The sequence below is a fragment of the Notamacropus eugenii genome, chromosome 6 (assembly GCF_028372415.1).
Source record: "Notamacropus eugenii isolate mMacEug1 chromosome 6, mMacEug1.pri_v2, whole genome shotgun sequence".
NCBI lineage: Eukaryota > Metazoa > Chordata > Mammalia > Diprotodontia > Macropodidae > Notamacropus > Notamacropus eugenii.
The window spans coordinates 239,804,540-239,876,628 of record NC_092877.1 but is presented as its reverse complement, the minus strand read 5'-3'; the positions used below and the strand labels follow the sequence as shown (position 1 = coordinate 239,876,628).

The 72,089-nt window shown below is 36.2% G+C and overlaps 1 pseudogene; it reads right to left on the bottom strand.

Moving 5' to 3' along the window:
- Positions 1-27,138: 27,138 nt before the first annotated feature.
- On the bottom strand, positions 27,139-62,834 carry LOC140512281 (heterogeneous nuclear ribonucleoprotein A3-like; annotated as a pseudogene).
- Positions 62,835-72,089: the final 9,255 nt, after the last annotated feature.

Here is a 72,089-nt window from a genome sequence, read left to right as displayed (position 1 = left end):
GATATGAAAAAAAAAGTTAAATCATGTAAACTGTTCCCTAGTCCTGTATAGATCCTTTCCTCTGTGACAATGAGAGAAAACTGGCAATGATAACATGATTGTGCTTGCATCTATGGCTCTTTTCTCTTTTTCCTAAAAGTAAACAAAGTGATACTGGGGATTTATTGGCTCATTTCTCTCATGCAACTTTCTGCTCCTCAAAATGAATAGAAATTCCCACCCTCATTCAATTCCAACTTAGTGAATTTCTGAGTGCAATGTGAGTTACCCGGTCATTCACTATATCCTGAGCTGATGAGCAAAACAATTCATTATAGAGATGCAGGGTATCTAGAAAAAATTAAGTGCAAAAATATATTTATTGTAAATTCTTACTGTGTTAATTCAAAAAAAGAAAGTAATATTCTCCACTCTTCCACACACGCTTTGTAACCTCTTTAATGGCATATGCATTCGAGGAGTCAGTTCTTTAGCTCACATCTGGAGCTTGCTTGACTCCAGGTCCAGGGGTGATGAATCATAGTCATGGACAGGGGGTGACATCTGCTTTAAATGATAAGGCATCTGCAGGTGCAGGGTAATAAACCTGCAGGAAACAAATCTAGTAAACGAGTTTAACAGATTAAAAAAACAAACAAACAAAGGAGACAAGGTACAAGAAGCAGGATAGATATAGGGTCATCCATGCTTCTGGAATCCATAAACCCGCTGCCAGAGTCTCATTCATTTTGATTACTATTTTCTAATTTGCAAACTTGGGCTCATCATTTTGGCTAGAGATATACTTTCTTTCATCCGAACCAAGGCCTGGCAAACTTCCTATTCTCCCTGCAGGTGTGATGAACTTGGATACAATATTTCAAGAGAATCTGTAGTGGCAGTTCTTATTTACCTATTCAGTCTAACATCAAACCCCTTTTTTTGTTACATTTTACATAGTCTATTGGTTGAAATATCATCTATTCTTTCAAAATCTCAGTAGAGAAGTAAACAATTCTTTTCTTGTCAATCTATTCTAACTTTGAATCTGCTGGCTATTTAGCCCTATCTCTCAAGGAAATTTATATTTTACCCATTCCCCTAAGTCACTTCCCTGTGAAACCTTATCCGGCACCTATTAAGAGGGTGTCCTATTTCCCCAACTAGTAGAATCGGAATTAGGTGCTTGTAAGCAGGAGAATCTGTCTTCATTATGATATATCTGTGAGACACTCCTAAGGGGGTACTTTGATAACAACTTGTCATCTTCTATCATTTTTGACATCTTCATTACCTCCCCCTTTAACTTTCTCATAAATTTCCTAAGCAAAACCTTAGTCTTTCTGCTTTAGGCCACATAGAGTCAGTATGATACTGCCCTTTGCATCTGTCTGGAGCTAAAGTTGACAAATTAATAGCATTGTTACCTCCTTGCATATGGTGATGCCTAAAAGTTTACTATAGAAAAGGATTCTGACTAATACCTATAAATTTCAAGCAATCTGTGGTATCTATCAATACTCCTCCAACCTCTTCATCGCTGATTCTAAGCCCCTTCATCACCATCTAAGACTCTAGAATTTTCCCCATCCTTTGGGTCAACCCAAGTCAAAATATTTATGACTTCCTGCTTAGTAAAATCCTCAATTACCTCCATAAACACTGTATGCCCCTGCCCAGTCCTCCTGCTTTCTTTTTAGTGTTAGAAGAGTATTTGCATTTGTGAAAGCCTTCTCGTATAACTTTGTTTCATTTTCCTCCCATACATTCTTCTGGTAGTTCTCAAGGCAATGTAGGCTCAGCCTATGTATGGGCTGAATGCATATTCCTTTCATTAGTTTTCTCTTCTTTTTTAGAGCTAAATTAATAGCACCTGAGACTCCGCAGCTTGCTCTTCTAAAGGAGAGGCTTAATGTAATGGCACAGAAAGTTTCTCATGCAAACCACCCAATTCCCTTTCCATCTTCGCTTTCTCTTCCAGCAGCTTGTCTCTGCTTTTACACATAAGGTGATAACATGTTAGCAAGTACCAGTCTCTCCTAAACACACTTGTCAGTTCTTTCCCCAGTTCTGTTGGTATTCCTTGCAAACATCTTTCCAAATCTCTATGTTCTCCCTTCTGTAGCCTGGGTTCCCAGTTTTCACATAGCCCTATGCTTTTAGTCCTTTTATCTTGCTAGAGAGGAGTTAGGTAAATCCTCCCATCCTGGTATATCCATTTCACTCCTTAAAGCCCTTCTTCCTCTAAATAGAAGTCTGTTATTTCACAATCTGATCTTCATTGCCAAATGTCATGTGAATGTGATATTCACTGCACCTACAGGGGCTATGAATGGGCTGGCATAATTCTGAATCACAAAATATAAGTCTCTCCACATGGAAGACAAAATTAAAACCCTTATTTAAAGCAAGCCAAATCCAAACACCAGATATCCAAATACATCATAGCAGCAAGAAATCTATGCACAATAACAATGCAGTGGGCTCCACTCCCCAATCCATCCGCTTGTTAGGGCTTTCCCACAAACAAACACGCACAGCTCGCTACCTGCTTGCTTTCTCTCCGTCAGCTCTAACTGCTATGTTCAACTTATTTTCCACTCTACTCCACCATTCCTACTGCACCCCTTCCTGTTACAACAAGCTCCTCCCAGCACTGACTTATGTGACTTGATCTTCCATGTGACTCAAGCAGGTCACAGAGATCTATTAATGGATGGGGAAGATTTTCCCACTAAGTAAAAAATAAGTTAGCAATACACCTAACCATCAGTTTATTCATCTGTAAAATAAGTGGGTTGACTGTGTAATCCGTTCCAACACAGAATCTGGAATTCTTTGCAGTTTTGTTTCTGTAAAACCTTGAAATACTTGAAAAAAATTATCACTCCCTTTCAACCTTTCTTCCTGTGTCTAAATATCCATAATGCAGCTGAACAATCATTTACTAAGTACCTTCTGTGTATAAGATATGGGCTAGTTACTGAAGCTACAAAGATAAATATGGAAAACAGTTTCTATTCTTATATTTTACTCCTCCCTCAATTGAGGCTCATATAACCTAATTACCAAGGCCTTAACAACCTGACTGATCTCTGGATAAAAATAGCCTAGCCAAAATGTTCATAGGTGTTCTTGAGTGAACCTGAATGGAATAGAGATACACTAATACCTCCTTTTTTGATATATGGCAGTCTTTTACTGTTTAGTCATTTGCAGTTGTGACTGACACCTTGCAACCCTATCTGGAGTTTTCATGGCAAAGACACTGGAATGATTTGTTGTTTCCTTTTCCAGCTCATTTTCCAGATGAATAAACTTAAGGCTTAAAGAGTTTAATGCCTTCCCCAGGTTTACACAGCTAGTAAGAGTCTCTGTGACCAGATTTTAACTCATGAAGATATATTTCTCACTCCAGGTCTGATATTTTATCCACTGTGCCAGCAAACTGATGTACAGTGCAGCCTATGACAACATTAACTGTTTTGGTATTGATTTATGTAGAAGTTTAAGTCCACTGTGAAGATCAGATTATTTTTAGAACTATTGTCCACTAATGCATTTACTCTCTAAAATATATGCCATTTATTTCTAAAGTTGTTTTTTTTATATCTAAGTATGAGATTTTACTTTATAAAAATTAAATATTAAATTATTAGATTCAACCCAAAGTTCTAACCTGTCAAATTGTATTGATTCAAAATACTGATATTCATTGTGTTAATTCTCCCTACTTGCTCAATGTGACTTGCAAATTGGAAAAGCATGCCATGGAATGTTTTATCTAAATCATTAATGGAAAATTTGAACCAAATAGGGCCAGGCATATATTCTTGCAGTACTAAATTAGAGAACTCCTTCCAAGGTAACATCAAAGATTTTGATTGCTCCTTTGGCCATACTGTTCAACCAATCAATTCCAAATGAGTTAATACACCAACATGAACATGTACACACATGCATGCATGCATACATACATACATACATACATACATACATACATACATCATTGTCACAAAAATGGTTTGAGGGAGGGATTTTGTGAAACATTTTGTTAAAGTCTAGGCAAACTATATTTACAACATTGTCTTATCTACCCATGTAGTAACTCTTTGTAGAAGGAAATTAAATTATTCTGGCACGACAACCTCTTAATGAAGATTTGCTACCTTGCTACGTTATGACTGCAGTTTATTTTGTTAAGGTGATCACCACCTATCTGTTTAATAATATTACAGAGCTCTTCAAGAAAAAAAAAGTAAATCCCCAAGCCTAATTTTAGAATTACTGTTCTCTCTGTCTCTTCTCTCTCTCTCTCTCTCTCTCTCTCTCTCTCTCTCTCTCTCTCTCTCTCTCTCTCTCTCTCTCTCTCTCTCTCTCTCTCTCTCTCATTTCTCATTGAGATGTTTCCTCAGTTGTACAGCATGTCATCAATCCCCTGTGATATTTAAAGAATTAGTGGGAGTAACTTAACAATTACATTTTCAATTTTTTTTTAGTACCATGCAATTTATTTTATAAAGCATAGAGTTAATTCATTATTATATCATTTTACAATTTAGATCTTACTCTATAACCATTTTTGTTCCGTTCATTCTTGACCAAAATAGTTTTCCTTGGAAGAAAAAAAAATATGATCACGGGAATTCAATCTCCTTTACAAATTGTTATTGATTTTTACTTATTTTCTGAAATATTTCCTTCCATTTCTATACTCAGTTTTCCAAGGATATTGTTCTCTTTCTCGGAGTTTCTGCTTCTACGGATAGTGTTTCCATAGAGTAGTTACATTGTCCTTATATCATATGATATTCACCTAACAAGTTACCTCCCTGTTGAGGGGAATCGTATACAAAATAGCAGTTCTCTTATTTCTTCTGTCCATTGAAGGATAATATTATATACATACACACATGTATGTATTATATATGTGTATATGTATATCTATGTGTGCATGCATATGCATGTATATATTTTTATGAATACGTGTTTATATATACATATGTACATGTGTGTATGTATACGCACAAATACACACATGCATATACACATACATACATACATATACATATACACACATACATACATATACATATATGTGTATATATGTGTGTGTATATATATATGTATATAGTCAAGAAACTATTAGCCACACTTCTTTGCACACAAAGGAAGTTCCAATAGATATATGGATTAATGAATTTGCTGAATCCCAATATAGGAAATGCCTACATTTTCTCTAAACTCATAATGTGTTTCTCCTTTTTATTTAGGTAAACATATACCTGCCTCACTATTCCTTAGCATGAAGTCACTAAGTGTTACTATTCACATACTTTTCCTTTGACCTTACTGCATGGTGTCTTAACTGACAGAAACTATTTAACTATATTACCTCTTCATAGAAGATGTATAACTTCTTTCTCAATAGGGCCAGATCTCATTTGTTTGTGGGTAGAATGTAATTTGTGTCAGATAGCTCCAAATATATGGTTGTCTTTTTTATCATGCTTAAATCTTTTTAGATCCCCTTTCTTCTTTTTTTTTACTTTCATTTTAAAACCTTAATACAATAACTTCAAATGAATTGCTCATTCTCCCTACTAATTAGGAGAGATGAAAGACTGCTCATCTGCTTTACCTCTCCTCTAAGGGAAGAACACCTACATCTTGCTTCTAAATAAGTTTCATATTTGTGAGAAAGACTATTTATGTTAAAACACGATCACTAAGGATGATGGCAGGACTCAGAATGGAGAAGCTGATAAACCTGGAGTCCAAGGAGACAACATTTTTAATTGATCTTCTCTGTCAATTGACATAATTTACAGAGAGTTAGACCTGGATCTAGGGAGACCTAGGTTCAAGGCTGGCCTCATACCCAAGCTTTGAGATCTTGGAGAAGACATAACCTCAGTCAGGCTCATTATCAGCAACTGAAAAAAAAGTAATCATGAGAGCACCTACCTTCTGGGGTTGCTATGAGGATCAAATGATACAATACTGCTTGATACTCTGCCAAGCCCCCTCATATTTTGGATGGATTTTCCAAGGAAGATTTATGGAAATATATTCACATGGTTATTTCAAGGTGAGAAAAGCAAAGGTGCTATAATTCTAACTACACATCCAGAATTAAAATATCAAAATAGTCAAGTGAGTAAAAAAATATAACATGGACTGAAATGTCAGGAAAAAAATTAATATTTATAATTTTCAAAAGGAAAATTTGCGTCTATGAGTTTCTATCCCCCTATCCCTAGAGCAACTAATTAAAGAAGCTTATTCATTGAATGGGTATATCTCACTCAAAATGAGAATGCTACAGGACCTTAGCCTGAAACACTCAGGGTCTCACACTGCATCGTGGGCCATCATCAGGCATCCTGATGAATATCAGACCAGTGGATCCAGATGGCTGAAGAGAAGAAAGTGAAGTTGGTGACCTTGCACAGCCCTCACTCACTCAAATCAAAATCAAATGTAAGTCATGTCATCATCTTGATGTCGCGATCCTCTTTAAAAAAGAAGGAGAAATACAACTCCCACCAAACCCCCACTTTTGACAGGAAAATAATCAATCTTTTCTTGGGAGTAGATATTCACTTGGAGAGACATTCTCTGGAAAATGCATTCTTTGACTGAGTTTTAATTATTTAAATCTTAAAGGTTGTCCTTATTTATATTGCATGCCTTTCTACTGCTATCTACTGTCAAATATATGATCTCCTCCGGATGGTTCCTGAAGAGTCTCTCTCCTCTTTCCCCTAAATATCAAGAAAGATTACCTTCTTGTATTATATTTTTAAAATGCAATCAACAATATACATCATTTGCAAGAAATTATTTAAGCAAAACACATTGAAAAACAATTACTTAAATGGTATTAGCAAGATCAATGCCAAGATACTAAAATTAAACTATCATCAAATTTTTATTATAATTGGCAGATTAAAAAAATTAAAAAGTGACATATAATTTTTTTCTTAATCATTATTTTAGTAAAGGATTTCTTAAAGTTTTGTTTTTAATTTCATAGTACCATTTGCTAATCTGGTGAAACCTCTTTAAAAAAACTTTGATATAAATAGATAAAGAAAGCTAATTATGTTGAAAAGTCATGGTAAAATAAATATTTATGCAAAAGACCTATTTATGGACCCTGATTTAAGTGATTACATTGATTATTATCTATGTTTTTCCAATGAGATAGAAAATAACATTTATAAAAATATATCAACAAAAGTTCATGTAAATCAGCATCATAGAATGAAAAGCGAAACAAATAAAAAGCATATAAATATGCACATAATATATATGGTGTGTGTATAAATACTGTGTATACACAATATGCATGTTTACACGTATTGGTATGCACATATACATACACACAGAAAAGCTGTGAAAGAGGAAGAGAGACAGAGAGAAAGAGAAAGAGAGAGAGAGAGAGAGAGAGAGAGAGAGAGAGAGAGAGAGAGAGAGAGAGAGAGAGGTTTCTGTTGTTTTTTGTTTGTTTGCTTTACTAGTGGTGATTTTCCTAGTCTTTGCATGCAGAGGGTGTGGGGCAGCTAGATGGTGCAGTGGATAGAGCACCAGTGCAGGAGTCAGGAGGACCTGAGTTCAAATCTCACCTCAGACACTTGGCACTTAGTTGTGTTACCTTGGGAAAATCACTTAACCCCACTTGCCTCATCCTGGGTCATCTCCAGTCATCCTGATGAATATGTGGTCACTGGATTCAGATGGCTCTGGAGGAGAAGTGAGGTTGGTGACCTGCACAGCCCTCCCTCATGCAAACCAAAGTCATGAGCAAGTCATGTCATTATTTCTCTGATGGCATGGTCTTCTTTGGCAACAAAGAACGAACACACATGCAGAGGGTATGGTAGAGTGCTTTGCACATATTAGGCACTTAATAACCTCTAATTGGACTATCTTGGAGTGAATCAAAAATGATTTTCCCACCCAATCTTTCACCCTTCCAAGTCACTCCTGACATTTCTTATATTTACAAATAAGAGTACAAATTAAACTCACAGGGGCACTGAAACAAACAGCAACTAACTTTATTCTTTTTTGTAGGTTTCTTTACTCTAGCAATATGATATAAAGATTCAAAAGTCATGGCATTTTCTATATCATCAAAATGTAATACTTTTTATCAGTTTGTAGTACTGGTAATATTTATGAAAAATAAAAATCACTCTTCTGTAAATTTACCTCATTCAATTTCCCCAAATTTATTTTACTTGTTCATCTGCTATGTGATAAATATGAGGCATACTTAGGTTTTCCAAAATAAAGCCACTGTGAAACAAGGCATCATGATTTAATGCATATGTATTTCAATGTGAGAGGTCATACAGGGACATTTTTAAAAATAAATATTAATTTATGTTAGTATAATTTATGTTATTTAATTCAAAATTAGAGATGGATCATTTTTAGATATAAAGTCCTAGATTTGATTAAGCTACATCAGTAGTCTCAGCTGGTCCTTTTTATAGCTTTTCTATTCTCAAGAAAGTTTAAGAACAGAGAAATAAACTTCATTGTCATTCAAGAGAATTAGAACACGGTATTTAATTGTGAAGGTTTTTAACAAACTCATTGCTAATAATATTAGAATTTCAGTCTTTAATTGTGAAAATCATTGATGGCTTATATGCACATCTGTTTAACTTGATTTTTTTGTGATTTGGAGAAATCAATTTTTTTGGTTGATTTTGATGGAATTTTCATCAATTTCCATTGAAGGATTATAAAATAAGGTGAATCAAGTTTTCTTTTTTTACAGTTGTATTGACATATTTTCACTTTATTGATTTCAGACATCCTGATTATATGATATTTTATGGTTTGGAAATTGCATTAAGATGCAGTATTACCTGATTCACATAACAACCTTATGAAGCTGATCATTCAGGTATTATTAAACCACAAATATTATAGCTTTACATAATCACAATCAGTTTTACACAATGAATCCACTTACAAAAAAATGCCATTTTAGGACATTTTCACTGAGCTGAAGAAACCACAGCTGTTGATATTGGCAAAAAATGATTTCTAGAGTACTTAAAAATTGACCAATGGAAAATAAAGAGTCAGGCTACCATTGCTCAATTCCTAATGGTGCACTTGGATCAATATTTTATCTTGGTTGTGATTAAAGGTGACAGATATAAACACCAATCACATAATTCAGTTTTAACTTCCCATTTCTGAAGCTACAGTATAATTTGTCTTTTCCATGAGGTGCTATTTTCTAACATTTAATCTTTTTGCTGCACTATCCCTTATATTTTGCTTTCATGTCAAGTCTTTTGAAAACTACTGGATAACGTCAAGACAATATACCCATTGAATCCAGGATACACTTGCTATCCGACTTCAACTGAAAATCCTATTTATTCATCTTTGATTGACTTTCTTTCTCACTCACCATATTGACTGCTCCAGACCTTGTTTCTTTCTTTAAGTCTATAATTCTACTACTCTTTTAGTATCTGAAGCTATGACAAGATTTACAGAAGATATGGAAGTCATCTATGATAATTTCTTTCATATTCGATCTTCCCCACCTCAGTGGCTCAATGTTTTCATTCATCTTAGGAAAACGATGATGACACATTCAGTATTTAACAACAACAACATCAACAAAGCAATGCTTTCCTTGGTACCTTAAGGATGTCTTCTCCCCTTTCCTCTTGGGCCTAACCTTTATATATCAGTCTCTTTTTCTCAAGTTTAACCTCTTCCTATCTATAAGTTTCTTTTCTATTGCCTACACTTGGGTATGTTTCTTCCAGACAAGGAAGGAAGGAAAGAAGAGAGGAAGAAGGGAAGGAAGGAATAAAAGGAGAAAGAGAGGAAAGAAAGAAAGAAGAAAAAGAAGGAAGTTAAAACAGAAAAGAATAAAAATAAGACATAATAGGGACACTGCCATGGCCTAAAGATATCATTTTTGACCTCCCTTATATCACTGGGCGACATCTACATCTGCAAACCATTGTATCACTCAATCTCTCTGTCTCTGTCTCTGTCTCTCTCTGTCTCTGTCTCTCTCTGTCTTTCTCTCTGTCTCTCTGTCTCTCTCTGTCTCTGTCTGTCTGTCTGTCTGTCTGTCTGTCTCCCTCCCTCCCTCCCTCCCTCTCTCTCTCTCTCTCTCTCTCTCTCTCTCTCTCTCTCTCTCTCTCTCTCTCTCTCTCTCTCTCTATTTCACTTTTCCAAGATCATATACTTAAGTTTTCATGATTGCAAGCCCAGCACTCCATCCACTGTACCCCTAGATTTCCTTAATTCTAAGTCTATGGCAAGATATTGACACCAGATCCAGTGATTGAGTGGATTCAAGTTTCATGCACTTTTAAAATCCAAGGTGGGACAAGGAGGAACATGGAAAATAATGGAGAGACCACAGCAAATTGAGCCTCAACTAAAGGTATACCTGTGTGGTTACGTGGTCAGATCAATGACTCATTTCACTTATGACTAGGAAAAAAAAAAAAACTTCCAATATTTTAATAAGTAGAGCTAATGCATTCCAAAGTAAATGCTAGTTCAGCAACTTAATAAAGATAACAAATTCATCCGAATTCCCTTCTCTCCCCAGAACTGGAGTATTCAGGGACTATTTCAAACCATTGAAATATACCAAAGATCTCTTTGAGCTTGGCATCAGTATAATTTTTTTTCTAGAATGTATTCTCTTCTCACTTCTGATTCCTAAAATATAGCATGTCCTTCAAAATTCTATTAAAGAGAAAGATTCTACATGTAGCTATTCCTTATTTTCAAGCTGCTCATTCACTGCTTCTTAAAATGTTGCCTTGCATTTATTGGGTATATGCTTATTTATTAACATACTGTCTGACGAATTATACTATGAGTCTCTTGAGAAAAAGATGTTTTAGTTTTATTTTTATATTCTTTTGTATTTGAAGAAAGCATTAATTGACAAAATTTTCTGTCACAATATTTTACAGTTTCTTTTTCTTAGCCAGGAACATACCTGATAAATCAGCAGAGCAGAGGGAAATTGTCTCACTGTGAGATATCCCTTGGTCCTGATGTTCAGCCAAATTCAGCTACTTTTCTTGTAATACAACAAAGAAGCAATTCTTCTGCTACATATATCACTGCATGTATTAAATGGATTTCTGAAAACTGAAATCAAATTGCATACCATTACATATATATTTGTTGAAGAGCCCCCATGTTAAATCCTTTTAAAATGCACATAATTGTACAAAGTATATAATCCAAGCCTTTAAACTTCTGTCTATTAATTTTTCATTTATTTTTGTTTAGGAATCAATCAACAAATATATGTGCTTTTAAAAATCCCCAATATGTGATAATAACTTTCAACTGTGCAGAAGAATTAATATACAGTATATTCTCACACATATGTTTACATGCATAAACTTATTGAATGCATATTGAATGTTTCAGACTGGATGTCTTAGAGATGTTTTCACCTCCACACTCCCAACGTTGAGCTCATATTTTCTCAAAATTCCTCCCCACCTCCAGACCAGGATTTTTTGTTGCAAGTACTACTATCCTTCTATCTATGAAATGTATAACATTGGCATTTTACTAGATTCCTTACTCTACAACGTATCCAGTCATTTACTAATGGTTACTCTTTCTACTTTCATAATATCTGCGCATTCAGTAACTTCTCTCCACTCATCGTCTTAGCACCTTAGTTCAGGACCTTATCACTTCTTATGTGAATTAATCTAACCACCTCCTCAAGCCTCTCATTTTTCCAGTCTATTCTCTACATTGTTATCAAAGTGTTTTAAACTAATTTCTAACCATGGTACTTTCCTACTCTATCATCTTCCATGGATGTTTATTTTCTACAGAATAAAATGTAATCTCCTTTCTTTAATTTTTAGAACCCTCCAGAACGGCCTCAATTCATCTTTCCAGTTTCATTCTACACTATCCCACCTGTTATCCCTTGCCATCCAGATAAATCAATCTGCTTTCTGTTCCTTACATAAAAAAAGTCCATTTCTCATGTCCACATGATGGCAGTTGTCAACCTTTAAGTCTGGAATGTATTTTATTTTAACTTCTGCCTCATAGAATCCCTCATTTACTTTGAGATGTAGCTCATTCTTTATCTTTTACATAAATATTTCCTCCTCCCATTCACCCCACTATTGGCATTCTCTCTCATAATCTATTGTGTATTTAACTAATTCATTTTATTATTACTTGGCTTTGTGTACTCTGAGTAAACCTATATAGTACTTGCTCTTTTGCAATTAGAATATTAGTTTGTTGGGAGTAGGAGTTATTTTATATATCATATCTATATCCCCCATCTAGAATACATCCTGGAACATGTTAGATATTTAAATGATTGCTATGTGCCACACACTGCTGAATTTTGATGATAATGATGGTTATGATGATGGTGGTGGTAGTGGTGGTGGTGGTGATGATGGAGGATAATATTTATATAGCATCTATTTTCTACCAGGCATTGTGCTAAGTAATTTCTAGTTATAATTTCATTTGATTCTCACGAAAGCACTTGAAGGTAAGTGCTATTATTATCCAATTTTGCAGATTAGGAAACTGAAGCAAATAAAGGTTAATTGACTTGCCTAGCATCACACAGGTATGAAGTATATAAGGCTAGATTTGAACTCTGGTCTTACTGAGGTTTCAAACTGAAATTTCATTGATTTTTGATACTATTAACATTATATTTCATTGTCAGACTTATTCCAGAGCTAGAGAATAATTATTTTATTCTAAAGATAGTTTGTTTGAGAAATATACTCGTTATCTTTAAACTAATTAAGTGCAGAATGTTATGTTCAGCTATGACAAAATGATATTTAAGGTGCCCTTCTAACCTAAGTCATCATTTGGCTCTCAGATGCTCTAATTTTAAAATGCAGCACAGACCACTTAACTTTTCCATTTCTGACCTTCATTAAAAATATGAACAGCCTTTCTTTTCTTTATTGTGGCAGCCAGAGAACTGCACATGAATCAATAACACAAATCTGAAGTGAGTAATTAGGATTAAGTGCTAGACATTGCATTCCATAGGCCTTCCCTACAGTTAACAATGCAGAGGGTTGGGCTTTATTCCTTCCACCATTTATTTCATTTAAAAATATATTCACAGTTTTCAATGGATTAAATTAAAAATGGGGATGTCTGGGAAGGAATAAAATTAGCTTTTTGAGTCTAAGCTTATATGCATACAATATTACCACTCACTTATGAATTCTTTATTGCTTTGGTCAATTTTCCTGGGCAGTCCTGTTAACTGATATGAGCTTTCCTTGGAATTTTTCTACCATTCAGTATTTTCACCTACTAGAATCTATCTTTAACAATAAAAATAAAAGCAAGCTTTTATACATCCCTTTAATGTTCATAAAGTGACATCTATTTATTTTCTCATTTGATCCTCATTATCATTCTATGAGGTGGGTGCTATTATGATGTGCGAAATGCAGACACACATTATTTTAAACAACATATTTAAGATAGGTAAATATACACACATACACATGCGCATGCACACACCTCTGCATATGTACACGTGAAGAATTGGACAAATTTTAGAAGAATCTAAATAGATGTAATTGTAATTTTAAAAATGTAATGGTAATTTAAATGAGAAGATCTTTCCCATTCATTAATAGGTCTATGTGAGCTGTCTGGGTCACATGGAAGACTGAGTTACATGGATTCTGTGGTGAGAGGATTTTGCTGAATTGGTTGAGCAGGAAGAGTGGAGCAGAGCTGAGAAGATCTTATTCAAGCAGTCGGAACTGAGGGCGACAGAGAAATCAAGCAGCTGGGGCAGCAAGTAGAGTGAGTGGGAGAGCTTGTTTGTGATTTCGTTTAAGGGATCTGGTTTGTGGGAAGCCTAACGGAAGAAAGCCTGGGGATGGTGCTGCCTTCTACATTGTTATTGTGTATGGATTTCTTTGTTGCTGTGATGGATTTGGCTTTCTGGTGTTGGGATGCAGTTTTCTGTTGTTTGAATAAATGTTGTTCTTTTGCCTTCTATATGAAGAGTCTGTTATACTTTGAGAATCAGAACTATACCAACATATTCATAATCACGTTGAGTGCTATGGATTTTGCCTTGGTGATACAATGGACCATATTTCTAGTGCTGTAGCAACCTAATCAAGCCCTGGTTGCATCTGCAAGTAGGTTTAATAAACAAAATCATAAATTTTACTTTGAAAGGCACTTGTAAATTAATTGTGAGCTGCTATTATTATAATAAATTCTAATTTCACCACTGTGGAAAGATGTTCAAAATCCTGTAAATACAATATATCATTTAACTCTTTTCACTTCCAGGGGACTTTGGAGATGCAAAACCTTCCAAAAATTTCAAGTTCTGTAAAGAGTTATGTGTTTTGTGAATGAGAGAGGAGGCGATCCTTAATCATTCTTTTGTAAAATGAAATTTGGTACTACTTGTTCAGTGACCTTTTATATAAATGTAGTACTCACCTGATATTTCTATAAGGTTTTAAACAAATTTAATTGAATCAAGATTTCCACATTAAAATTTAGGGTCTAATACTTTTTTCTTTCCCTTGTTAAACCAGGACAAATCACTTGTCCTCTATTAAACTGAGATTCCTTATCTATGAAATGAGGACAACAATACTTCCATTATTGATTACTACCTATTTTATAGAAATAAAATACTTTCCACATCTTTAATATTTACTTCCTTATATCAGTAAATTCCTTATTTCCACACTGATCACAACTTCTACATATCTACCTGTAGCAGACAGTTTTAGTGTGTTGTCATAATGGGAAAATTACACGTTATAACAGACCAGCCTTAACTAGTCTAGGATCTTAAAATGAAAGTGTCATAGAAATGTGAGTTTTTATTTCTATTATGCAATTTATAAATATTTAATTGTTCGAAAATGTGTCCACTGAAGAAATCATAAATCTTAAGGTAATATCAAAAGTAACGAGTTAATTGTCATATCAGAAAAAGCCCAAGGTGGAAACGATGTTTTCAAAAAACAAAGAAAATCTACATTGCCCTATAAGACATGCAGAAATTTATACTAAAGGTAATTCTTGGAAACCTTCAGACCAAAGGGAAACGACTTCAAATGTCAATTACTGTCATCAAGAAACATCAAGAAGTGAAGAGGAAGCCACTGAATAGAATAAAATCTCATTCTTTTTTGAAAAATGTAGCTCCTGCTGACCAGCATATATAAAAGTTATATTAAAAAAATACTATGACATACCTAGATTACAAAACAATTGGTGAGTAGTTCTTAATGTAAGCAGGTTTAAAAAGATAAATCTGCAGCTGTCATTTGATTAAGGCATAAGAGTTAAGACAGGGATGAGTTTATGAGCTGTCAATAATTTTTCACAATGCCCTTCTTTTTTCTGTTTTCTATTCCCAGCTTCATTTAGCCATTGGTCAACTCATCAGTTCACAAATTTGTTCCTTACTGTAATCTGGCTCATATTTGACAGTTTTGTGAAGGGGATGGTAAAATGAGGTATTTGAAAGAATGAAAAATTAAAATATCCCTTGCTTAATTGTTTAAGTAGTAAAACATTTTATTTTAACATGTTTAATGATAACAGCTAAATAGTTCAGTGGATAATGACAGGTCTGAAGTCAGGAAGACTTGAGTTCAAGTCGCTTACCAACTGTGTGACCCTGGGCATATCTGCCTCACTTTCCTCATCTGTAAAATAAGCTGGACAGGAAAACGACAAACCATTCCAGGATCTTTGCAAAGCAAACTACAATGTGGTCACAAAGAGTCAGATATTTCTGAAATTGCTGAACAATAACAGTTTAAAATTTGTTTTATTATTCCCTGATAGAGTGAGATTTATTTTCATCACTCCTCTTTTATAGTGATCAGGATCCTCATTTTCAATATCTCATCTTGCAATTGTCTAAAAATGTCTTTATAATGATATTACATTTTTAAAGTAATCAATAAGCATTTATTAAGTGTCTACTATATATCAAGCACTGTGCTAAAAGTTGGAGTTTGAGATCATTACCGAATATGGTATCAGAGAATCTTAAATCAATAAGACAGGAAGCTCTGAGGAGACAAATGGTTTGATTCCTGTGTGAAACCAAGGACATACTAAATTTGGCAGCATGATCATGGAAGCCATTATGTAAGATCAAAGCCAGGAGAAGCTGACATTTGAAAATACCACCATGTATAGCTCCTAATTCTCTGTGTCTGATGGCAGCAGTATGGAGAGATCTGAAGAGGCATATATAGATGCAGCAGCAAACAGAGCTATAGAGTAAGGATCTCAATATCACCAAGGAGAATTTCAGGAAAACTCCAGGTCCGAAAAACTCTCAGAACATGGGAGACAAGGGACATCCTTCAGTTGAGATTCAAGATAAGGGTTTAAATCTAAAATCATCTAGGGCTAACTTCCTGTGAAGGGGTAAGTCTATCAGAAACTTTCCTCTCACACTGTGGCTGTTACTGTGAATAATTTTCTCCTGGTACTGCTCATTTCGCTCAGCATCACTTCATGTAAATTTTTCTATGTTTTTTCTGAAGTCCTCCTACACCTCATTTCTGATAGTACAATAATATTCCATCACATTCATAAACCACAACTTTGTCAATCATTCCATGCTACAGGGAATGGTACATAGCAAAGGAGAAAATAGTCTGCTTCATCTTGCATTCTGACACCATGGTTCTTTATCTGGAAGTGAATGGCATTTTGCATCATGAGTGTTTTGGAAATATTTTAGATCCCTGCATTGCTATGAAGGGCTAACTCTATCATAAACAGTTCTCAAGCACTGTGGCTGTTAACGTGCATAATGTTTTCCTGGCTCTGCGCCTTCACTGTGCATCAATTTTCCAGGTTGCAAGTTGTCCAGGTTTTTTCTGAAGTCCTCCTGTTCCTCGTTTCTTATGGCACAATAGTATTTCATTACATTCAAATACCGTAAGTTGTTCAACAATTCCCCAGTTGAGAGGTATCCCCTCAATTTCCTACTTCTTGGCCACCACAAAAAGAGATGCTATAAATATTTTTGTACGTCCTTTTCCCATTTGTATGATTTCTTTGGGATACAGCCTTAGAAGTGACATTGCTGGGTAAAAGGGTATGCTCTTTGGGCATAGTTCCAAATTGCTCTCCAGAATGATAGGATCAGCTCACAGTTCCAACAACAATGAATTAGTGTTCAAATTCTCCCACATCTTTTCTAACATATATCATTTCCCTGTTTTGTCATATTAGCCACTCTGATACATGTGACGTGGTACTTCAGAGTTGCGTTGATTTGATCTCTGTAATCAACAGTGATTTAGAACATTTTTTTTCATATGACTATAGATACCTTTAATTTCTTCATCTGAAAACTGCCTGGTCATATCCTTTGACCATTTATCAATTGGAGAATGGCCTTTATTCTTATAAATTTGGCTCAGTTCTCTATATATTTTAGAAATGAAATCTTTATCACAGACATTAGTTATAAAAATTATTTTTCCAGTTTTCAATTTCTCTCCCAATCTTGGATGCAATGGCTATGTTTCTGCTAAATCTTTTCAATTTAATGCAATCAAAATTATTCATTTTGCATTTCATAATGTTTTCTATGTCTTCTTTGATCATACATTTCTCCATTCTCCATAAATCTGAGAAATAAAGAATTCTTTGCTTTAAACCCTTTTAATCTTGAATTTCAATTGAAGTACTTCCCTTGTCTCAGGACCCTGCTGCGTCCTCAGAGTCTTTCCGATCTGGAGTTTTCCTGAAACTCTTCTTGGTGTTATTCAGAGATCCTTACTCCATAGCTCTCTTTGCTACTGCTCCTATATATGCCTCTTCAGATCTCTCCAAAGTGCTGCCATCAGACACAGAGAATTAGGAGCTATCCATGAAGGTATTTTCAAATCTTAGCTTCTCCTCGCTTTGGTCTTAGATGAACCAAATTGGCTTACACTGTCAGCTTTTAAATCTATATTGCTGTGAAGTTAATGCAAAGTTAATGGTGGGTGGGGGCAGATGAAACTAAAACCCTTCCCTGGCCATTAATAGGTTTCAATATCTTTTGTTAATTTCTATTGAGGCACTGGGATGCAGGGTGTTGTCCTCCAATTCTTAAAAGTGAATAAATATTCAGAAATGAGGATTGACTTTGAGGCTTACTCATTGGAAGTGTTTGTTTGGCCAGACAAGACTCTGAGTAGCCACTAAGAAGCCCCCCGGCTTTCAAAACTCAGATATTGGTGCTTCTCTATCTGGGAACTATATATGTATGCACATACACACAGTTGGATCCGTCTATTGATCCGTGATATATGTATTGCTTATGGTCAGACATTTAGAAGCCCTCTCTGCTGGTCTTTACTTTTCTGTTTGTATTTCTCTGAAGTTCAGGGTGCTGGCTTTTTCCCCTGAACTTGGCAAATGATATATGTGCCTAATTAAAGTAGAATATTGATCCCTCAAAAGTTGCTTCGTTTCGGAAAAGCAGATCTAACAACCTATATGGCAGGTCCTCCTATGTATGTCAGGGTCCTTTCTGTTACAATCATGTGCCCATTTGGACTTTATTCTACTGTATTGTATCAGGCATTGGTCTATGCCCAGTTTCCACCAAATTATTTTCCTCTTTCCCCAATAGATTTTGTCAAACAGTGAGTTTTTATCCCAGAAGCTGGGGTCCTTGGGTAAATCAAACAGTAGGCTATATAATCAATGACTACTGAGTCTTGCATACTTAATCAATTCCACTGATCTACCCATCCATTTTTTAGCCAACACCAAGTGGTTCTGATGATTGCTACTTTAGAAAACAACTTGAGATCTGTTACAGGGTTAGGACACTTTTGTTCTTACAGATGAATTCTGATATAATTTTTTTTCTAGAACTATTAAATAATTTTGGTAGTTTGGTATGGCACTGAATCAGCAAGTTAATTTAGGTAGAATTGTCATTTTGCATACATTACCTTGTCCTACACACAAATTATTAATTTTTTTTTCAAATATTTACATCTGACTTCTTTTTCTGCAAAGTGTTTCGTAATTGTGTTCATATAGTTCCTTGGTGTGTTTTGGTGGGTAGATGCCTAGATATTTTATACTCTACAGTAACTTCAAACGGGTTTTCTCTTTCTTCCTCTCCTAGTTGGCTTCTGTTAGTAATATGTAGAAATGCGGATGGGTCATATGGATTTATTTTGCATCTTGCCAGTTTGTCAAAGTTGGTTATTATTTCAAGTAGATTTTTACTTGATTCTCTAGAATTCTCTAAGTAATACCATCTTATTGCCTAAAGAGTGATAACTTAGTTTCTTCTTTGCCTGTTATAATTCTTTCAATTTCTTTTTCTTCTATTATTACTGAAACTAAAATTTCTGTTACTATATTGAATAGCAGTGGTGATAATGCACATCCTTGTTTTACCCCTTATGTTATTGGAAATGCATCTAGCTTATCCCAGTTACATATAATGCTTGCTGATGGTGCTAGACAGAAACTAGTTATTATTTTAAGGAAGACTCCATTTATTACTATGCTCTCTGGTGTTTTCAATATAAAAGGGTCTTGTATATTGTCAAAAAATTGTCTGCATCTATTGAGATAATCCTGTAGTTTCTGTTAGTTTTGCTGTTGATCTGACCAATTATGCAGATAGTTTCTTAATATTGAACTAATCCTGCATTCCTGGTATAAATCCTACCTGAACAAAGTACATTATTATTCTGATAATTTGTTGTAATCTTTTTGCTAATCACTTATTTACATTTTTGGGGGTCCATATTCATGAGGCAAATTGGTCTATAATTTTCTTTCTCTTTTCTGGCTCTAAGCAGTTTAGGTATCAGCGCCATATGTGTATCATAAAAAATAATTTGGCAGGACTCCTTTGTCAATTTTCCCAAATACTCCATATATTATTGGAGTTAACTATTCTTTAAATGTTTGATAGAATCCACTTGTAAATCCATCTTGCCATGGAGAGTTTTTCCAGTGGAGTTTATTAATGGCTTGTTCACTTGTTTTTTTTTGTTGTTGTTGTTGTTTGTTTGTTTGTTTGTTTTTTGAGATGGGATTATATAAGTATTTTACTTCCTCTTCTGTTAATCTTAGCAATTTATATTTTGGTAAATATTCACTTGAATTGCTTTTTACTGGCTGCTTGCACTATTTTCTCCTTGACATGATAGTTATAGAATTGGCAAGAATATTTCTTGACATTTTCAATTTAGGATCTCTTTCAGGAGGTGATTGGTGGATTCTTTGAGTGACTGACTATTTTGCCCTCTGGATCTGGGACCTCAGGGCAATTTTCCTTCATGATTTCTTGGAAGATAATTTCCAGGCTCTTTTTTTATCATGGCTTTCCTATAGACCAATAATTCTTAGATTTTCTCTCCTGGATCTTTTTTCCAGGTCAGTTATTTTTCCTATAAGAGATTTTATATTGTCTTTTATTTTTTTTCATTCTGTAGATTTTGTTTGACTGATTCTTCATGTTTTATGAAGTCATTTGCTTCTATTTTTCCAATTCTAATTTTTGATATATTGTTTTCTTCAGTTAGCTTTTGTACCTCCTTTTCCATTTGTTCAGTTTTCACAGTTAGCTTTTTTACCTCTCTCCCTGTAGTATGATTCTATGATATTCCCTTTCTGATTTGCTTTTTGTTCATAGCAATTTTCTTTTTCCTGTATTTTAAAGTGGATCTTTGCTTCTGGGTGACAGAGTGCTCTGTCCCATTTTTCTTGTGCTGGAACTTGAGCCTTAGTTATTGGCTTAATGTGTTGTGGCCCCTGGTTCTTTTACTTAGAAGCTATGTAGTGCTATAGGTTACCTGGTGCTGAGCTAGCCAATGTGTGCCAAAACTGAGGCCAGATGAAGTCTGAGTTTCGCCAGGGTTACACTAAAGCACAAGGTATGAGCTATGAGGGTGTGGCCATAGGAAATCTCCTCCTCTCCTAAGGCTAAGCTAGAGCACAGGCAGGCTCAGGGGCTGGTGAACTTCCATCTGGGCTGGTTTCTTCCCAGTTTCCCTGGCTGTGCTAAAGCACATGTGGGGTTCTGACACTGGCATTTGTCAGCTCCATGCTCCTGGGACTCAGGATCTCCTACTGGTGAGCTGAAGTTGGGCTTGATGCAATGACCCTGGTCCTTCACTGATTCACCTTCAGCTACAGCAAAAGGGATTCTTCTACCCTTCTACCCTCCTGAGCTGAAAGACTGTGGTACCACTTCTGTTGACTTCACTGTTACATGACTTTTACTGTGGAAATATTCCGTGTGTTTTTCAAGGTCAACAAAGGGAGGGTGAGAGCACTTACAGTTTACTCTGATTTTGTGACTCCCAGAAATTCAATTGATAATATTAAATGTTATAGCACAATACATTAATAACCCTAAATGGACCATGATATTTGATAATCTTTTCCATAGCACAGGGATGTCCCCAGGGGACAGTGGAAGGACTGTGAATTACAGAAGTGACTTAATGACTTCCAATAGTCATATATCTAATTTCTGTGTCCAAAGAAACATAGAAAAAAGTATCATCACCATTCTCATCACTGTTAAACAGCAGTAAAAAAAAGTGATCATCTACTGCATACTTAATATGTGAGAAAGAATTTCGGGTTTAGTAAGAGCTAAGTAAATCTTTATTGAAATGAATTGCCTGCATTTCTGCCATGGTTAGAGCAGGTATCATATTTAGGAGACAAGTAATTGATAATTTTTTGTTGTTGTTTGATCTCCCAGGGGAGATCATTGAAAATAATGAAGGGACTTAAATACATTCATGTGAGAAATAAGTTGAAGAAACTAAAGAAACCTATTTGGCTAAAGAAGGGAAGACTGGGTAAACATGCAAACTACTGCAATACTTGAAGAACTTTCTTGTAAAGGAGGTGTTGGACTTTTCACCTAGGCCTGAGTGCAATCCCAGTAGCAATAGTTAGGATGGTGCAGAAAGGACTTCCTTTTACTTGGTTGGGGAAGGAATATATGTGTCAGCTGACAGAATATGAGGAGAGCTTTAAGTATATATGGTGCAAGAACCAGAAATCATAACATGAAAAAATGATGACAGTACTGAGAAAACTTATCCTGGAGAAAAAGAAAACTGTAGAATGTTTTATACCTCTCTTCTTTTGAAAACAAGGAGAGCTCATGTATAAAAAGTGAAAGATTTATTTTTTGTGCTACTTACTTGAAAGATCAGAACTAGAAACAATGGTTGAAATGTCAATATCTGCACAATTAGATAATTTAAAAAAGCAGAAATGGAGTCAGATGCCTTTTAACATTGATAATCAGGAGGAAGACAATGACAGGAGCTCATATTTTAATCATTTTATTGGTTGCAAAGTACTCACATTTATCTCTTTGGTCACCACCATGGCCCTTTGGGGAAGTAATAAAGTCCTGATTATTTGAAATTTTCAAACAGTTGTTGACAAATGTCTCTACAAATAGTTGAAGTGCATATGGCTTCAACAAATAATCAAAAAGCGAATTTGGAGAGTGAAGAACAGAACATGGAGAAGAAAGCAATGGTTATGGTAGAGGGAGGAAGATGAAGAGTGGTAAGGGAAAAATACCAAGTAACCAGTCTGAAAAGAAGATTAATGAAGACAGTGATTCATTGAGGCATTAATGGAGAAAATTGGGAGAGTGGAAGTTTCAAAATATCAAATGCATGGAAGTCTATAGTTCAGTAAATGCCTTTGGAGCTGACAACAAATTGGTCCTCAGTGATCTTTTTACAAATCTATTTTCAAGATCATAAAGCATAGCAATGCAGATGGTAGGGGTTAAGTAGAGAGTAAAGAGTTGTCTACATAAGTGGGCAATAGTCCTTAATGGTAGAATGAATAAAATGAGATTTTCTGCCAAGTTGGTGAATTAGTGACAGCAAAAACAGCTGTTACTGTTTGCTTTGGAGAATGCCTTGGGATTAATACATGACTTGTATAAATCTTGCTGGACTGATTGCTGCCAACTATAAACAGCATAAAAAAATCAATACTAAGATGATAATGTCATTTTTCAACAGGCCAAATACATGTAAGAACAATTTGATCCAGTAAAGACTATATAGAGGAAAAATATAGTTGAGAAATAAGCACAATAGCTTATGCTGTCAGATTGTTCAAATTACAAAGTTTCATTTTAGCAACAGATACTAAAACAAAACAAAAAAACATAGTACTTTTAATTATATTTGAAGAATAAGGCTCTATTCACGTGTTTGCAATTCATGAAGGAGTCCATAATGGCATAGTTCTAATTTCATTTAACACGGAAATAAGAAATATAATCAGCAATAATCAAGCATATATTAATCACCTATTATGTGCCTTTAAGTATTACAGCATTGAAGGGGGGAAATTACTAATAAAAATATCTTTTCCTTCTCTTTTAAAACTCTCATTAAACTGAGAGAGACAACACATAAACAACTATGAACAAGATGCTTTATACAGGATAAAAGGTTGATAATCAAAGGAGCAAACCATTAGAATTATGCTACTAGAGAAGGACTTCTTACACAAGAAAAGATTTTAGCTGAGACATAAAGCCACTAGAGAGGACATCCAAGAGATGAATGGAAAGAGAATATACATCTGATTTAGGTTCTGTAAACTTTCGTGGACCCTAATATGTATTTGTACAGGCATTTTAGCTCCTAACTTGAGGGAAAGGAAGGAAAATTAGTCAAGTAGCTATCATCCAAAGCAAAGTATCCCCCCCCCCCCGCATTACAATTCATTTAACACAATTTCGATGTCAGACTGAAAAACTAAAAATCACCACTTTTATCCCAAAGTGAGATACTCAATTTCTGTTTCCACAAATGTTTCTCTAAAGGCAGTATATGTAAGGAGTTTTCCTAAACAAACTACTTGTAACAAAATCTCAATTAAAACTCAATCAACGCAATAGAAGTATAGGGCTAGTCAGTTCTAGCCATGGAGGACTTCTAATGATAGTTGGCTAGCTTGAAGGTTTTATTGTTACAGTACTGGAATTTAAAAATGAAGAGTTATCAAGTCATTAAGAATTCATGTATTATTGAGTTGTTTCAACCTTTATCCATGCTTTCCTTAGAGATTACCCCTTTCCCCCACCCAGTTAATTAGAACACCTACACGTAAAGTACGTGGTAGCTTTTAGAAGAGTAGTCCAGCTGCAGAAAGAAGTTCAAGTAAACCAGTCAAGATTCAGAGTCAAGAATTTGGTGTTTGTTTCCTTGGATGCTGATCTGAAGATGACTAGTCCTGGAGCTAAGATTCCTGATGGTCCTTGAATAAGGGTTCTGAGTTTCCCTGAAAGAAAAGTATGTCATTATCCTAGTGAAGGAGCAATTCGGAGTGGGAGATTCTAACATGGTAGTGGGGATGTTTTATAAGTGGACTCTTAATGATGAAATCAATCTCCCAATTTATTTGATGAATAGAATGATAAAAATCTCCAAAATAGCATTTAAACAGCTCTTTAAAGATCACAAAGCACTTTTCATATGTCATATCATTTGATTCTCACAAGAGCATTATGACTGAGGTGCAGATTTTATTTCACTTTACAAATGAGGAAACTGAGACTGAGCGATTGGGGAATTTTCTCAGGTAAATGTCTGATAAAAAATGAATGTCTTTGATCCAAGTCTAGCTTTGCCACTTAGCTGGCTGATATGAAAGAAGTGTGATTTTTGAGTCTCCTTTGAATGTTCTAAGTGTATCGACCTTGTTCAACCTATTTGCTTAAGAAAGGGTCAGTAGACAATGTTGAGTACTATTAGAGATACAATAGATTTGGTTCTAGGGGTTCTTTTTCTGTGAGTTCATTGGTGTTGGCAAATAGAAGACAAAGACAAAAACAAACAATGAAGTTATGTTTTGTTTCACAATGTGTGCGTTTTATTCTCTTGCTCTGACAGCCTGAATACATTAAAAAGACATCAAACCATGGTAACTATTTGAAGGTTTTTGGGTCTCTTTACCCCACACCCAACCCAATTGACACAAAAAAAGCAAACAAAAGTCTCCAGGTATCTAACTATTTGCTTGGATACAGCAGACTTACTGTTTGGCTATGTCTTTAAAATTCATTAAGAAAAATTATTCAAAAGGCAAGGAAAAGAAAAAAAAATCCTACTGCTCAACTCCTACCCCTCCATCATCCAGAACCTCATGAGGAGAATACATCATGTTATGGCAGCAGTTTCAAATGTGGTCAAGGTAACTCTAAAATGAATTATTTTAACCACTTTTAATAAACACAACTAGGACTTGGTAGAGCTAACATACCAAATCATAGAGAAGTACAACTATATATACATATATATGTGTATATATATATATATATATATGTATACACACATACATATATATACATTTGTATATGTATATATGCAATATAATATATATGTATATGTGTATACATACATTCATACATACATATATGTATATGTATATGTATATATGCACAACCCAAAAGGCAATTTGAAATTTTCATTTGAAAGGTACGGGCTAATTCTTTTAATTCATAAATATACTAATTTAAATACCCAGTCGTAGTTATCTAAAACCCACATTGCAAACATACAAATACCTATTCTTTCTACTTGCCAAGTCCCATTCATATCAATGATTACTACGATTTGGTTGGAGAAGAATAGATTCCCCTTAGACTGCAAGTCACCAGATGTTTCTTTATAGTTAACTTTAGCAAAATTAAAACAAAATAACAATTTAAAATGATCTTTTCTACCTGTTAACTAAGAAGAAAACACCTTCAAAACTGTATTTCATTAAATTTCTGTACTAAAATGTAGAACAACTGAACAACACAAATATTGAAAAGTAAAAAATTCCTTAATTTTAATTCATGGTACCACTACCATAATCTACAGGGCAATATACCAGATGTAAGGGGAATAAAAGGAAATACAAAGCTACAGCAAACAAAAGACCTTAGTAATATACATCTAATTGACACTACACTGCATTAATCAATAGCTGCACTTTTTGAAAACTGTGACTATGACAGTCTTGCACAAGAAGGGTTTCCTGTTTAAACTGCTGTAACTTTTCTAACTATCGATCATCATTTCTTCTTTGGCAGATTTTTACAGTTCCTCTAATGCATTTGGTATGACTGTCTGAAAGTAACTTCAAGCTTTCCTGATGACAATTCCTTGCTCTCTCTTCTGCTAAGAACTATAGCCCACTTCTCTTGACTTTTTCTAACCTCCTGCTACCATATCCACCATTACTACCACCAGGTCCATCACCACCACTATAAGAACTCCCTGAGTTCCTTCCACAAAAACTGCCTCTTTTTAGTAGAACCAGAACTTTGTACACAGCAAAAACCACAGTAGGGGAGAAATTTTTCTGGTAGACTTAGTACTTCATTGAAATGCAGGACTTAAAAAATTTCAAATGGACTCTTGAGGCAAAACACCTTCCACATCCAGAGAAAGAACTGTGGAACTGGATAGCAGACAGAAATACATTATTTTCTTTTGTATTATGTTTCCTTTATTTTATTTTATGGTTTCTCCCATTCATTTTAATTCTTCTATGCAACATGTATTTGATAGGAAAGTATGTGTAGAACCTATATAAGATTGTATGCCATCTCAGGGAGGGCATGAAGGGGGGAATGAGGGGGAGGGAGGGGAAAAATCTAAGATATATGGAAGAAGTCATTGTCAAACACTGAAAACAAATAAAATAATTTAATTAAAAGAAACTTCCTCCTTTCATGGGTCCATAATTTGTTTGCTGTTACCCACTATCATTTTCAAAACCATTATAGTTCCCATTGTCACCATAGTAACCACCACCAAAATTTGCTCCTTCATTGTAACCATCATATCATCCTCCACCACCATCATATTCACCACCTTGGTTTCCATATCCAGGTCTACCACCACCACAGTAATACTCCTTACTACTGTAGCAAGAACCAATTCCATAGTTTCCACCATTTTCACCAAAACCATTATATTCATCATCTCCACCTCCATTACTGCCTCTGCTGCCACTACCACGACCAAAATCACCTCTTCCATTGAAGTTTCTTCCATGACCAAAGTTTCCTGCTCAACCCATAAATATTTCCCAGCCACCTCCACAACCCTTTTCTGAGCTAGGAGACTCCATCCCTTGCTTTGAAAGGATGTTTTCCATTTCGCAATTATGCACATTAAGAGTATGATATTTCTAAGCAACAATTTTGTTAAATGTGAATAATTATCCAAAGTTGCAAAAGCAAATCTTCTCTTCTTTCCACTCTGTCAGTCTTAAATAACTTCTGTAGTTTTGATCTTGCCATACTTTATGAAAGTAGTTTCTTTTTTTAATTAATTTATTTAACTTTTAACATTCATTTTCGCAAAATTTTGGGTTCCAAATTTTCTCCCTATTTATCCCCTCCCCCCACCACAAAATGCCAAGCATTCTAATTGCCCCTATCACCAATCTGCCCTCTCTTCTAACATCCCTCCCATACCTTGTCCCCATCTTCTCTTTTGTCCTGTAGGGCCAGATAACTTTCTATATCCTATTACCTGTATTTCTTATTTCTTAGTAGTAAGAACGATACTCGACAGTTGTTCCTAAAACTTTAACTTCCAACTTCTCTTCATCCCTCGCTCCCCACCCATTCCCTTTGAGAAGCGCGCAATTCAATATAGGCCATATCTGTCCAGTTTTGCAAATGACTTCCATAATAGTCGTGTTGTGTAAGACTAACTATATTTCCCTCCATCCTATCCTGCCCCCCACTGCTTCTGTTCTCCTTTGGATCCTATCCCTCCCCAACAGTGCTGACTTCAAATTGCTCCCTCCTCCCACTACCCTCCCTTCAATCCTCCCCCCCATCCTGCTTATCCCCTTCTCCCCCACTTTCCTGTATTGTAAAATAGGTTTTCAAACCAAAATGAGTGTGCATTTTATTACTTCTTTAGTCAAATATGATGAAAGTAAGCTTCATACTTTTCTCTCACCTCCCCTCTTTCTCCCTCCACTGAAGAGTCTTTTCCTTGCCTCTTTTATGAGAGGTAATTTGCCCCATTCCATTTCTCCCTTTCTCCTCCCAATATATTTCTCTCTCACCTCTTATTTTTACTTTTTTAACGTATGGTCCCATCCTATTCAATTCACTCTGTGCTCTGTGTGCGTGTGTGTGTGTGTGTGTGTGTGTGTGTGTGTGTGTGTGTAATCCCACCAACTACCCAGATACTGAAAAGTTTCAAGAGTTACAAATATTGTCTTTTCATGTAGGAATGTAAACAGTTCAACATTAATAAGTCCCTTGTGACTTCTCTTTGCTGTTTACCTTTCCATGCTTCTCTTCAATCTTGTGTTAGAAGGTCAAATTTTCTTTTCAGCTCTGGTCTTTTCATCACGAATGCTTGAAAGTCCTCTATTTCATTTAAAGATCATTTTTCCCCCTGAAGTATTATACTCAGTTTTGCTGGGTAGGTGATTCTTGGTTTTAGTCCTACTTCCTTTGACTTCTGGAATACCATATTCCATGCCCTTCAGTCCCTTAATGTAGAAGCTGCTAGATCTTGTGTTATCCTGATTGTATTTCCACAATACTTGAAGTGTTTCTTTCTAGCTGCTTGCAATATTTTCTCCTTGACCTGGGAACTCTGGAATTTGGCCACAATATTCTTAGGAATTTCTCTTTGTGGGTCTCTTTCAGAAGGGGATCAGTGGGTTCTTTCAATATTTATTTTGCCCTCTGGTTCTAGAACCTCAGGGCAGTTTTCCTTGATAATTTCATGAAAGATGATGTCTAGGCTCCTTTTTTGATCATGGCTTTCAGGTAGTCCCATAATTTTTAAATTGTCTCTCCTGGATCTAGTTTCCAGGTCACTTGTTTTTCCAATGATATATTTCACATTGTCTTCCATTTCTTCATTCTTTTGGCTTTGCTTTGTGATTTCTTGGTTTCTCATAAAGTCATTAGCCTCCATCTGTTCCATTCTAATTTTTAAAGAATTATTTTTTTTAGTGAGCTTTTGGACCTCCTTTTCCATTTGGTTAATTCTGCTTTTGAAAGCATTCTTCTCCTCATTGGCTTTTTGAACCTCTTTTGCCAGTTGAGTTAGCCTATTTTTCAAGGTGTTATTTTCTTCAGCATTTTTTTGGGTCTCCTTTAGCAAGGTGTTAACCTGCTTTTCATGCTTTTTTTGCATCTCTCTCATTTCTCTTCCTCGTTATTCCTTTACCTCTCTAATTTTATTTTCAGAATCCTTTTTGAGTTCTTCCATGGCCTGAGCCCATTGGATATTTATTTTGGATGTTTAGGATACAGAAGCCTCGACTTCTATGTCTTTCCTGATGGTAAGCATTGTTCTTCCTCATCTGAAAGGATGGGAGGAGATATCTGTTCACCAATAAAGTAACCTTCTTCGGTCTTATTTTTTTTTTCCTTTTTTGGGCATTTTCCCGACCAGTTACTTAACTTTTGGGTCCTTTGTCAAGAGTAGGGTATACTCTAGGAATCTGTGAGATCTCAGCTCCTCCCAGCTGGCACAATCAAGCGTGTACTGGTCTGGATGTAGAGAGGGATTTTTGTGCCCAGAGTCTTAGCAGATACCTGTGCACAGGCATTTGGCCTCCAGTTCCAATAAAGTCAGCACTGGGGACTGATATTCAGATAAGGTGGATAGGCAGGGCTGCCATTCAGTGTGAGACAAAGACCAGCTCTCCCAGGGCCTCCTCCCTGGGCTAAGGTAAGACTCAGCTTTTCAGTGCCCCCAGGGATTTTTATGTTCCACCAACGAGTAGTCTGTATCAGCTACTGTTCACCCTCTGTGGTTGCTGCCTGATAAAACCCCATCACTGACCATTGGCACCTGTGGGATGAAGGATCTGAGGACCCTCTACTGTGATTGGAGATTCTGCCCCCGAGGTGTCCTCCTCCCAGAGTCTCATCCCTCCACACTGCGTTGCTTGGCCAAGGCTGGGCTAGGGTCGGTGCTCAGCTCTGTGTCTGGTGCAACCGACGTTTCCGTGGGCCTTTCAGGTCACTGTAGGCTGGAAATCTCCTCCGCTCTCTTCTTCTCCACTTCTGCTCCTGCAAAATTTTTTGAGAGTCCCTCTCTACAGGTATTTTATGGACTGTGGGGAAGACCCTGCATAAGTGTGTCTTTCTAGTCTGCCATCTTGGCTCCAAAAGTAGTTTCTTAAATTATATTCTTCTGTATCTTCTTTAATACCACCACCAACAATTTTCTTCACAGTTAGATGTGCACCAGCTTTAAAGAGTCCTCTCTAGAAACAGCTTTCTTTGGTTCCACTACACACCCATAAACCTAATGTGGCCAAGCACATATTGCTACATCTACCTTTTCTACATAAGAATAAGTCAGAAAATCAAAGTCTCTGGAACATTTTGTTTAGGGATCTCTCATCAACACACAGTCTGTGAGAATGTCTCATTTTTCAAAGTGTTCTCTTAAACTATCATCCATACTTTCAAAGCTCAGACCACCAAAAACAGTTTTCTCAACTGCTCTGGTTCCTTTGGATCTCCTCTCCCCACAGTGGAGCCTGCAGCCAGAGTCAAGTTGGGGGCAACCAGTGGCCCCCATTTTGAGCCCAGACTCACTGCCCCCAATTCGGGTTCAATATGGGAGAGAGAGGAAGAGGCCCAGAATGAGGTTTTATAAACAAACACAGGAAGTGATCCTGGTAGAGAAAGTCTCAGTAGTCACTTTGAGGAGAGAGCTCACACTAGCTCTTTCTCTTATAGCTCATAGAAAGTGCAATAATGGTAGAAAAGGTTTATTATTTTTTTTTCTTTTTTACATATTCCCTTTAACACAGGTGATTTTTGGTGAAGAACAGTCAAAAATCAGGCATCTGAAGCTGAAAAAGTACATCAAAAATGGCTTGCCACAAAACCAAGTATCTGCTGGTCTAAGCATAAGGTTTCTCATTCTTTTCAATGGAACAGAGCTTTACTATATGCCAGGCAGTAGTGAATTCAGCCAAATAGTAAGCAGAAACCATAAGAGCATCATCTTGGGACATCCAGAGGAGCAAAAGTTGAATATTGTAATGAATGTATGTGACCTGCTATGCCATGTCTGGCTAAGATCAGTGGAAGCTGTGTGAAGACGTTGGAGGCCTTGAAGCAGGGGAGATATGAGTAACCATTCTTTGCATCCTGTTATTGGGCCAAATATACTTCCTGTGGATGAACCACTTTACAAAGAGTCTTTGACCATATGTGTCTCCTATCCAATGTATCTCTTGACATTTGATCTTTCTCTAGCTTCATTCATCCAATTCAGTGTGGGTGTATTTATGGATAAAGTGTGTGAACATTTTTTTAGGAAATATAAGATGTTTCTAATTATTTCATTTTAAAATTTCACTTCATTTACATTGGATGCCATTATCTTAAAATTCTTGAAGTTAGGGAGAATAATTTAAAGACAGATTTGAATGATCAGAGGTACAGGAAGCAAAAAATTTTGAGAAACATCAGACCCTGAAAGGTCAATACATGTTTAGTTAAGTCATGTTAGCATGTATTTCCTGATCCCTAAGGACAATGTGGATCCATATGGGCAACATAATATGCTGTACAAGTGAAAAACAACCTGAGTCTTCATACATATGAATCCTTAAATACAAACTTATATTCGATGTCATCAAAGGAGTACATGACTGGAACAGAAATTTGAAAATTAGTGGCACTTCACAACCTACATTGCTGGATTCTCCCTTTTGAACCTCTTAATTGTACTGAAAGTCAAGTAAACATTTCTCCTGCAGGAAATCTCATTCAATGACTATTAATGTATCTGCCTTAGTGTCCTACTTCCTTTAACAAAGCAAGAAAGAAATAAGTCACTGATTGGTGTAGGCACAATTTTTCAAAACCACCTAATGTCTGGAATAAGGGGGTCTGGGGGTGTTTAATGAGAAACAAAACATATCCAACTGCCTAAACCAACTTACCATTTACAATTGACAAGAAATACACAATACTCTCCTTGTATCTTTCAATGACTTGAAAGAAATTGTGAAATACTTCAAGATGTTATATTTTGATGTACATATGAAGGAAGAGAGGAACAGATTTCTACATGATAGTACAGAGAGAATACCTAGTCTAAAATTTACCCAAAAAATGAATAGCAGGAGTTAAGACTGAGAACTTTCAGATCTTTAGCGTTTTTCAAATCCTGTTCTAAATCTTTCTCACTCCAGTCTTTCAAATATGGTCTGATGGAAAATGATTGCAAACTCATTTAGATTCAGTTTGAAATATAAAGCACTGTGAGATTTTTCACACAGTATAACCTTTCCTTATCTTTACATTTCATTTATCATTGGATCATATTTTATTTTTATGAACTGATTTCCATCGTCTTGCCAAGGCATATTAGTACTCCAACGGGACATATAAGGCTAGGTGAGACCTTTCAAGCTAGGCAAACACATGGAAGTGATGCTGAGTAAATTGCACTGGAAAAGCAATGTGACATATGAAATTAGATTTCCTTAAAAATGGGAGTATTTCTGTGAATCCTTGCAAGAGAGTTCTGTTTGTTTGTTAAAGATTAAACATTTTCCTGCCCTCACTGTGAATATAAGATGATGGTTATCAAAAGCTAAATATTTTCATCTCCAGAGGTTTCCCTCCTCTTTATCAATAAATATGACTTGTCATAGCTAAATGTAGTATCCATTTCCTACCTCACCTCAGAATTTTAAAGTTTAAAATGAAATGGTATGAGAAAATCAATAAATGAAATAGATCCTGACTGAGCTTGGAGGTTTATCTTGGGTTGTCAAACTTCCACCAAACAAACTACTGTTTACTAAAACACACCATGAAAACTTTTGAAGACACCAAAACAAGTTGAAATAAGCATAAAATGAATTCCTGAATGAAATTTTAACATGCCATATAATAATAAAATAAATTACATTTTTGAATGAACTGTAAGCTTTAGGATAAAAACAGTACTCTGATTATGATTATCCATAGAAGAAAAAAATAATTGTTTTAGCTAGCCAATGTTTGTCTATCTTTTTTTTATATTTCTGACCAAAATCTTCATTTTTTATTAAAAAAATCAGTATTTTTATTTAAAAAATTTTGAAGAAAGCAAATTTCTGGTAGGGAATAATAATTTTCATATTTTTTCTAGAGAAATTTAAGTTGTGTGCTACAGCTAATTTATGGTAAATGTATGCATACATATAGATATATGGTGAAATTTGAAATAAGCCAAAATTCTAGTTAATCTTTTGCTGAAATTATCTAAAGAAATGATAAGAAGAGAAGGAAACTAGAATTCCAAAAGTTGAGTCTAAAATGAAGGATTGATACTTCAATTTTAATCAAAGTGAAGTTCTCCATACTGTTGAAATGACTTTTTTAGAAAAAAAAGTAGAAAAAGTAAGAAGTGTGTGTGTATGTGTGTGTGTGTGTGTGTGTGTGTGTGAATTGTTAAATTCTTCTTTCATGAGTAGTTGGTTATTGGTGCTGAATGAATATCTACCTGGATCTACCTGGGGGAAGAAACTTCATCCAGGGAAGATATTTTTAAACCATGGGATAAAGGTTACAATATTGTCAGCTGTAGAGAAATTTTAGATTGAAGGCAGAATATTGAAAAAAAATATTCTGAGAATAACTTCTAAGGTCTAAATCTTCTCTCCCTCAGTTTAGGCTCTAGGATCCACTGTAGACTGGAATTTATAGCTCTCCAGAGGCATTTTGAAAAGGAAGAAGGCAAGGCCTTAGATTTTTATCTCTCTAAACTGAGAATAAAGTGAGTTAATAAAATCTATTTTCTCCTTTCTCAAATCTTGAAGGAGCTAATAAATGTATTTAAAAAGGCCTCTGTTAAAGGGAGTGTATAGACAATCAAACACAATCCCAGAAAATTTAGAGTGCCTGCACAAGTCACCTGTATTGTCTTCTTGCATTAATTCAATTTTATGTTTCACTATTAGAGGGTTTGAAAAGCAAACACTAAAAGTTTCATTGTTATAAAATACAGAACTGTCCAACTGGGTCATTGCTATAAAATATGAAAAAAAGAAAAAAAAAAACCTTTAGACCTCATTCTGCTTACACATGCAGGTCCTAATGATATAGCAAGAACAGACCTTGAGCCAAATGAAAGAAATGCTAGGGAAGGGAATAAAGGATTCAGGGACACAGTGTTCTCTTCAAACTTTTCAGCTAAAGGAAGTGACCTTTTGTAGGATGAGTTAAATTTGAGGCTGTAAAGGATTTTAAACTAAAACATTCTTGAACTTGTTATTCTAGCAATGAAACCTGGAAAATGTACCTCCCCCATGCAAAGAAACCAATAAAGAACAGACTCTTCAAATACTATACATATGATTTAAGTATGTGGATGTGCATCAATTGAGAAGTAGATATACAGATGAATACTGTATACAACGTAATGTATATTTCTCCATCTGTCTATAAACACACAATGCAGATCTTAACTTTCTATTAGAAAATTATTTCTTATGATAGGTTTTGTAAACCTTTGTATTTTCAAATCCTGCCCAATAAACTGGTGACCTTTGTCTAGAACTCTTAGTGCATGTATTATATTTATAGATGTTAAACATTTTAAATACAACATTTACATATGGGTAATATATTTTGTAATAACTTGCCATAAATACAGTATGCAATATATTTTTATAAGCATAAATTGATATCTGGAAGTGTGTATCTTAAGACCTCTAGAGGATAGCCTCAGGTTGCTGGGTAGAACTCCCTATGAAGGACTTATAGAAGAACTTGGAAGAGATCCAGTAAATGAAAAAGTACAGATGGTTGCAATCAATTATTATTAGAAAGAGCTTTCTTTTGATAAGAGGCAGCCAAGACTGGAATTGCCTGCCTGAGAGAATAGTGTGTTCCCAGTCTTAGAAATGGTTGCAACAACAGGTAGAGTGTTAAAAAAAAAAAAAAAAAAGATAAGTTGTATGTGGTTTTCTTAGAGCATATTGGAGCATAACTGAAGGTTCCAGAAAACCCCAAAATACTGAGAAAAAAAATGGGTCAGAATGCAAAAGAAGCCCAAATGTGCAATCACATTTGTTGATATACTGAAGGAAATAAAAATACATATCTGAAGCGATTTGAAGATTTTTAAAATGTACTTTATTTACATATATATAATTGTGTTTCTAATATTCATATACCATTGAATACTATATGTCTTCTAACGTCCCTTCTAACTGTAATCATGTAAGATCCCTGTAGATGCGAACAATCTTTCCCTCCTTATTTTGTTCCTTCATTTCTTCCTTCCAAATTACTTTCTATAAATGTTTGTTGAATTGAATAATTTCTCCTCATTGTTACTAAATTTACTCACTATAAAGATGCTATGTTACTGCCAATATGCAACCAAAACAAAAATAATAAATTATTTTCAAAGTGAAATAATGATAAATACTGCTACTTTCAACAATCATAATGTAACATTTTTCCCAACTAGAAAAAAATCTATTTATTTTTAAAAAGGGTGAACATGCAGCATATGAATTATGTGAGGTATTAATGTATCTTACTAAATATTTTTCTTAGGATTTTTTTCTCTTCACTATCAATCGTTTAATGTAACGCACTAATAAATCATCACTGTGACAACCCCCTGATTATGTCTTACAATGATATATCATCAGAATACCTGTGATAAGAGCTGTCAGTATGATGATATATTAGGCTGATCCATAGTAAGAACACTTTCAGTGTAAACTCACTCCAAAAATAAGAGGAACTCTTTCAAGAACTGAAACAAAATGAAAGGCACATAAATGACAAGTTGCAGTATTAAAATCGATTCCTAGAATTTAAGAGTTAGAAGTAATTGAAGAGGTCACTGCATCCACATCCCCTTCTTTAATCCCCTTGATAGAATAGCAAATAACTGTCCATCTAATTCTACTTCAGCCTCTCCTGTGGAAAGAAATGTGTTTCTTTTAGAGATATCCATTCCATTTTACAGAAATTCTAAGTTTGGACAAGTTCTCTCATGTTGTCAGCTCAAAGCTGCATCCTTATTACTTCCATCCAATAGTCTGAATTCTTCCTGTGGTATTATTCTGAAAAAGTGGAATCCCCTTTCCATAGGATAGCTTTTTTAAATACTTGAGTATTTCAATAATAACCTCAGTGTTTCAGTCTTCTTTTCTCCAGGTGAAACGTGTCCAGTTTGTTCAACATATGTCACCAATTTTGGTTGTCTCAGCATTTGAATTACCTTGTTATACTGTTTAGAACTTAAGGTAAAGTCTACTATTAATCCCTACATATGTCTAAGGAGAAAACAAATAAAGGGAAAAACAGTGTCTTGAAGGGATCACATAGTCAGTTGCACCACTTGCAGAGAGAGTGGCACATTATCCTATCTCTTATTCCTCCACACTAGTCAAGTAAGTAATGGGGAATTAATTTTATTTATAGAGTATCAGAATGAGGATAGTCTTCATATAGTATCTTTACCTACAAAAATAGTCTTCCTTAAAATACCAAATGTTATTGGGATACGTTTTAAAACCTTATTTTCTTGCCATAGAATTAATGGGCTCTGAGGTGGATTATTTAAATATGATATTAGAAAAAAATATTTTAAAAAAAAATTCAACACTCTCCAATTTATAATTCACCTACCAGAACATGTCATGATACTTGCCTGAAGTACATTGATATGAAGAACTTTAAAATCAAAGATCCTCTAGGTCAGAGTATCTCAACCTCCTTTTATAAGTCATGGACCCATTTGGCCTCTGGATTCCTCAGAAAAGTAATTTAAATGAGTAACATTAAATGCATAGAATTGCAAAGGAAATGAGCATTATTTCATTTTGTTTCTCTACCTGTCTGTCTGCTATTTATCTGAACTTCAGGTATTACAGGTTAAGAATGCCTGTTACATCGGGTTACTATTCAGTAGTCTATTCCATTTTTTCCTTTTAATTAAAACAATCTTTTTTTAATAACTGACCCCCACAAAATAAAGGAGGACCTAGAACGATTTCACACATAAAAAGGATAATGTACAAAGATTTGAAGAATCTAGCAAAGAATATGTTTTATGACTTCTGAGAATCTATCTTATTTATCCTTTTGCCATATATTGTCATATTGTTGTACAATACTGTATGAGAAGAAAAAATAGTGTATAGATACAGTTTATATAGACATAGCTATGGAGTTAGGAAGATCTGCATTTAAATCTCACCACTGACTTATACTGGATGTTGAAACCTGAGCAAGTCACTCAACATTTCATTCTTCCAAACAATTCCATAGCAGTGTAAACTGTTTAGTGTTCAAAGATCATTGCTTGAAGGAATCTCCTCAGCCAAGAGTTCCTTATACTAATGCAATCATAATGAAATGACAGATTTAGATTAACTCCAAAAGGGAGTGGAATAATACTGTACAGTGCTGTTGAAAACTTTTGTTTTATCAACCTTTTTTGTTTTGTTTTCCAGTTTGAATGGTGATTCTCCTAGTGGTTTGTATTCTTTTTTTATAAAAAAGCACAAAATTTCTATGTACAATGGCTTATGGATTTTCTTTATATAATGAAATTGTAACAGTAAAAAGATCTATGGATTTAGAGTCATAAGATGTGAGTTAAAATCTGCATCTGTGCTCCTTATGATCCATGTGACTTTGAGTAAGTCACGCTCATTGGGTGTTGGTTTCTTCATCTGGAATGTGATGAGGCTTGACTAGATGTGACAAAGATTTGACTAAGGTGCCTTCTAGATCTAACCTATTCTCTGATTATTTATTCCCCTGCTGTACTTATTTGCATTTAAAAATGTAATATATAATCCAGCATAAGAACAAGCAGAGAATTTCTCTCTAATTCATATAGGGTGTAAGGGTGTTCAGGGAGGACCAGTGCCTTTGGTGTGATGGCTGCCGAGCCCCTTTCAGGGCTCTTTCCAACTCTGGTGCTCATGTGTTCCACTCAACTCTCATCTGTGACTCCAAGAAGCTGAAGCAAGTGCAGTGGGCACACCCGGGTTAACAGTTTCAGGCAGATGGACCAAATCAGTTTGAGGGTAACCAAAAGGTCTCATATCCATTGGTGAGTTAGGGGAGTGTGTACTCCAAGCATGTGAAGACTTCCTCTGCAATGAGCGCATGAGAACAATTTGTTCCAATGACCATAAAGGCAAATGAAGCAGGCAATGTGGAGTGCTTAGTGCTTCATCAGACATCTAAGAAGCCAAGGTCATCCACTGCAACCTGAGCCATCAGCAGTCATCTTGACTCTGTTCTGCCACTGGACTGTCATGACTTTGGAGGAGAGAGGTTGATGACATTATGCAACTCCTACTCACTTAAATCCAATTTACAAAGGAATCAAAGGACATCACTCACCCTCACTCATACAATTTTATTATTATGCCTCAAAGTTCTGTGTCAATAAGCAAGTAATGAAGTAGCAGGTGTGGATACACTGGGATCTGCAGTCAAAACCCTGCACATAGGTGGCCTGGGCCATAAGGTAGATTCTCACTGGAAGTAGCAATGAGACTGGGCAGCCCTGTGGGTGTCAGAGCAGCCTTTTAAGGATGATACTGCTTACCTCCTGTTGTGAGGAAGGGGGTTAGAAAAGGTGCCCTAAAGATTGTCTGCTTCTCCAACCCTGGCCTGATTACCATGGCAGGAGGGAATCTGCTCTGTGGTCGAAACAAAAAGAAAAATATATATACAAAATGTACAAAAGCATCTGAAAAAATGATTGCACTCACCATTGGCACATAGAAAGTGTGCACACTAATGGACAGCACAGAATCCAGTGTACCTTTAAGATGAACTGCTCTTGTTGCAGGAGAACTCAACAGGTATCACATCTAAATAGCAACATGCAGTGAAACAAGGCTACCAAATTAAGGTCAGCTATCTAAAGTTGCAGTTAGATGCTTATTTTTTTTTTTTGTGGAGTGGGCATAGTGAAGGAGAGCACTGTGAAGCTGGCATAGGTTTTGCTATCAAAACTAATCTAATGAACAAACTAGTATGACTGCTAAAAGGAATGAATGACAGGCTCAGGAAAATGTGATTTCCACTAGCAGGAAAATGTCATGCCACCATCATCAGTGCCTATGATTCCACAATGAAAAAACCTGATGAAGTCAAAGAAAAAAATTATGCAAGCCTAGAGACCTTTATCATCAGTGTGCCAAAAGAGAACAAGCGTAACATTCTGGGTGACTTTAACGTTAGGGTAGACTCAGACTACTAGACTTGGCAGGGAGTTTTAGGGAGGAGTGGAATTGGAAAAAGCAACAGCAAAGGTCATTTACTGATAAAGACTTGGGCATCGCATGACCCTTTCATCATCAACATTTTGTTGTTTACCTAAAAGAAATAAAACTTCATGGATACACCCACACAACAAACATTGGCATCTGATAGACTTTGTGACTATAAGGAGAAGAGAAAAACAAGATGTGAGAGTGACAAAGACAATATGTGGTGCAGAATGCTGGACTGCTCATAGACTTATCCTTTCCAAGCTAAATATTTGCAATCATAAGAAGAGCTGCCCCTGGGGCAGATCCAAAATGGTCGAGTAGAAAGAGGGACCTGTAGAATCTCCCCCACATAGCTCATAAAATACATGACAAAAATGACTCTAAACAAATTCTAGAGCAGCAGAGGCCACAAAATCACAGAGTGAAAGAAATTTGCAGCCCAAGACAGCCAAGAAGGCTGAAGGGAAAAGTCTACCACACTGCATGTGGAGCAGAGTGCAGCCCAGTGTGGGCCACATAACTCAGCAGGGACAGAACCCCAAATAGGCTTCAGGGAGCTATTGCCAGCAGCAGTTTCCAGATTGCTCAACCCAGGAATGCAAAGGACAGTTTCAAAGGTCAGTGAGATGGCTCTTTCACCCAGGAAAAGGAAGCATAGTCTGACAGCAGCAGCCACCTCCACCTAAAGACCCTGTGGAAATTGAGGAACTGATATGAATCTCAGGCCTGAGCAGCAGCCTTGGGATGAAGAAGAGCACTGACTTGGTGGAGCTGGAGGTGGGGGTGCAGAATAAATTCTACTACTCGCAGATTCTGGGAAGAAAGTTTTTGGTTGCTCCCAGACCAGTGCACAGGCCAGGAGAGGGGTAGAAGTCTCAAGATTTACAAATACTATCTTTCCATGTAAGAATGCCAACAATTCAGTTTTAGAAAATCCCTTTTGATTTCTCTTTCCATTTTACCTTTTCTTGTTTCTATTGATTCTTATGTGTGAAAGTCAAATTTTTTATTCAGTTCTAGTCTTTTCATCAAGAATGCTTGAGAGTTCTCTACTTCACTGAATGACCATTTTTTCCCCTGAAGTATTATACTCAGTTTTGCTGGGGAGGTGATTCTTTGCTTTAATCCTAGTTCCTTTGACTTTTGGAATATCATATTCCAAGTCCTCGGATCCCTTAATGTAGAAACTGCTAGATCTTGTGTTATCCTGATTGTATTTACAGAACACTTGAATTGTTTCTTTCTAGCTGCTTGTAATATCTTCTCCTTGACCTCGGAACTCTGGAATTTGGCTACAATATTTCTAAGAGTTTCTCTTGTAGGGTCTTTATCAGGAGGTAATGGGTAGATTCTTTCAATATTTATTTTGCCCCCTGGTTCTAAAATATGAGGGCAATTATCCATGATAATGTCACGAAAGATGATGCCTAGGCTCTTTTATAATCATGACTTTCATGTAGTCCCACAATTTTAAAATTGTTTCTGCTAAATCTATTTTCCAGGTCAGTTGTTTTTCCAATGAGGTATTTCACATTATCTTCTATTTTTTTCATTCTTTTGGTTTTGTTTTGTACTTTCCTGGTTCCACACAAAGTCATTCGTTTCCATCTTCTCCATTCTAATTAAGAAAAAAATACTTTCTTCAATGAGCTTTTGAACCTCCATTTGTATTTAGCTAATTTTGTTTTTTAAAGCATTATTCTCCTCATTGGTCTTTTGGACCTCTTTTGCCAATTTAGATAGTATATTTATAAGACATCATTTTCTTCAGCATTTATTTGGGTCTCCTTTAGCAAGCTGTTGACTTGCTTTTCATGATTTTCTTGCATCGCTCTCATTTCTCTCCCCAAGTTTTCCTCCATTTCTCTTACTTGATTTTCAAAATCCTTTTTTGAGCTCTTCCATGGCCTAAGATCAGTGCATATTTATTTTGGAGGTTTTGGACAGGAAAGTCTTGACTTCCTCTTATGTTATGTTTTGTTCTTCCTCATTTGAAGGGAAGGGAAAAAACACCTGTTCACTAAGAAAGTAATCTTCTATAGTCTTATTTTTTCTTCCCTTTTTGGACATTTTTCAAACCAGTTACTTGAATTTTGAGTCTTGGGTCAAGTGAAGGATATATTCTGGGGACCTGTAAGTTCTCAGTTCCTCCAAGGTGGCATAATCAAAGGAAAGGAGTTTACTTTTCTGCCCAGAATCTGCAATTAGAATTCGCTCACCAGAACTACCTCCAGCTCCACCACCAGTGCTCCTCCTCATCCCTAGGTGGGGCTCAGGGTTGAGAATCAGATCAGTGACCCAATTACCCCAGAGGCTTTAGGCAGAGGTCTCTCAGGGCTGCCACTCAGGGTTGAGATACAAATTAACTGTTCAATTCCCCCAGGGACTATAGGTGGAGACCTCCAAAAATGGTAGCTGCTGCTGAAATGCCTGCTGCTGGAGGTCGATACCAGGCTCCCTTCTCCTGGGTGAAGCCCCCACCACCACTCACCTTTGAAGGTGACTGTGGCATTTGTGCTTTGAGCAATCTGGGAACTGCTGCTGGTGGCACCCTTAAGCCTGTTCTGCTCACCACACTGTCTGCAGTTTTGTGCCTTCTGCTGCTCTAGAATATGATTAGACTCATTTTTACAGGTACTTAATGGATTATGTGAGGGAGCTTCTGCAAGTCTGTTTTTCTGCCTCGCCATCATGGCTCTGCCCCACAACAGATGGAATTTTTATGAAGGGTCAAGGAAGAAATGGGGCAAAGTTACACAAGATGAGAAGATATTGATGGATCATGATCTTCATAATTGAAAGAACTCTCACTTTGATAATATCAGAGCTCTATTGCAGTATTCTGAAAGCTCACCATTGAACTAGTTTCTCTTTCCATGTAAACACAAAAGTTTAAGTCTGCCAAGTTGTATCCAATCTTATTCCTCTATGGAGTGTAGTTAGAATAAAATTTTAATCAAAAGACTAAAAAAAAAATGTGCTGCCCCCAAGGCAAAATGACTATCAGAAGAATTAATGTCATCAAATTAGATATCTTCTCCGAGTGTGAACAGTTTATTGCTAACTTGGCAGCAGTGGAACAGAAAAGGAAGGGACAGCTTTCAGAGATTTGGTGTCCAGCAATGCATTTGCTCATCTGGGTCAGAACACTCACAAACACCAAGATGGGTTCAATGAAGACAATGGGAAAGTTTAGAAGCTGTTAAAAGAAAAATGAGCTCTCCACAGGATATACCAGCAGGATAGTTCATCAACCTATAAGACAGCAACACTTAATTGCATCAAAAGTAAAGTATAAAAAAAAAAGCTTAGAGAGATGCAGGATTCCTGACTCAGTAAGAAGGCAGATGAGATTCAGTTTTACACTGATAGTAACAACCAGAAATGCTTTTAAAAATCCCTGAAAGCTATTTATGCACCAAAAACCTATGGTGCATCACAACTGCTCAGTGCTGATGGAGCCACATTGATTAGCCATAAGAACATGATCCTAGAGAGATGGACTGAGCACTTCCTTAGTGTTCTCAACAGATCATCATCAATCACTGAGCGGTTACCTCAGGTTGAAGTAAATCCCTCCTTAGTTGAAGTTCCAAATTAAGAAGAGGTTTTGAGGGACATTTGGCTCCTTTCACGTGACAAAGCACCTAGTGCTGATTCAATTCCAGCTGAGATTTATAAGGTAGTGAGACCATTGCCCATGAAAAAGCTGACTGAAATTTTGGAGGTTATGTATCAAGAAGAGGTTATCCCCAGGAGTTCAATGATGCTTCCATTGTCCATCTGTATAAGGATAAAGGGAATAGATTGTCATGCAACAGTCACAAGGGGGTCTCTCTGTTAGTCATTCTTGGCAAAATTCTTTCTAGGGTCTTCCTTAATAGACTGGCCCTTCACCTGGAATGTGGTCATATACCTGAAAGGCGGTGTGTCTTCAGAAAGCACTCAGGAGCAGTCTATATGGTGTTTGCTAACTAGTACCTCCAGGAGAAATGCGTGGAGCAGAACAGAGGTCTGTATACAACGTTTCTAGATCTGACCAAGGCCTTTGACATTATTAATTGTGAGGGCTTATGGAAAATTATGTCAAAATTTCGTTGCCAGGAGAAGTTCATCAATATTGTATTTCAATTTCATGATGGCATGTTTGTCCAGATTCTGGATACTGAACAATAGTGTAGTGCCTTCCCCATCACTAGTGCGGTGACACAGGGCAGTGTCCTCACTCCCATGATATTTAGCATGATGTTTTCAGCCATGTTCCAGAATGACTTCAGTGAGGATGAACATGACATCAAGGTCAACTACTGTACTGATTGTAAGTACTCCAATTTGAAAAGGCTACAAGCCAAGAACAAAGTACAGGGATTGTTGGTACATGATTTTCTGTTTACAGATGATTGTACATTCAATGCAGCCTCTGAGGCTGATATGCAACAAAGTATGGATCAATTGTCTGATGTCTGTGCTAATTTTGGCCTAATAATTAACAACAGGAAAACACAGGTGCTCCATCAGCCACCACCACACCATCTATATGTGGAAGAATTGTTTACAAAAAATGGAGAAGTTTTGAATGCTATGGATAACTACACTTACCTTGGTAGTGTACTTTCCAGAGATGTACACATTGACAGTGAGGCTGATGCATGAATTGCCAAAGTAGCTCAGTGTTTGGTAGGCTCTGAAGAAAAATTTGGGAGAGAAGAGGTATTAGACTGACTACCAAACTGAAAGTCTACAGAGCAGTTGTGCTGACCCCATTGTTGTACACATGTGAAACATGGACAGTCTACCACCTCCATGCCAGGAAACTGAATCTCTTCCATTTGAACTATCTTAGGAAGATTCTGAGGATCCCCTTTCAGGATAAGGTACCAGACACTGATGTCCTTGCTTGAGTTCACCTGCCAAGCATTCCAACTATGCTTTAGAGAAATCAATTCTGATGGACTGGCCACATTGTTCAAATGTAAAATGTACGCTTGCCAAAAAGATTATTTTACAGTGAACTCAGATGGGACAGATGATCACATGGTGGTCAGAAGAAGCAGTAAAAGGACACTCTCAAGGTCTCTTTTGAGAACTTTGAATGTGACTATGCAACATAGGAGACACTGGCACAGCATGGCTCAGCATGGCATGCTGATATCAGAAAGGGTGCTGTGCTGTATGAGCAAAGCACAATTGAGACAGTACAAAGTTAACATAGGCTGCACAAATTTGGGGTAGCCACCTCAAATCTTCACACAGACTATCTGTGCAACCTGTGGTAGAACATTCCAAGCCTATATTAGTCTCATTAGCCATAGCTGAACGCACTGAAATTTCACTTTATCATGATGATGTCCTTTTGGTCCTCTTCAAGAACAACAACTCACCATTTTTTGTTCACACCTGTGAGGCAGATTATATCATCATTTTCATTTTACAATTAAATAAACTGAGGCAGAAAAAGGTAAAGTTACATCCCAAGGACTTACTGATAGACATAATGCATTCTAGTCATTGGAGATAAGCTAGGACAAAATCATGGAAAAATGCAATTGTGTTAATGTGTGAGGAACAAGAAAAACGACAATTTGAGTAGACTTTGGAACCATGCAGAGAATAATATATAAAAAAGTGGCATAACTTGCTTGAGACCTGCTAGCACAGCTTCTTACATCTGCTTGACTAGCAAATATAGCAGTTTAAAGGGGTCAACAATAGTTTCTAATCACATTGAAAGAAGAAAGTATAGAAAATACAAGCAGAGAAATAAGGACCAAAAGATAGGGCTCTACTGCCTGAATCAAATCAATATTACTATATACTTTCATACATCCCTGGATTGAAAGAGCATATACATCTGAGCAGACAGGGGATCTGAACATATAGCCACTCAAAATCTCACCAAGGTAATCACAACATATTTCTCATAAGCAAACCCTCAAATATATAACAAATACTTGGCTCTTGATTGGCTCTGAGTCAGTAGACACAAAACCTACATGACTCAGCACAGCTGTGAAATTTCAGGGCTCAAAGAGATTGAGCCTTCCAATGCTCACAATTTACCCTGAGCCTGGAAAAATTAATTCCAAAGAGCAAGCAAAAAGTCTTTGCTTGCTGTTATGTACCACTCCCTCCAAGACCCTGACCTTTACAATGCAACACTTAACCCCTACAATCTACACAGATGATGAAGAGATTGTTATGTCCTTGAACAAATGGAAGCATTAACATCTTTTAAGGAAAGGCACACACACACACACACACACATATGATTAACATAATTCTCATAGCAATGTACAAAAAGAACAATCCCAAAAATAACATAACACAAGATTCACATTTCCAAAATACATAACTTATTACCAGGGTGGCTATATGGCTTTAAACAAACACAAAAGTGTATAACATCAGACAGTTCAACATACTCCACCCCTAGGTCACAGTCAATTCAAAAGAAAATGTCCAAATAAAGTTCTCTTGGGGGTATATCCTCCCCACACTACCTTTGCAGTCTTCCTCCTGGCACTCTCAGGTGAATGCTCTAATGAGCCAACTTACCACTGCTCCAGTCCCCACCTCCAAGGCCTGCAGGGCAGGTGGGCAACAAAGTCAACAGGTTGGGTTCTTGGGGGTCCAAGTCACTTACCCTCCTCACCAGAGACAACTCCATCCCTCCTGGATCCCAAACAGAGGGATGCACAAAGAAAGCAAGCACACTCAGCACCTTGCTGCACAGTTTTATCTTATCCCAACATTAGTGATGAATTCCACAGGGTTTGTCTTCCTCTTGCCTCACTCCTGCCTCATTCCTGAAGCATGCAGCTTTCTGGTTTTGATCTCACCTCAATAATGCTGGCACAAGGCAGTTCTCATCTTTTATTGGGTCTGTAAGCAGGTAGTTATCTGCTTCTGTTCTAGGGCTCCCTTTTAATCTCTTGCTTCTCTTGCATGAGATCTGTATGCAATACAATCTACAGGCATTCATCCTTCCAGCACAGTCCACAACTGGATTAATGCACTTGAACTCTGGCTCTGGCCATCCCTACCTCCCACAGGTTTGTTTTACTCACACAGCTGGTGCTCTTAACTTTTTCTTCAGGAGTGCTAACAGGGAGGGAGGAAGGGGGGGAGGTTATATCCCAGGAGCTTGGCTCTGGGCACCAAAGAAACCTTTTCTGTCACTGCTACTTTCCTGTTTCTCCTCAGGCCACTGCTGCTCCTGGGGCTCCATAGAACCATAGCCACCACAACTGGGAAACAACAGACAATTATACAGGCCCTCAAAATCCCATGCTTTCCTTTATTTTGTGCAGAATCCTGTTCATTATGCCATAATATAAAGGCAACCACAGTGGCATACCCAGCATAATTGCAAGCACAGGTTATTACATCTGCTTTATTAGGAGAGATAGCTATTTAAGGGGTCAATAATCCTTTTTAACTGAATCCAGACTATGTGGACAGAGAAAATGTAAGGTGAAAAATAAAGATCAACAGACAGGGCTTCTAACTTTCTGACCATAAGCAATGCATACATCACACATGAATAAACAGCTCCAACTATCTGACCATAACATACATACATAGTTACCAGAGAGAGAAGCACCAACATCTGGGTTTTCAAAGCCAGGGGGCTCCTTAATGGCTACCCAGAATCTCATCAGGCACATGGATCTTTTTTCCAAAGAATGAGTCCCAAAGCAAAACCTCACTTCAGAGTATATATAATGAGGAATCAGCTCCTGACTGGCTCAGAGTCAGTAGGCAAGAAGCCTAAGTTACTCAGCACGGTTGTGAACTCTCAGGGTTCAAAGGAGATTGAGCTTTCAAATGTTCATAATTTAGCATGAGTCTGGGAAAACTCAAAAAAGAAAACAGAAAATCCCACTTTCCTTGCTGTAACATGGTCTCTAAATACCAAAGAGAATGGTTTTTATTTGATTCTAGAAGTGATTATTAAGTAACTGCAGTTTATTAAGAACCATGACACCTTTAGCCCCTCACTTTAAGAAATCATTTTGTTGGCATTATGTAGGATGGAATCAAGCAAAAAGAGATGAAGGTAAGGGGACCAAAGCAGAGGTTATTTTAAAAATGTAGGACAAAAAACAGTACTGGAACAAAGACAGTGACTGTGAGTTGGAAAAAATGAAATGAATATCAGAGATAATTGCAAATAGTAATATATGCTTGATTTGGCAATTGATTACATATGTGGGGTTAGTGTATGTGCGGAGTAAAGGATTACACTGAGGTTATGAACCCATGCTAATGGAAACATAGAAACTTTGACAGAAAGAGAAAAATTTGGAAGAAGATCTTTCTCACCCATTAATGGGCCTGGGAAGATTTGTAGGAAGGACCACACCTTTTGTTAGTGAGGCACTGGTTCTCAAGGACTGTGAAGCCCTCTGGCTCTACAAAGTGTATAAAGACTCTGAGATGAGATTTTAGTTTGGGGCTTAGTTTTTAGAAGAAGGTTTATGTGCTAGATGAGACTCTGGGAAGCTGCTAAGCAGCCTTTCCCCACCCAAGCTTTGAAAACTCATATGCAGGTTCTTCCATCTCTGGTAACTATGTATGTATGGTCAGAGAGTTAATTTATGACATTTATGTGTTGCTTAATGTCAGACAGTTTGGAAATGCTCTCTGTTGATTTAGATTTCTCTACATTTTTTTTGAAGTTCAGGGTGTTTACTATTCCCGTTGAACTCAGTGAACAAGGCATGTGCTTGATTAAAGTGATTGTTGACCCCTCAAAAGTTGCTTTCCTTTTAGAAATGCAGATCTAAGAACCAGTGATAGCAGGAGTACCCCATTGTATATGTCTGAATCCCTGCTTTTACCAGTGGCACAGTGAAATTTTGACCTTCAATCAGGTCAGGGCCTTCAGAATACTCTGAGATACTTGCCTACACCAATGAGGTTATGTTAATCCATTTATCCAGGGCCCTAGGGCCAATATATGTTACAGACAAAACTTAACACCAGGTTTTCTATCCTTCTATCAAACTTCTCCATATAGAAGATTCTATACTGCACCTCCTTTTAGTGTAATGGACCTCGAAATAAAATCATGCATGGCAGCTTCTTTAATAGAGTAAACTATGCGATTTTGTAGAGAATTTTAAAATAAATTCATCTTGGGGGAAAGACATGATGATAATAAAAAGAGAAGACATTTTAAATTAGGAAACCTTGGTCTTAGTTGGTTGTTAAAAATATCATTTCTGCCTGATCCAAAAGGCTTAATATAACTGACATTCCACATTATATTATATTTCAGCAGGAGATATTATAACTATAGAAGGAATTTCTAAGTAGCTAAGCTTTCTTCTGTCATTAGAGAACCACGATAATATCATAATCAAGCTCTGTGATATAAAACAGATAATTCAAAACAAATTCTTCAGAGACCAAGTTTTTCAATGGCTTTTGGGAACTTAGGTTTCTCCCAAATATTTTTCTCATTGAAACTTCCAGGAAATTATAAAATAAAGCAAATTACCCCATTGCCCTCTAACAATGTTCTCCAGTTTTCCTTGAGAGAAACCTCACATAGTGAAATGCTTTCTATTTCGACTTCATGCATAGTCCTTCCTTCCCAGTTACATTTCCATCCAGTTTTCCTTGAGAGAAACCTCACATAGTGAAATGCTTTCTATTTCGACTTTATGCATAGTCCTTCCTTCCCAGTTACATTTCCATCCAGTTTTCCTTGAGAGAAACCTCACATAGTGAAATGCTTTCTATTTCAACTTTATGCATAGTCCTTCCTTCCCAGTTACATTTCCATCCAGTTTTCCTTGAGAGAAAACTCACATAGTGAAATGCTTTCTATTTCGACTTCGTGCATAGTCCTTCCTTCCCAGTGACATTTCCATCAATAATGTTGGTGAATTTCTGGAATTTGGGATATCATACATTTCATCTTTTCTACACTTTCCACACTTCACAATAATTTAATAGCAGTTTTTCCTGAGATTCTCATTCTTGTTCAAGTTATATCACGTTAACAATTATCAAAGAACTCCTTTTCTAGTCCATGTTTCTGCTGTATTGGTTGGTTCCTATAAAAACTCCACTTTATTTCTTTTATTTTACTGGACATATCCTATCTATAGACATCATATACATCCAATTCACAAGAAGAAGCATTAGTTTCAGATTAGAGTACATTATGAAATGGAATTAATAGGAGAAAAGTAAAAAGTTACTTCAAATTATTATGGATCAAGATACCAACTCTAGCTAACATTTATTCTTTTGTCAGTCATATTTCATGATAAGCTAATTACATTTTTCTCATGTGTTTTGCACTTCTTGGTCAATTTCTGATCACAAGTCAGTACATGTATAGAAAGAAAGTATTAAAAAACTTTTCTAGGGAAAATAAATCCATAGCTATATTCTGATGTCACCTATCATTGCCTTATTAAATATCTGACATCTTATATTTCATACACTTTTTTTCCCTTGCTAGGCAGACCTGTATGTTCCTTATCATTGAACTCAATCTTCATGTTCTACGTCCTTTAGTTTATACCTTTTCCTTGTTGTACTATAACACCTAACTTGAGATTTGGCATAGCCATAGCTTTGTAATTAACAAGCAATTATGCCTCAAGTTGTAAATTCATATGGGCACAAACTGTAACTTAAAAAATGAGATGATCATCTCTGAAAATATAAAATAATCATTATTTTAAAAAACATAAACGATTTTAGATGACAGTCTCTGAAATAGAAATGAGACATAAAAAAGTGTCCAAATGGTTAAAAAACCTAAATGAGTAGAATTTAAAAGTTCATTCTATAAAATGTTGGGAACCAATATCTATTCAAAATACATTATTCCTACTGAGACAGAAAATATTTCACTAAACTCTTTTATAAGAGAACTCAACATTCATAAAGTTGATCTCTTTATCTTTCTGCCAAAATACTTCTTTCTTCCTAAGTTCCATCTTATTGTTGAGGGCACTACAATAGCCTTTCAGTCTTTCAGATTCAGAACCTAGCATGAGAAGGACTTGCCAGGTCACCTGATAGATAAATGCTATAATTTTACTTTGAATTGACATTTTCATGCAATTTCTATTGTTTTTTTTTTGCCTTGTAGCTTTAAGAATGCACTGTGTCAACTGATGCAGCTTGATCTTCAAAGTATTTTTAAATTCTGGACCATCTACTGTTAGGAATGATCTTAGCATTCTCTCTTCTGAAACTGGCACCACCCTTGTTGTACAAGTACTCATCACCTCCCATTTGGTCTGTGGTCATTGACCTGTGATTCATCTTACTATTTCAAGTTTCTCTCTCCACATTCCAGTCCATGGTCCACTCAGCTGTCTAATATATTTTCCTTAACATCAGCCCATGTCATTCCCCAATTCAGTATATTTTGGTGATTTTCTACAGTTTCTACAGTCATATATAAGCTGCTTTTCAACACTGAAGACCCATCATAACCTGCCCCACTCAAATTTGTTACCCTTACTCCCTCTCCAAAGTGCTATGGTAACCCAAGTCCCCTTCCTGTTCCTTACACAAACCAATCCATCTTCTAAGTCCAAGAATTTTCCTTCCTTTTTCTTTATTTTAAAAAATGATTTTATTAATATTTTGTGTTTCTTAATACATCCAAACATTTGATATATCTCTCCTTCCCTGAGAAAGCCATATCACGTCAAAATAGCATGTTTTTTAGATAAGGAAGAAATAGCCAGCACATATGACCAACATATTGAAAAAAGTCTAAAAACATTTGCACTGTGTAGCACCTGTGGACCTCATTTAGAATGCCACTGTTCATTCTCTCCCTGCCCTATGATTTTGGCTGTTCAAAAGTGTTTGTTTCCAAATAATGAATCAGGAAGATTTGAGTTTATATTCTGCTAGTAATTTACTTATAAATTTTAATATCTCTTTATCTCCATTGTCCTCAGTTTCCTCATCTGTAAAACCGTTATAATAATAGCTATACTACCTATTACACATGGTTCATATGAGACCTAAAAGAGAAAATACAGGCAATGTGCTTTGCAAACTTTGCATATTATATATATATATATATATATATATATATATATATATATATATATATATATATATATATATATATATATATATATATATATATATACACACATATATTTGTAAATTATTATTGTTATTCTTGTTGCTGTTGTTGTCACTGCTGTTGCATAAATAATCATGATTATTTTTCTTTAAATTTATTTATTTAAATTTTAATATTCATTTTCACAAAATTTTGGGTTACAAATTTTCTCCCCTTTTATCCCCTTCCACCCCAAACACCAAGCATTCTAATTGCCCCTATGACCAATCTGCTCTCTCTTCTATCATCCCTCTCTGCCCTTGTCTCCATCTTCTCTTTTGTCCTGTAGGGCCAGATAGCTTTCTATACCCTTTTACCTGTATTTCTTATTTCCTAGTGGCAAGAACATTACTCGACACTTGATCCTAACACTTTGAGTTCCAACTTCTTTACCTCCCTCCCTCTCCACCCCTTCCCTTTGGAAGGCAAGCAATTCAATATAGGCCAAATCTGTGTAGTTTTGCAAATGACTTCCATAATAGTTGTGTTGTATGGGACTAATTATATTTCCGTCCATCCTATCCTGTCCCCCATTACTTCTATTCTCTTTTGATCCTATCCCTCCCCATGAGTGTCGACCTCGAATTGCACTCTCCTCCCCATGCTCTCCGTTCTATCATTCCCCCAACCCTGCTTGTCCCCTTATCCCCCACTTTCCGGTATTGTGAGATAGGTTTTCCTACCAAAATGAGTGTGCATTTTATTCTTTCCTTTAGTGAAATGTGATGAGAGTAGACTTCATGTTTTTCTCTCGCCTCCCCTCTTTATCCCTCCACTAAAAAGTCTTTTGCTTGCCTCTTTTATGAGAGATAATTTGCCCCATTCAATTTCTCCCTTTCTCCTCCCAATATATTTCTCTCTCACTGCTTGATTTCGTTTTTTTAAAGATATGAGCCCATCCTCTTCAATTTACTCTGTGCACTCTGTCTCTATGTATGTGTGCGTGTGTGCATGTGTGTGTGTGTGTGTAATCCCACCCAGTACCCAGATACTGAAATGTTTCAAGAGTTACAAATATTGTCTTTCCATGTAGAAATGTAAAGAGTTCAGCTTTAGTAAGTCCCTTATGACTTCTCTTTGCTGTTCACCTTTTCATGGTTCTCTTCATTCTTGTTTTTGAAAGTCAAATTTTCTTTTCAGCTCTGGTCTTTTCATCAAGAATACTTGAAAATCTTCTATTTCATTGAAAGACCAATTTTTCCCCTGAAGTATTATACTCAGTTTTGCTGGGTAGGTGATTCTTGGTTTTAGTCCTAGTTCCTTTGACTTCTGGAATATCCTGTTCCATGCCCCTCGATCCCTTAATGTAGAGGCTGCTAGATCTTGTGTTATCCTGATTGTATTTCCACAATACTTGAATTGTTTCTTTCTAGCTGCTTGCAATATTTTCTCCTTGACCTGGGAACTCTGGAATTTGGCCACAATATTCCTAGGAGTTTCTCTTTTTGGATCTCTTTCAGGCGGTGTTCTGTGGATTGCTTGAATATTTATTTTGCCCTCTGGTTCTAGAATCTCAGGGCAGTTTTCCTTGATAATTTCATGAAAGATGATGTCTAGGCTCTTCTTCTGATCATGGCTTTCAGATAGTCCCATAATTTTTAAATTGTCTCTCCTAGATCTATTTTCCAGGTCTGTTGTTTTTCCAGTAAGATATTTCACATTATCTTCCATTTTTCTGTTATTCTCTCTTTGTTCTGTGATTTCTTGGTTTTGCATAAAGTCATCAGCCTCCATCTGTGCCATTCTAATTTTGAAAGAACTATTTTCTTCAGTGAGCTTTTGAATCTCCTTTTCCATTTGGCTAATTCTGCTTTTGAAAGCATTCTTCTCCTCATTGGCTTTTTGCACCTCTTTTGCCAATTGAGTTAGGCTAGTTTTCAAGGTGTTAATTTCTTCAACATTTTTTTGGGTCTCCTTTAGCAGGGAGCTGATCTGCTATTCATGCTTTGACTTCATGTCTCTCATTTCTCTTCCCAGCTTTTCCTCTACCTCTCTAACTTGATTTTCAAAATTCTTTTTGAGCTCTTCCATGGCCTGAGCCCATCGAGTGTGCTGGTATACGGAAGCCTTGATTTCTGTGTCTTTGCCTGATGGTAAGCATTGTTCTTCCTCATCAGAAAGGAAGGGAGGAAATGCCTGTTCACCAAGAAAGTAACCTTCTATAGTCTTATTTCTTTTCCCTTTTCTGGGCATTTTCCCAGCCAGTGACTTGACCTCTGAATATTCTCCTCACACCCACTTCGCCTCTGGATCCTCCCAGTCAGTGCTTGGGGTCTGAGATTCAAATGCTGCTTCCAGCCTTAGAGCTTTTGGGGGGGCAGGCCTGCTATTCATTGTGAGAATAAGTTCAGGTGGTCAGGTTGGGGCAGGGCCACCTATCAGGCTCAGTTCCCTCAGGGGGTTTATGCACAGACCTTCCACAATGGATCCAGGCTCCTGCCCCCTTGGGGAGCCCTGGTCTGCAGCCGCCTCTCAGCTTCTACTTCCCGGGGGAGGGGCCTGAGTTATGGGGGCACCCCACTCCCCTCTCAACCCGCCAAAGAGACTCTCTCACCAACCCCCGTCACCTGTGGTTGGAGGGACTTGTGCGGCTGCTGGAGATCCCGTCCCTGAAGCCTGCTCAGATCTGTATCTCTCGGTGCCGAGGCCACGGCAGGTCTGGGCTGGGCTCCGCGTCTGCAGCGCGACGGACCTTTTGCAAGAGGTTTGCAGGTCCCTCTGTGGGTGGAGGGACCTGCGTGGCCGCTGGAAATCCCATCCCTGAAGCCTGCTCGGATCTTTCCTCTCGGTGCCGTGGCCACGGCAGGGCTGCACTCAGCTCCCAGTCCTGGCACCCAGTCCACTGCGCGAAGGATCCCCCGCGAGAGGTTTGCAGGTCTCTCTGGAACAGAAATCTCCCTCACTCCAATGTTCCATGGCCTCTGGGTGCAGAATTCGCCATGAGTTAGTTCCCTGTAGCCATTCTATGGGTTGTGGGTTCGGAGCTATGTGTATGTGCGTCTTTCTACTCTACCATCTTGGCTCCGCCCCCTGATTATTTTTCTTACTATGAACTTTACCATTGTCCTCTTAGTTTATTTTTGCTATATTCTTCCTTTATCTCTTCAATTTGTATAAGTCATATAATGAGGATCCCAATTTCAGAAATATTAGTTCTTGGTAGAGGACATTGGTCATGGTGGAAATATGATATATTGCTTAAAAATTGTGCTGGATCTGTTTTGTTAGAGTATTAAGGCAATGTCTTTCTTGAGAGAATCCTCAAGCATGCATGTCTCAATTAATAGGAATGAACCTAGGAAGGGAGAAAAAGATAGACAAATAGCTGGAAAAATGCTTTACAGAGAAGAATGATTAATGTTTTCATGCAAATATAGTAAAGATAGAGAGCCTGAGGAGTCTGTGCTTAGCCGTGTGCTACTCAACATTTTAATGAATGACTTTTATGAAATCATAGATATTACGTCTGTCAAATTTGTGAATGACACAATCCTGCAATGGTTGTCAAATAACTAGGTGACAAAGTAAGAAATTCACAATATTTTAAAAGGCTAGGTAGAATATTGGATGGAATCTAACAAGAAGGCATTTAATAAAACCTTACATCTGAGTTAAAAAATCATAATGTGTAATCATCTTATTATTACACTACATTATGTGGAAGTTTGCTTAATTTCATAAACTAAAAATGAACCTTACATGCCATTTATACAAAGAAAAATGGGACAGAACTGTGGGACTTTCTTTTTTTTAAAATTTATTTATTTATTTTTTTAATTTAACTTTTAACATTCATTTTAACAAAATTTTGGATTCCAAGTTTACTCCCCTTTTGTCCCCTCCCCCACCCCAAAACACAGAGCATTCTAATTGCCCCTATCACCAATCTGCTCTCTCTTCTATCATCCCTCTCTGTCCTTGTCTCCAGCTTATCTTTTGCCCTGTAGGGCCAGATAACTTTCTATACCCCTTTACCTGTATTTCTTATCTCCTAGTGGCAAGAACAGCACTTGCCAGTTGTTGCTAAAACTTTGAGTTCCAACTTCTTTACCTCCCTCCCTCCCCACCCCCTCCCTTTTGAAAGCAGGCAATTCAATATAGGCCAAATCTGTGTAGTTTTACAAATGACTTCCATAAGAGTCGTGTTGTATAACACTAACTATATTTCCTTCCATCCTATCCTGTCCCCCATTACTTCTATTCTCTCTTTTGATCCTCTCCCTCCCCATGAGTGTTGACCTCAAATTGCTCCGTTCTTCCCATTCCTTCCCTTCCATCATCCCCCCCACCCTGCTTATCCCCTTATCCCCCACTTTCCTGTATTGTAAGCTAGGTTTTCATACCAAAATGAGTGTGCATTTTATTCCTTCCTTTAGTGGAATGTGATGAGAGTAAACTTCATGTTTTTCTCTCACCTCCCCTCTTTATCCCTCTACTAATAAGTCTTTTGCTTGCCTCTTTTATGAGAGATAATTTGCCTCATTCCATTTCTCTCTTTCTCCTCCCAAAATATTTCTCTCTCACTGCTTGATTTCATTTTTTTAAGATATGATCCCATCCTCTTCACTTCACTCTGTGCACTCAGTCTCTATGTGTGTGTGTGCTTGTGTGTGCATGTGTGTGTGTGTAATCCCACCCAGTACCCAGATGATGAAAAGTTTCAAGAGTTACAAATATTGTCTTTCCATGTAGGAATGTAAACAATTCAACTTTAGTAAGTCCCTTATGACTTCTCTTTGCTGTTCACCTTTTCATGGTTCTCTTCATTCTTGTGTTTGAAAGTCAAATTTTCTTTTCAGCTCTGGTCTTTTCATCAAGAATGCTTGAAATTCCTCTATTTCATTGAAAGACCAATTTTTCCCCTGAAGTATTATACTCAGTTTTGCTGGGTAGGTGATTTTTGGTTTTAGTCCTAGTTCCTTTGACTTCTGGATATCCTATTCCATGCCCTTTGATCCCTTAATGTAGAAGCTCCTAGATCTTGTGTTATCCTAATTGCAATTCCACAATACTTGAAGTGTTTCTTTCTAGCTGCTTGCAATATTTTCTCCTTGACCTGGGAACTCTGGAATTTGGCCACAATGTTCCTAGTAGTGTCTCTTTTTGGATCTCTTTCAGGCAGTGATCTGTGGATTCTTTCAATATTTATTTTGCCCACTGGTTCTAGAATCTCATGGCAGTCTTCCTTGATGATTTCATGAAGGATGATGTCTAGGCTCTTTTTTTGATCATGGCTTTCAGGTAGTCCCATAATTTTTAAATTGTCTCTCCTGGATCTCTTTTCCAGGTCAGTTGTTTTTCCGATAAGATATTTCACATTATCTTCCATTTTTTCATCTTTTGGTTTTGTTTTGTGATTTCTTGGTTTCTCATAAAGTCATTGGCCTCCATCTGTTCCATTCTAATTTTGAAAGAACTATTTTCTTCAGTGAGCTTTTGAACCTCCTTTTCCATTTGGCTAATTCTGCTTTTGAAAGCATTCTTTTCCTCATTGGCTTTTTGAACGTCTTTTGCTAATTGAGTTAGCCTATTTTTCAAGGTGTTAATTTCTTCAGCATTTTTTTGGGTCTCCTTTAGCAGGGTGCTGACTTGCTGCTCACGCTTTGACTTCATGTCTCTCATTTCTCTTCCCAGCTTTTCCTCCACCTCTCTAACTTGATTTTCAAAATCCTTTTTGAGCTCTTCCATGGCCTGAGCCCATCGAGTGTGCTGGTATACAGAAGCCTTGACTTCTGTGTCTTTCCCTGATGGTAAGCATCATTCTTCCTCATCAGAAAGGAAGAGAGCAAATGCCTGTTCACCAAGAAAGCAACCTTCTATAGTCTTATTTCTTTTCCCTTTTCTGGGCATTATCCCAGCCAGTGACTTGACTTCTGAGAGGCCTCTCCACACCCACTTCGCCTCTGGATCCTCCCAGGCAGTGCTTGGCGTCTGAGATTCAAATACTGCTTCCCAGCCTCAGGGCTTTTAGAGGGGACAGGGCTGCTATTCAGTGTGAGATCAAGTTCAGGTGCTCAGGTGGGGGCAGGGCTGCATCTGGGGCTCAGTTCCCTCAGGGGTTTACTCAGAGACCTTCAACAATGGATCAGGACTCCTGCCTGCTTGGGGAGCCCTGGTCTGCTCCTGCCTCTGCTTTTGCCTCCCGATGGGGCCTGAGTTATGGGGGCACCCCACTCCCCTCTTGACCCGCCAAAGAGACCCTCTCACCGACCCCCATCACCTGTGGGTGGAGGGACCTGCACGGCCTCTGGAGATCCCATCCCTGAAGCCTGCTTGGGTCTGCTCTTCTCGCTGCTGCGGCCAATGCAGGGCTCAGCTCGGCTCCACGTCTGCAGTGCGAAGGACCTTTTGCAAGAGGTTTGCAGGGCTCTCTGGAACAGAAATCTCCTCTGTTCCACTGTTCTTTGGCCTCTGCTGCTCCAGAATTCGCCAGGAGTTCTTTTTTTAGAGATGTTCTTTGGACTGTGGGTTTGTAGCTACGTGTATGTGCGTCTTTCTACTCTGCCATCTTGGCTCCACCCCCCGGGACTTTCTTTTAAAAAAAAAAGTTTTAGTGGATTACATGCTAAATGATAGTGGCAGCTAGATAGTGCACTAGGTCTAGAATCAGGATGACCTGACTTGAAATCCTACCTCAGACACTAGTTGCTTGACGCTGGACACGTCACTTAACCCTGTTGGCCTCAATTTCCTTATCTATAAAATGAATTTTACAAGGATATGAGAAACAACTCTAGTATCTTTGCCAAGAAAACCCAAATACGTATACAAAGAGTCAGGCATGACTGAAACAACTGAACAACAACCACAATATGCTAAATATGAGTCAATAGTAGTGGGGCGTATTAAAAAAACAGTAGAAAAACATGGAATAAAAATATAGTACAATGAATTTAGAGATTCTTAAATGTTGGGGACTGAGGAAAAATTCATTCTCAGACAATCCAAGATTTTGAAAGCTAGAAGCAATCTAATTAGCTATAAAATCCAATCCAAATATACAAATGATATTCAACTGTTTTATAAGCAAGAAGAAGTTGCCTAGACTTTTCTTGAAAATCTCCAAGGAGAAAGAATGTGCCACCACTCTTGGTAACCAATCCCACTTCTCGATAGATCTAATCTCTTTTCAATTATCAATCTTAAGTCTCCCCCTCTGAATGAACCTAGAGGTTCTTTCCTCTAGGACTATGCAAAATAAATATTTTTCTCCCCGTAATATCCTTGAAGTACTTGAAGATAGCTATTATTCTCTTCTTAGTCTCCTCTTCTCCAGTCTTAGTTGAAGTCCATTCAACTAATCCACACATATCTTTAACTCAAAGTTCTTCCACATCTTTTTTGCCCCTTATTGAGACTCTCCAGCTTAGCTTAGAGACCATAACTTAACGCAATATTTTAAATAAGGTTTGATGAGAACTGAAGGCAGTGGGACTACAATCTTCCTATTCCTATAAACTGTCACTGACTTAATAAAAACCAGAATTAAAACAGAAGAAAAAATACCTCTCATATAATACTTTAGATTCATTTTCATCTTGCATTCAAGAAAGAAACCTTTAAAGTAAGTGCTTGTACCCAAGCCAGACTATATTTATTCTGAATAAATTTAATCTGACTAATTTTTAACCTGATACTCTAGACCAGCATTGGGGAACCTGCATACTTAAGACCATATGTGGCATTCTAGATCCTTAAGTGCAGCCTTTTGATTGAATCAAAATTTTACAGAATCTTTGGAATCAAATCTTTGTTCTGCAAAATTTGGATTCAGCCCAAAGTCTGCACTTAAGGATCTAGAAGTCCACAGGTGCTCTCAAGGATGCAGGTTCACCATCCCTCCTCCAGAATATCAAGAACCTTTTAAATCCTCACTCTGTTACCTAGTATATTCAATTGCCCCCTGTGATAAATGCACATTTGATGAGTTTGTCTTCCATGTCTTTATCTAAGCCATTGATACAAATGTTAAGACACCAGAGAGCTAAGCACAAGTACCAGAGGTCATGTATTCTGTCACATTGACGTTTAATAGATATTTGTTCAGAGTTTAATCTTACAAAAAACACTGAATCTAAATAATTATATTATCATCTAATCAGTATCTCTCTTGTCCATATGAACAGTATATGGTGCTATCAAAAGCTAAACTAGATAGATAAACTATATAGGCCAACTTCACACAATCTTTTCTTTAAGAAAACAAGCTCTTCATAAGCACCAATTCCCTTAGTCATTTCTTGCCAACAATCTCTTTAATGAAAAATGCAGAATTTTTCCAGAACTCTGTCAAGTTCTTAACCTTTAGTTGGTAGATTCTCTTCTTATGCTTTAAAAAAGAATGAGTATAACATTTTACTTCTCCAATTTGATAATATCTTTCTTCCCCTCTACCCCATCATCTTTCAGTTGTCGCTTACAGCTGTTGAATCATTATATCTGCCAATTTTTTGAGAACTCAAAGATAGTGTCTCAGGTTGAGGTTATTTAAATTCACCAAAGATAACTAGGTGCTCCTTTAGTATTTCCTTACTTACCTTAATTATCAACTCCTTGGATAGTTATTTGTTGTTCTGCAATTTCAAATAAAATATTCATCCTTCATGACAGAGACTGGATAAGACTTGAACCAGTTGACATTCTCTGTTTTTCCACACACTACAAACAAAAATTGTATTCCTTCTTTATCTTTTTTGACATCCAATTTCATCCAATGCACCTAGAAACAAAAGGCAATCAAATGTCAGTGATATACACAGCTCAAAGGTGTCTCCTTAAATTAGGACCTCTGCTTCCTTTTGTTTGTTATATAAACTTTGGACATTTATATATGAATACTTGAGGCCATGCCTCTTATTACATATTATTAATTTGTATTTTTATCTCCTGCAAACATCTAGGCATCTCACCTGGTACTCTTCCTACTTTGTTGATCATCATTTCAATATTTTACTTGAGGTTGGTCGTATACTTAGATAATCTCCCCTTTGCATAAACATTTTTGATTTTCAAGATACTTTACAAATACATCCTCACCAGCATTAATATGTTCCATGTCTGTCCAGGAATCTAGCGTCCTTATATTTTAACGTATGATATAGACATTCATTTACACTCCCAGACATCATGTTCTCTGCCAGTTCTTCACTTCCAAAACTATTATTATTATTATTATTATTATTATTATTATTATTATTATTCTGTGCCTCTTGTCTTCAACATGTAGCAGTGGAAAAAAAGACACATGCCATATGGTGTTTAGGTTTCCTGCTTAAGTGAAGTGATCTCACTACATATTAAATATTTTGTTTATGCTTTTTCATCACCTTTTAGGGAAAACATTGATAAACTGGAGTGTCCAAAGGATATGGAATATAGAGCACTACATTAAGTGGTTCCTTAAAAATAAAAGATCACAAGCAAATAATTTTTACAATATACTAGTTGTGAACACTTGGACTTCAAAATCATTAATTTACATTTCAGTTTCTTCTTTGCATTTCTGGATTTAAGTGATTTTTTTCTCATTTGCTCTCCCCAAAATATATTCTTTTACAGAGTTATGATCATGAAATGATGGCCATCAGTCACATTGTCCTTAGGTACACACACACACACACACACACACACACACACACACACACACACACGTGCGCGCACGCGCGCGCACACACACACTTAAAATTGACATGTAGCTGATGCAGTGGATAGAGCTCATTACCTGGATGTAAGAAAACCTGAGTTCAAATCCAGTCTCAAACCCTTACTCTATATTCACTAGGAACAAATTAACTTTTTGTCTACCTTTGTTTCCTTATTTCCTTATTTGTATCTTTAAGGGATATTGGGAGGACAAAATGAGATAGTGTTTGTAAAGCACTTTGTAAATCTTAAAGCATTATATACACAGTGGCTATTATTATTGTTATTATTGTTACACTTATAAAAAACCAAAGTAAATCTGAGAATCAGTGGAAAATAAACCAAATTAGGACTCATAGTGATAGAAATCCAACAATACCTCCAATGGAGAATAGCTAGAGTTCTTTATGTAGGTGATACTATCATTTAAAATGGTATTAGACTATTTGTTCCCTGATGACTTGCTTTTTGGTCCAGCCTTTGTAACCCTAGAAGAGCCAAAACATTGAACTGTTGTGTATTTTTAAGCTATAACTTTGTGAAGCAATATGGTACAATGAATAATGTTATCAGTTTGTTGCTAGCAAGCCAGGAGTTAAATGATTCATTGAATAATTTGTAACCACAGTAAGTCACATAAATTCACTGAACCTTGGTTTCCTCATTTGTAAAACAGAGATAATGATATCTCTGACCTCAGAGGGTTAATGCAAAAATCATATATGGTAACATATGTAAAGTATTTTCCACTAGTTGTGAATTTTTATTTTGTTTGCTTTGTATCCTCTGCAGTTGTGGTAGGTTTTGTTCACAGAACATTTACCCTGAAAAGAGAATGCCATGCTTTGTCAAATTGCATTATTACACAATGAGAATTCCACCTTTTGTGGAGCACTCAAAAATCCTTTTCATAGAGAACTTCTTTTTATTTTAAAAATATGCATAATTTTACTTTTTTCACACATGAGACCACCTCTAAAAAATAACCCCCTCAAAGCATCCATTATGACTGTAAATGTGGAAAATCCTTATAAGAAGTGACATGGTATAGTGACAGCAGCACTGACCTGGGAGTTTGGAGAAGTGGGTCCTTGGTCCTGTTCCAATATTATCTTACAATATGACATTCCGGTAGTTGCTTCATCTCCTGAATATTTAGGTGTTTTGTTTTCTTTACTTTTCCCTCTAAAATGATCAGTTTTATTAATTTTTAATCCCTACAGTTCTTATAGTTTTGAGAGACTAGGTTAATGAAAATAAAAATTGTGGGAAATGAATAAAAAAACAACAATAGTATCTAACACATGTGTGTATGTATTTTTGCATTGTATATACATTTATGTATATATGCACAAATGTATATATTTATATGTAAGCATGTTATATACATATGCATACGTACATATGTATATATTCCTTTAAATTTAATTTATACTACTACTACTAATAATAGTAGCAATAATAAAAGCAATCGTAAACTATGTCATTACTCTTTCCTATTCATTGGCAATTTTAGTTTTTCTCCTCCTTTGAAAACCCAACCATATATGTGGCAGAAATTATTGAGATACATACAGTTTACTCTGCTTTCTTCACTGCAGTAAGCCATGTCCTAATAACTGCAATTCTAACTTTACCTTCTGCCAACTATTCTAGCAGTGCACAGAGTCGCGTTCCTGACCATTGCTCTCCTTGAATTCAGTGATGGCTGTAGCTTCTGCCCTCCTTTCAGTGCCATTTGCACGAACTCATTCATTAATCAGACCCAATTAGGGAGAGCATTTCATAATAGTTTCCTTATATAGGTGCCAAAAGAGACCTGCCAAGAGAGAAGTTGAAGACAGTACTAACACACAGAATGTCAATTTTTAGCTAAAACTTGGTTGGTTTTTTTTGTTGTTGTTGTTTGTTATTTTGCATGCAAATGATGTCATCGTGATTTCAAGGCAAAAAAAAAATAAAATCAAAAAAGCTACTTTTATTCTACAACATGTACTACTAAGCTAAGAACTAGGGAGCAATTTGTTGGTCTGGAAAGTGGGTTGGATTTGAATTTGGAAGTTCTGATTTTGTGTTTTGGTTGTATACCATTTAAATACTCTGTGAGTGCCTGAGTGGATTCTTTAATATTTCTTTCTCTTATTTGTAATGTAGTTATAACAACCAATGAGGCATAGTAGAACTGCAGTATTATCACTGTTGCCCATAATCTCCTTCACATTACACTGAACATCCAAAAAAATCTTAAGAATATTTTCATTGGATGTCACCATGCCAGGTTATCAGAATCCCCAACTATGTGGAATAAAGTGCTTTCAGTACATTGAGACATTGGAAAAATCAAAGTGAAACCATGTTGGAACAGAATGGGATGTTCATATCATCCTTCAGGAGATGAACTGAAAATGATTATAGTGATCCTTGAGAAGATAAGCTTTTGTACAGCCATGTCATCCAGTGTAATAAAATCCTCAGAAAATCACATTAAAAGAAATAATAGCAGGACAAAAATCTGTCGCAGGATCATTTCTATTTGAATTGATTTAAAAAATAAAAAGTATACGGGAAAGGAATGAGCATGTATATAGCACCTACTAAGTGTTTTAAAGTATTTTCTCATTTCATCAACATAGAAACCTTGCAAAGTAGGTGCTGTTATTGTTTCCATATTACAGATGAGGAAACTGAGGCAAATAGAGATTAAGTACATTGTTTGGGGTCACACAGCTAGTAAGTACTTAAGCGTGATTTCAACTCAGATATTTCTGACTCCATTGCCAGCTCTCTGTCCATTGTCCTACCTTGTTGAAAATGTGATTGTAACTATAATAACTATTTTAATATTTATTATGGCAGTGATCATGTTAACCAAGAAAAGCAACATCAACATAGATAGAATAAGATTATCATAAATATGGTTCAATAGCATTTCTTTTTTTCTCTATGCTACAAAATAAAATATTATAACTACATAACACAGTATCCACGGGATAATAAGCTGTAGGTATCAAGAGACAGTGGAATGTCATTTAGGAGCAGTTTCAATGGAATAAAAAGGTATGAACCAATAATAGCTACTAAAAAAGTTAACATTTATAGAGTTCTTTAACATTTGGGAAGCCCTTTTTTTATTTGTTTGTTTGTGTGTGTGTGTGTGTGTGTGTGTGTGTGTGTGTGTGTATAGATTTGTCCTTTGTTGCTGAAGAAGACCATGCCATCAGAGAAATAATGACATGACTTGCACTTGACTTTGTTTTGACTGAGGGAGGCTTGTGCAGGTCACCAGCCTCACTTTTCCTCCAGAGCCATCTGTATCCAGTGACCAGATACTCATCAGGATGACTGGAGACGACCTAGGATGAGACAATTGGGGTGACGTGACGTGTCCAAGGTCACACAGCTAGTGAGTGTCAAGTGTTTGAGGTGAGATTTGAACTCAGGTCCTCCTGACTCCTGCACTGGTGCTCTATCCACTGTACCACCTAACTACCCTGGATAGCCCTTTCCAGATGGGAACAGTAATAGACAGTTAACTGGAAAAACTGTGTTATAAAAAGATGGTCAATAGATTTAAATGTCACACAGGATATATGTGATACTAGTAGAAATAATAGATTATCTCATTTTATCATAACAAGAATCCTGGGAGATAGATACAACTATTGAATCCATTTTATAGAATGAAAAATTGAAGCAGACAGCAGTTAAGTGACTTGTCAGGGAGAACACTAGTAAATTTCTGAGATTAATGTTGAACCAAAACCACCCCATTCCAGGGCCAATGTTCAATGCATTTTACCACTACCTAGCTACTTCTGATTAGGGAGCCACTGAAGATTCTAGAGAGAAATTTAGTAGTCAGAACTGTGTATGGATGAAGACTATAAATTAGAGAGGAAAAAGGCTGGAGAGAAGGAAGATTAATAAAATGTCTATTACAGCAGGAGAGGAAAGAGATAATGAAGGCCTGAATTAGGAGTGAGTGTATGAGGGGAGAGAAGGCAATGCATGATAAATATGTTTACAGAGATAAAACTGACAGAACTTGGCATGGGTTAGATATGTGGTGAAGAAAAGTGAAATCTGGAGGATTTCCAGATTATCAATCTGGATGATTAGAAAGATGATGAAGTCATCAAAAGAAAGATGAAAGTCGGGGAGATGGGTAACTTTCAGGGAGAAAATAATGAATTACATTTCACACATACGGAGTTTGAAGTTACTAGGGGAGATACAGTGGAGAGAGAGACATAGCAGGTACTTTGCATAGGGGGATGTCAGTTGAAGAGCGACAGAGGTTAGTTTCAGATATGTAAATTCAGTGATCACCTACATAGACAGAAAAAAAAAAGCTCATGGAAGCTGAAGAAAGAAAAGGAACAGAGAGTGGGGAGGGATTACTATCTCCTATGACGGTAACATTATTCATGGGATTGATGTGAATAATTTTAGCATCCATTAAAATTGTTTTGAGGGAAAAATGATATATTGTGGTTCTAAACTGAGGTGTAGAGCCACTTTTTAGTCTAGTAGAATCTCCAAGGCAATATGTTCACAAACTAGGACATAAGAATAGCTCAGGAGAGTCATGAAGTTAACTTTTCCAAATCTATCTCATCATTCGCATCTGTATAAAAGGATGAAAAATGTGTACATTCCACGGAAGAAGTTTCTTTTCCATACCACAACTAGAAAAAAAGTAATACACAAACTTGTGTCTGTTTCTGAATATTGTTAACCTCTCAGATTTTAAGACCTCTCTGTCTCAAGTTTGACTTTCTTTGCACCATGTTGACATATAGGGAGGAGACTTCAGGGAAGGCTCAGTCATGCTTAGGCACTTGTAAAGTTATTTAATACCTTACTTGACTTTCTTATGCATTAGGAAAGAGAAACCTGCTAGCTTAAGATTATTTTTTCAGTAGAAGAGTTTGTCATCAGTCAATTTTACTCTATTACAAAATGAAAAATAGCCACTGTACTTCAACTTACAGAGACCACAGAGGTATGGGCTTGCAAACATATATATTATGTTCTTAACACATTTGACAAATTGTTACAGGGAAATGGAATTTCACTGCATTCATGGCAATATGTATTTCTGTGATGCATAGAAATATTCGAACATGTACAAGATTCATCTAAGAGGTTATTATGATTATGACATTGGAGAAATTACCTCTCACAATCAATGGGCCTGTGGCAACAGAACTGAGGAGGACCTTTGAAAAATTCTGTTAAGAATGACAATTCTTGATGTGTTAAACGTCTGAGATAAAATCAATGAAGAAAAATACTTGGAAAGGGTTTAGTGAACTATTTAAATTTCAGAAGAAGAAGCTAAAAATTATTGAAAATTAAATGCAAGTAAATTTAGCATCTTAAAACGACTAAAATCAGGTTGTGTTTTTCTAGAGAAATAATTATTACTTAAATTATACTTCTTTAAATAGAACTTTTTCAGATAACAGGAAGTTGTGGTTGCTGTTGACATGTTGACTTCTCTGGCATCTTCTCTGGCTTATGTGATTAGTCAGAAAGATCATATATATGCATATGTATCCACATGCATATAGGGCACTAAGTTAAAATCTTCATTTAGAATGAGAAAAAATAAAAGTAATAGGATTCTGGTAACTGTTTTATATAATTTCAGAATAAAATTTAAATAAAATGCATATGACTTGTTGAGGAAGAAAAGTGATATACATTTATAATTTTTAATTATGATATTATTTTTTAATTTGTTGAGGAGCCAGTACACCTGTGATTTCACAGATATCAAAACCTCTCAATAAGAATAAATTGTTCAATGCAGACAAGCAGCTATTCTCTAATGTATGGCTTTAGATAGGTGCCCAGGACACTGAAAGTTCTTGTAATTTGCCCAGGGATACTTGGACTGCACTGTGTGTGTCAAAGAATGCACTTGATCTAAGATCTTCCTTACTTTGAGGCCAGATTTTTATTCACTATACCTTGATGCCTTTTACATTGCAAATAGAAAGAAAAGAATATGGAAATTATTTGGTACCTATTCAATTCATTGAACCAAATTAAGAGTAAATACTAAATAATACATTATACATTCAATATTTTTCTTTGCCATCATGTATTCTTACATGTTAAAATCATATGATGTTTCTGGGGTTCCATTTCTTTATCTTGAAGATGAGTGTATTTAACCAGATGATTCTAAAGTTAACTTTTGGCCATAATATTCTAGGTTTTATCCTTCTATGAATCCAAGTTCTAATTAATGTCTGCATAAGAGATTTGTTCAATGGTAGCTATATTTTTGAAATAAGAGAAGATGGTCTCAGTAAGTGGGATTAGAGCTGTGTCACCTAAATAACTATATCAACGTTTGATGGTATTAAATGTTGGCAATTTAATAACAAAATTTTAATGACATTTGAAAAAATAGATCCTTTACCTAGTCATCCTATGTTATATTGAAGTGAGAAATTAGACAATTAGAAAATAGGGAAATTTCATTTACCAATGAAATTTGATACCTTCTCTGCAACCTATAGTCATATATAAATTCCCTAAGCAAGGAGAGATTAAATTACTTGCCCAAACTCTTACAGTAAATGTATGTCAAAACACTTGAACCTAGTTTTTTCTGGCTCCAAGCTCATCTCTTCTTCCACTTTGTCACATTATCTCTGTCAATGCAAGTGGAAAACCATTCATTAAGGAACTACTATGTATCAAGACTGGGCTAAACACTGGGGATACAAAGAAATGCAAACAAAAAAAACCACAAAAACTTAGTTCCTGCTCTCCAGGGGATCACAGACTAGTGACAGAATATGCAAACAACTATGTACAAAGAAGATACATACTAGGTAAATTTGAGATAATCTAGAGGAAAGACACTAAGATTAAGGAAGGCTAGAAAAAAAAACAAACTTCCTTGTAGAAATTGAAGGAAGCCAGAAAATAAACTGAAGGGAGAAATAAGTAGGAGATAGTTACAGTATGGGAGACATTCACTAAAAATTCCTAGATTTGCATGATGGAGTGTTATATTGGAGAAAGACCAAGGATGTCAGTATCATTGAATTGCATTACATGAGTGTAAATAAGGCCTGAGGAGACTGGAAAAGTAGAAAATAACTAAGTTATAAATGATTTTAAAAGCCAAAGGATTCTATTTCTGATCCTTGGGGCAATATGGAGCCACTGGAATTGACTGAATAAGGTTAGCGGGGAATATGTGGAGGTGAATTTCATGTAGAATTAAAAAGTATCATATAGAAGAGTAGATGGGAAAGGACACTAATCTTTCTCAGAAGACCTGTAAAATCTTGTAACCATCAGTTATTAGCTGTGTGAACATAACTGAGTCACTGAACCTAAACTTTTTTTAATTTTTTTTATTTTTTATTTTTTAATGTTTAACAATCACTGCCATACAATTGAGATTTTATCCCCCCCCACCTACCCCCCACTGCCCCCCTCCCTCCCCACGACTGCATACAATTCTGTATAGATTCTACATATACTTTCCTATTGAGTATATTTTCACTATAGTCATGCTATGTAGTCAGACTAAAATAAATGAAAGAAATCGTATAATAAACCAGAACATGATACACAAACACATACACATACACAAACATGATCTGCTACATTTTGTGAGTGACTTCCATATTTCTCTCTCTGAGTGTGGAAGGCATTTTGCCTTGAGAACCACCATTGGGATTTTTTTTTATAAGAAGTTTTTGCTTTATTACAAAATTCCAAATCTACCAGAAAAAACTCTCTCACACTGTGGTCGTTGCTGTGCACAAAGTTCTCCTGATTCTGCTCCTTTCACTCAGCATCAGGTCATATAAGTCCTTCCAGGCCTCTCTGAAGTCTTCTTGTTCATCATTTCTTATGGCACAATAGTACTCCATTACATTCATATACCATATTTTATTCAGCCATTCCTCAATGGATGGACATCCCCTTGACTTCCAGTTTTTGGCAACTACATAGAGTGCTGCTATAAATATTTTTGTACATGTGGGACCCTTTCCCATTTTTAGGATCTCTTGGGGATATAGTCCTAGCAGCGATATTGCTGGGTCAAAGGGTATGCACATTTTTGTAGCCCTTTGGGCATAGTTCCAAATTGCTCTCCAGAATGGTTGGATGTGTGAACCTAAACTTGTTACCCCAGCAGTAGAGATTAAAAACAAAATAAAATAAAAACAGCAATAATAGTATCAGCAAAAAATGAAAAACTCTTCTATCATCTACCTAGGAGCATTGTAATAGTGAAAAATGTTTGCAATTTTAAAGCATTATTAAAATACAAGCTAAGTTTTATTAATCATCTGAATTGGTTTTTGATAGCTTCATTACAAATTTTTTGTTTATTGTTCAGAAATATATTTCAAGAATTAGTGCTTTTCCTATGAAATCACACTAAAAATGTTTAATTAAATAAAAAAGGAAACTAGTTGGGGGGGGGGGTGTTGCTTAAGCAACTTCAGGCAAAGACAAAACTAGAAATTTGCTGATACAATGATTGAGCAATTTTCTTTCTTCTTTTCTTTTGGATTGTTTACTAGAAGAGATGGTGGTAAAAGAATCATTACTTAAATGACAACAGCAATTAAAGGAAACCAACCAAAGAAAGCAGCATATTATTTGACTGGGAATGCTTTGGTTCTAACCATAAACTCAGAGAATGATTGGATTGTTCAATCACCGTGGGGAAGAGGAATGGCAAACTGGCTGCATGTTATTTTGTTCTGATTGAATAGAACCTTGGCATTAAATGTTCAAGTTCTATTCAAATTGTCCTTGAGTAACTGCTTATCCAGGTTTCAAAAAGGAGCAATCAGGAAAGATTATTATAATGATCTTCTGTGCAGACTATTATCTGCATCAGAGTGAGTTCTCTATCTTTAGGTAAACATATGCCCTATTAAGAAGCTTTTCCCCAGTTTTATTTATGTTCCTTCTTTCAGTAGATAATGCATTTTAACTATAAAGAATGTTCAAATGCTAACTTCTTAGGGGTTTGCTTTAGCTTCTTTATTCTTTTAAATCAGGCTAATTGCAAATGTATTGTTATCCTCCAGTCTGCAGTGAGGGCACTCCTTTCCAAAGCAGGTCAGCAGCTTTTTGCAATTTATAATCTCAGAGAGCTGTCCAGAGCACTGGTAGATACAGTGACTTCCTCCATATCACAAGACCAAGTTGTGCAGAAGATAGAACCTAAATCTATGATATAGTTGGAATAATATTCTAACCTTCCTCTTCCATACAGGTTAGGCTAGTTCCTCCTCTTCTTATAAAAGGCAATGAGACTTACTTGCAACTTATTGAGTTGAAAGGATAAAAAAGCTCAGATTTTTAACATCATAGCCGGGTATCCTGAATTCAAGACTGTTGTAAGAAACTCAAAGCACAGAGCAGCTAGGTGGTACATACACTGGATAGAGCACCGGCCCTGGCATCGGGACACCTGAGTTCAAATGTGATTTCAGACACTTAGTATCTATGGAGAGGAAGATGAATAGACAGATTCTGTGAATACAAACTTAGATTATATAGATAGAGACTATGTAAATGTCGATATCAATAAAGATATTAGTATCAAAATAAGAAAAAGAATAATATAAATTATATTTTGGATGTAATGTAGATAAAATGTCAGAATATTTATGCAAATATATTATATAAAACATATAATGTAAATATACTATCTATATACATACATGTGTACATATATGTACAAACATACATTCAGGTACACACACATACACACTGGAATAACTATCTATTTAGAAAGTTATTCCTCCTTCATGAGTAAGAAAATCTTTTCTTAATTGCTGAAAGACCGAACAATATTTAATTCAATATCAGTTTTAAACAGCCGGGATTTTGTTCTGACATTCAGAATACCAGGTTGTCAAGTCTTCCTGGCTTCAACGCCAGCTTTCAATTTATTTCTACACATTGCTTCTCACAATAGAATATCAAAATTGCCAATATGAACAAATAAGTTTTATCCTATGAGATGGGGGAAAGAACATGTTAAATACCAATACTTTCTTCTAATGATGTTATATTAACACAGATGATCAAATACCATAATCTAGAAAGAATGTGAGGGCAAATAGACTTAAAAATATTGACATTAATTGGAGACTACATTACAAATATCTCTGAAAGGATAGTTAGAAAAGGACATGCACTGACTATGTGATTAAGCTAAGAGGGAATGGACAGATAATTGCTGAGTTACACTGGTACCCTATTCTGCAACCTAAAGAAAGGCACACAGTACAATGATCAGGTTTATATATCAGATTTTTGGAAGGATGTAACTGAGCCTCAAAGGATCAGAATAATGGAATGGCTTGAATTCTGTGCCTTTAAAGAGAGTAGGAACAAGGATTAGATCAAATTAAATAACTTTTATGACATTAATAGAAAATATACTGTTTCAAATGAAATTCCTCAGTTATTCTATTTTAAAGCTGGCATTTTGGGGGAGAGAGAATAGCATAAACAATAACAAGAAAACTGATGGAGTTCTGATTCTGTTAGTTTAAAATTTATATCTTTACTTGGTATTTAATTTCTCTGTCATAATTCCCCCATCTATAAAACACTGGAAATTATATTGGTTCTCTTATTCTTAAAAAGGTTACTGCAAAGATGGGAACACATATTACATGCAAAATATTTAGTAAAAGTTGAAGTGTAACAGGTAGGAAGTGAGTATTTTTAATGTCTTGTAACCAACTAGTAAAATTTCCTTTGTCTATTGCTTAAAAATGTATATATTTTCAATAATATTACTACATTAAAAAGCTATCAAATTATTTTAATGAAAATTATTAACAAGGGAAAAAAATCAAACTGTTATTTAACACATAAGCAGGTAACTAAAGTTTCTAATGAATATTTTTCCCTTAACAATTTTCTTACTATACTAGGAGGAAATGTTTTAATTTTAAAGGCCTGGCTTCCTGTAGAC